We start from the raw sequence: 60,176 nt of genomic DNA on the forward strand, positions 1-60,176 counted from the left end.
TAATTAGCAGCATCTGGCTGATGTGTTTTATAGTAAGTCCCTTCGGCTGCTCCCTTGTTTGCACTTGGGGTCGCCACAGCAAATCCAAGGTGGATCTGCATGTTGAATTGGCACAAGTTTTACGCCGGACGCCCTTCCTGACGCAACTCCACATTACATGGAGAAATGTGGCAGGGGTGGGATTTGAACCCGGAACCTTCTGAACTGAAACCAAGCGCATTAACCACTTGGCCACCACCCCTGCACAATGTGTTTTATATTGTAATTAATTTTACTGTTTGTTTACTGTGAATTTCACTTGCGTTATCTCCAAGTCTGTCGTCGTGGAGGAGCAGCAAAATTTTAGGAATTTGTTTTTGTGGTTTGGCTTATTTGTCTATATGATTCACCGTGTTGTATAGTAACGAAGTAAAAATACTTCACTACTGTACGAGGTCTGTTAGAAAATTATCCGACCTTATTTTTTTCAAAAACCATATGGATTTGAATCACGTGTGATTACATCAGACATGCTTGAACCCTCGTGGGCATGCAAGAGTTTTTTCACGCCTATCAGTTACGTCATTTGCCTATGGGCAGGCTTTGAGTGAGGAGTGGCCCACCCTCTCGTCGTTTTTTTCATTGTTTAGGAATGGCTCAGAGACTGCTGCTTTGTTTGATCAAAATGAGTGGACACCATTCGATAAATTCAGCTGGTTTTCGGTGAAAATTTTAACGACTGATGAGAGATTTTGGTGTCTAAGTGTCGCTTTAAGGACGGCCCACGGCGCCTGACGGCGATCTGTGCTCCGAGGCAGCGGCGGCGTCTCGCTGTTTCAAGCTGAAAACTTCCACATTTCAGGCTCTGTTCACCCAGGTCGTCGTCAGAGAACAGAGAAGTTTCAGAAGAGGTCGGCATGAGGAGTTTATGCGGACATTCCATTGTTAAAGGAGATTTTGTAATGAAAGAACGTGCGGGCAGATTCGCATGTCGGGCCGTACCCGACCGCGGGGGGTCGCGACAGGAAAAACACCTCCATTGGAAACCTTAACGGACAAGTTGGAACATGCCCAGCTGTTAAACAATTTCTCAGATACTCACTTGTTGAAAGCCATCAAAAGCCGCCTGAATTTTACAAATGGTTTTCAACACGGAGGTGTGTTTCCCGCGGCGCAGACAGATTTGCGTCATCGTCACGGAACCGACTCGGCGAATTTGCCCGCAGGTTCTTTCATTACAAAATCTCCTTTAACAGTGGAATGTCCGCATAAACTCCTCATGCCGACTTCTTCTGAAACTTCTCTGTTCTCTGACGATGTCCTGGGTGAACAGAGCCTTAAATTAGGAAGTTTTCAGCTCGAAACAGCCAGATGGACCGCGCCGCGCCGATCCGCTTTTTGAGCTGTCCTTAAAGCGAAAGAAACTCCACAACCTCTCATCAGCCGTTAAACTTTTCACGGAAAACCAGCTGAATTTCTCGAATAGTGTCCACTTGGATATCCCTCACAAGTCCTGAAAAAATTTGAAAAGCAACGCACGTCGTCTCCAGCAGCGTCTCAGACAAAGGATTTCAGCCGAGAGGGCTGGACCAGTGCTCACTCAAAGCCTGCCCACAGGCGAATGACGTCACTGACGCGTGAAAAAACTCACGCATGCGCACGAGGGTTCAAGCATGTCTGGTGTAATCGCACGTGATTCAAATCCATATAGGTTTTTTTTTTTTATAAAACTGCCTGTTAGTTTTCTAATACACCTTGTACTTAAGTACGTTTTGGGAGACTTTGTACTTTACTTGAGTTTTTTTAATTCAGGTTACTTTCACTTTTACTTCACTACATTTCCGACCTTAATTGCATACTTCTAATCCGATACATTTTCTAATGCACCATGCGGTTACTCGTTACAAAACACACACAAACACACACGAAAAAAAGTCATGTTTTCACTCAGAGACACCACTGATTACTAGTGACTGCAACGAAGTCAGGCTGATTTGTCATGAGGCATGTCCGGTAGGCTTTTTTGCAGTTGTGCACTTGGGGGGGTGTTTGTCAGGAAAATGATAATTTCTCTACATTGATTACAGACCAGCAGCAGGTCTGTAATAAACTTTTCTGCAGCGCGACTTTGCGTTGAACCTTGAACCAATCGAAGCAGTGCTTCGACCTACGATTCGTGGGTTCGTTTATCGCTTTATCCTTATTTTTCCCCGCTAAAACCCATATGTCTGTGAGTAATATTTAATATTTTTATGTTAAACGGACCTGTTATGGTTTTCTGAAACAGTTGATAGATGTATTTTATAACTTAAAAACGGGACCGATGCTAACGCGTTAGCATGTCTATGGCGTTTTCAATGTTAGTTAGCATTAAGATGTTCGCATCAGCACTTTGTGTTGATTTGTTTTCTGTATAATTAATGGCTCAGCGTTTGTTGTCGTAAGAGTCAAATTGTAATTTTTTTAAAAATTTTTTAATTTATATATTAATAATAATAGCAAAAACAATAATAGTCTACATAATAGACAATAATAGTCAATAATAATTGACATACTGTTACAAAACAGTTTTAGAGAGACAAAAAGAACCTAATGAAACAAAACACAACAGAAAAGATAAAACCATGTAACAATGAAAATAAATAAATACATACAGAAATAAATAACTTTCCTGTGAACACCTAGTGAGTAGCCTACTCTCATTTAGGTTTTGAAACCTTGTTTCTGAAGTGTTTTTGTGTGATGTGCACAATTTTCAGTATTTTGACTAATACTACCAGTCATTTACAAGCCTAGATAAAACTTTGTAATATAAAAAATCAGTCCGTTTTTGATTATTAACATTTACTTGTACTTTTACTTTCAATACTTGAGTACATTTAGTTGTCCATTACTTGTCATACTTAAGTACAATAAATACTAGATACTTTAAGACTTTTACTTGAGTTGCATTTCAATCAGTGACTTGAACTACTACCAAAGACATTTTTTTAATGGGTATCTGTACTTTTACTTAAGTGTGATTTTCCAGTACTTTATACAACACTGATGATTCATATTGTTTGCTCACTCCAATTAAGGGTCATGTGGGGGCCGCAGCCTATCCTAGGAAGACATAGAGCGTGAGGTAGGGTACATCCTGGACATGATGCCCATATATTGCAAGGCCACATATAGACAGAAACTCATTCACATGTTCACGCACACCTACAGTCAATTTAAAGTTTTCAGTTCACAGAACATGCATGGTCTTTGGAACCGGGGGGAAGCTGGAGGGAACCCACATGAAAATGATAACCACCACGAAAATGTAGACTGCACACAAAAAGTACCAGGTGGGATGTAATCCCACAAGCTTCTTGATGTGAGGCAACAGTGCTAACCACTAAGGCACCGTACTCCTCTTATATGGTTCAATAAAATATATTGATTAAAAAAGTTTCAGGAACATGATGGTCCCACAGCTGAAGAAACATCGTCGCTGGAACAGGCGTGCCCTGCAGTGGAAAACTACACCTGGAGCTGCTGAGTCTCGCAGAGAAAGCCACACAAATTTATCAGATTTTGGAGAAGTGTGAACACGATGAGACAGAGAGAAAGCGATGGCGGGTGATGATTGCAGACAGCTCTGTTCATGATCGCAACGGGGGAGCTGTGAAGTGGACACGAGATTTGAAACAGCTGACCAAAACTGCTGACCATCACATGGAAGCTGAATAACTTGGATGTATTTGCCACTACTTTGTGCTTATTCACTCTTATTTAGATGGGGTGTTTTAAAAAGAAATCCTAGCGCTAGTTTTCTGAATATACCACAGGTTACAAAGAAAATTCAAGTAAAAACTAATAATGCACTCCCTATGGCGGTACGTAAGCACCTATATGCAGTCGGGAGAATTCCACCGTTTCCCTTCATCTTTACACTTCTTTGGTGGTGGGGATTCATGCTCCCTTGCCTTCCGTTGTGCAAAGCAATACGTATGATCCTCCATTTCACAAAAATAAGGGTTCTCAAACTTGGTCTGCAACAGCAAACAGCAACCACTGATTCCTCTTCTTTTTCCTTCAGTCTCCAGGCCGCGCTGCCAAATGTGAACTGGAGTAACTATATCCCTTTGGGCTACCATGTCAACATGGCATTGCAACATGATGGCCTCCACAAGGGATGCAAAAATTTATGTATCTCATGTAGATAAGACAGACTCATTCTGGGCTCATGAAACACACTGATTTGTTGTTGCAAGTTATTACACGCTGACAGATGGCTATGAAAGCTATACAATGCATCCAGAAAGTATTCATAGAGCTTCACATTTTCTGCATTTTGTTATGTTACAACTTTATTCCAACATTGAATAAATACGTTTTCCCTCAAAATTCTACTCGCAACACCCCATAATGTCAACATGACCAAAGTTTTTTGGAGTCCTTCAGGTGGCTTTTGGCCTGATTGGTGGACTGCTGCAAAGATGGTTGTCCTTCTGGATGGTTGTCCTCTCTCCACAGAAGAATGCTGGAGCTCTGACAGAGTGACCATCGGGTTCTTGGTCACTTCCCTGACTAAGGCCCTTATCCCCTGATTGCTCAGTTTAGATGGGTGGCCTGCTGTAGGACGAGTCCTGGTGGATCTAAACTTTTTCCATTTATGGATGATGGAGACCACTGTGCTCAATGGGACCGTCAAAGCAGCACAGTTTATTTTGTTTCTGTACCTTTACCCAGATTTGTGCCACCAGACAATCCTGTCTTGGAGGTCTACAAATAATTCCTTTGACTTCATGCTTGGTTTGTGCTCTGACATGTACTGTCAACTGTGGGACCTTATAGACAGGTGTGTGTCTTTACAAATCATGTCCAATAAACATAATTTACCCCAGGTGGACTCCAGTTAAGCAGTAGAACCATGTAAAGGATGGTCAGTGGAAACAGGATGCACCTGAGCTCAATTTTGAGCTTCATGGCAAAGGCTGTGAATACTTACGTACATGTGATTTCTTAGGGGGTTATTTTATTTTATTTTTAATAAATTTACAAAATTCTAAAAAAAAAAACAAAACAAACAAACAACATATAAAAACTGTAATTATGGAGTACTGTGTGTAGAATTTTAAGGAAAAAAAAATAATTTCATCCATTTTGGAATAAGCCTGTAATATACTCAACAAAAATATAAACGCAACACTTTTGGTTTTGCTCCCATTTTGTATGAGATGAACTCAAAGATCTAAAACTTTTTCCACATACACAATATCACCATTTCCCTCAAATATTGTTCACAAACCAGTCTAAATCTGTGATAGTGAGCACTTCTCCTTTGCTGAGATAATCCATCCCACCTCACAGGTGTGCCATATCAAGATGCTGATTAGACACCATGATTAGTGCACAGGTGTGCCTTAGACTGCCCACAATAAAAGGCCACTCTGAAAGGTGCAGTTTTGTTTTATTGGGGGGGGGGGGATACCAGTCAGTATCTGGTGTGACCACCATTTGCCTCATGCAGTGCAACACATCTCCTTCGCATCATCCGTGAAGAGAACACCTCTCCAATGTGCCAAACGCCAGTGAATGTGAGCATTTGCCCACTCAAGTCGGTTACGACGACGAACTGGAGTCAGGTCGAGACCCCGATGAGGACGACGAGCATGCAGATGAGCTTCCCTGAGATGGTTTCTGACAGTTTGTGCAGAAATTCTTTGGTTATGCAAACCGATTGTTTCAGCAGCTGTCCGAGTGGCTGGTCTCAGACGATCTTGGAGGTGAACATGCTGGATGTGGAGGTCCTGGGCTGGTGTGGTTACACGTGGTCTGCGGTTGTGAGGCTGGTTGGATGTACTGCCAAATTCTCTGAAACGACTTTGGAGACGGCTTATGGTAGAGACATGAACATTCAATACACGAGCAACAGCTCTGGTTGACATTCCTGCTGTCAGCATGCCAATTGCACGCTCCCTCAAATCTTGCGACATCTGTGGCATTGTGCTGTGTGATAAAACTGCACCTTTCAGAGTGGCCTTTTATTGTGGGCAGTCTAAGGCACACCTGTGCACTAATCATGGTGTCTAATCAGCATCTTGATATGGCACACCTGTGAGGTGGGATGGATTATCTCAGCAAAGGAGAAGTGCTCACTATCACAGATTTAGACTGGTTTGTGAACAATATTTGAGAGAAATGGTGATATTGTGTATGTGGAAAAAGATTTAGATCTTTGAGTTCATCTCTTACAAAATGGGAGCAAAACCAAAAGTGTTGCGTTTATATTTTTGTTGAGTGTATAACAAAATGTGGAAAAAGTGAAGCATGGTGAATGCTTTCCAGATGCAGTGTATATTCATTTCCTTACATTAATTTAAATGCCAGACGTCACAGAGCTGTCCAAATTTATCTGTAAACACCAACACACGACACACATCACATTAATGTGTTGGTTTACAAAATGAATGACTCAACCAATCAGTCTTTAGCAGAGGCACATTTTACCCAGAATCCTTTGCGATCTGTCTGTGTTTGTTACAAAACTTCAGAATTAGTGCATTATTCAACATTAAAAGATATATGTTATATTTTAACTTTGTACAAATGACAGAATTGACATTAATGGCATTATTCTATCAGTATTCATTTTATTTCTATACCAAACCACAACTCAGCATTGCTTTATTTTCCAAGACCTCGGCCTGACGGAAGCATTGTGACTGAATAGAGAGTTGAGCTTCATGGCTCCTCTGAGTTGCTTTTGTGCTGGAAGCCATGTAGTAAACAGGAGCTTCCAGCAGGGGGCAAGATGTTCAAAGACAGAAGTGCTGGTTCATTGTTTGGGTCTGTTGTTGTTTTTGATGCTACCAGAAATAATTGTGGTGTTAAAACTCAAAATCAGCTTGTTAGTAGTTGAAAGTGTAACAGAGACAATACTGGAATTTATCGGTTATATGTAACTTCTGATACATTTTTGGGTGGTTTATCATTTTATCTTTATCAAAGATAACTTTTCAGTTATCTGATTATCTGTTATCGAAGTTAATGTTTTGGTTATCTGTGCCCACCACTGAATTTCACTACTTCCAGGGAAAAAAACATGGCATTTTCTCTGAGTTTTTGCGCAAATTACATGCAAACAAAGTGAAAATGCAAAGAAAAAGTGACGATGCAGTGGGAAAGTGGACATGTGTTGCGGTTTGCTTATGACCCGGAGTACAAATATGTCAAGGCGGTTTTGAAGGTGAGAGAATGTAGCTACTCTGGTTAGCTGTGTAGGCTAACACTTACCGACATGATTAGGGATGGGTATCGATAAGATTTTATTTTTGATTTTCCGCTTATCGATCCGATTCCTTATCGATTCCCTTATCAATACCTCTTGTGAATTTTTTGTGTACTAAAAGCAGGCTTTACAGGTTTTCTATGTTAGCGGGTCAAAGAGCTTTTTCTTATCGTCACCTGCTCTGTGGAACGGTCTTCCTGTGACTGTGAGGCAGTCGGTGTGGACATTGTTAAGTCAAGACTTAACGCCGATTTTATTCTCTTTCTTATGAATAGTTTTTATTTTTTATCTCTTTTATTCTTTTACTTCTGTTTTTAATTATGTATTTGAATTTTTTTAAATTTTATTTATTTATTTAAATTTTTTTATGTTGAACTGTTCTATGTGAGGTGCCTTGAGATCGCTTTTGTTGTGATCTGGCACTTTATAAGCCGATTAATTTGAAATTGAATTGAAATTGAACAACATTTTATTGAGTCTTAAAGTAAATAAATATGAAATTGGTCACTGGACCTTAAACTTTGGACATAATAAACTCTACATGGTGGATCCTTGAACTCTGGACATAAATACAAATAAACAAAATCTGTAGTTATTGTCAAAAGCATTTCCTTTCAGACATTACTGGCATGTCTTTCCATACATCTGAGCTCAGCTCTTACAGCACGTCAGGATGTAATTGATAAAGAATGCAGGACGTCTCATTTTGGGATGAAAAAATGTTTTAGTCGATTGTAGTTTCTTGTCTGTATTACAGCATTTGTAAGAGGTGTCATTTTATTTAAAGCAGCGATTCATTTTGAAGTTATTAATTCCAACCAGACTGTCTCGGCAGAGAGCCACGCAGCGTTTGGAGCTGTGCCAATGGAACAGAGGACGATTCTCGTTTCTTGACTGCAACAAAACAAGAGTCCCAGTTAGTGACTTTAATCCACACAAAAGTGACTCACAATATTTTAATGGCTTTGAGAGGGGTTAAGAAACTTGCAGTTTCTGAAGAGCAGCAAATCAAAGAACCAATGAACTAGTGAATCGAAGCATTGCTTCATTGGTTCACGCATCAAAGTGGTGTCGCGCTGCAGAAACAGTTGATTACAGAGCCGCTGCAGGGTCTGTAGTCAACGTTGAGGAATGACCATTTTCCCGACAAACAACCTCAAAAACAACAGCTGCTCTGAAGGACCAATAAGGGAATCGTTAAGCAAAAAGACTATTGATGTTGGTGGATGTAATCATTTCCTAATGAGACTCGAAAAGAACCGGTTCTCGATACCCAACCCTAGACACGATGTCTCCCATTCGCCTTGTCTTTGCTTCTCCACTGGAACTGAAAAAAAAAAAGCTTTTCGCGACTGCTTCGGTGATTGCAGCTGAAAACAAAACAGTACACCATTTTCCATGTGAAGTTATGCTGTGTTTATATTGCACAACGGGACCGGCTGTCCCCATAAGTGGTCAAATCCCGCAATATCACACAGGGTTCAAACGAGACTGCAGTGCCCTATTTTGCCCTATTTTATCTGCATTAACTCAGTGGTCAAATGAGTTCAGTTTCGACATATTACTCTCAATGCACAACTTTTCACAATGATCTATTTTGCAAGAAAAATTAACTTAAATTGATCATTATATAACCAACAACAATGCAAGACATTTGTTTTCACTTCATGAGTGTAACTAAAAGACCGAATACTTTTACTATGACACCAAAAGCTTTATTTCTCTAATAATCTGTTTAGTAATTTGTTAAAATTTGTGTTCATGAGCTCTTCACCTTTGCCAACATAACCCCTTCCACCTGACAGGTGTAACATACCAAGAGGCTTCAAGAAGAAGGAGAACATTCCAAATATTAAATCAGTTACGATAAAGATTGTGGATTTTACGTATAAACATGAATTCTTTTTGGTGAACTGCCTTACGGTGCCAAAAGGCTGATTGTTTTTAATTCTAGTCTTGAGCTGACATTAGTGTATGACTTTAGCACAGTAAAGGTAGATGTTTTAATTATCAACACATATAAATACCACAAAATGCAGTTTTTTTTTTTTTTTGCTTGTTCAGTCAAACATTTTTTCTTTTTTTTGGTGGAGGTAGGAGATAAAAATGACATGACCCTATTATGGGCTTTAGCACGCTGTCATTTCCACAAGGTGGCGACAAAACACCAACTAAATGCAGAGAAAATGGTGTCCTCACCGTCTACAGCTCATCGTGGGGCTCTTTAATAAAGCTGTTCTGGGTTTGTAAAATTGTGTGCGAGTCCACGAGGTGCACAAACGATACCAAAACCTCGACGTTATTTTTTACACTCACAAAACGCACTTTCAAAGCTGTCTGGCGGGTGAACTGGGTGACCCGGAGGCTCGCTCGGGGAGCAGGTGGGCGTGTCCTCACGGATCACGTGACGCTCCCTGACCGACACGTTTCTATAAATAATCGCGCGCGCCGTCCCGTCTGTTCTTTCCTGAGAGAGAAGTTGAGGTGCGTTTAAGTCCAGGCTACAAAGTAGCTTCGACTTCTCTTCACTCATGGCTGGTATGTGACATTTTAATATTCTGCTGCTGCTTTGCACAGATATGATAACTAAATGAAATTTAAATCAGTAACTTAATCTGTGCTCTCAATTGCTTTATGTAGAGGAAAACAAAAACAATAACTCTGCTGTTCGGTTACTTTTGCCATCAGGAAAATACACTATTTTGATATTCGATTCACCAGATGCTACACTGGACTTATTTCTGCATTTTATTTAGGATAACTGCCTTTTAACTGTGAATAAACTTTTATATCCCTTCATACTTGGCTTAAAGTAGTTTAATACAGTTATTTTTTTTTAGGGGGTTTAATTAAATGAGTCTACTCATAATATCCTTGCAGTTTCCAGACAGTATTTTTTTTTTTTTTTTTTACAACAGGATCCTCACATTTTCCCCACACTTGATGAACAAAGTTTTTTATTTTTATTTATTTATTTATTGATTGATTGATGGCGAGAGCAAACTGGAGCATGCAGCAGAAACACCAGCAGACATGAGAACATGCAAACACAATGAAAGGAAGTGGGCATTGGTGGATTTTAATCCATCAACATTCTTGCTGTAAGGCAGCAGTGATCCACTGCACCACCTTCTTAAAGGAAGCACTATCTATGCTTTTCAGCAAGTTATACAGATCAACAGGTTTCTTACAAAGATAAAAGTTTGGTTTTGTCTTCATGGAGCTATTGTCTCACCACCTCTCTTCCTCAGGCCATGTGGGCATGCCAGAAAAATTAGTTTTCCGGTGATGCATTTCGTATATGATACGAAACGTTGAGGTGTGATTTTTGAAGCATTTTCCTACGAATTTCTGTGTGCATGTGCAACAACCATTTCACATTTAACATTCAGAAACATGACTTTCCATTTTGGTTCCGGTTAGATTTACAATAACAATAACAAAAAGGTGACTTCACACCCTGTTTTCTGTATAGATGATCCGCCATCTTGTCGTCACCTCCCTGGGAGCATACTTCATTTTATGTATTTGTGAAGGGACAATACACGTTTATGGACATCACCATATAGTGACGTAAACAAGCCATTATAGCCATCGAGTAATTTCCATCTGCTGTCCTTGGTAGATGTTCCACTACATGTTTTTGACTGTGGGAGGACACCAGAGTGCCAAGAGGAAACCCATGCAGACAACATGCAAACTCCACACAGAAAGGGTGGGAAATGATCCCACAACCTTCTTGCTGTGAGGCATCAATGCTAACCACTAATCCACTGTGGGATATGTACAAATTTTTGCGCATTACTTTGTTTTATGACCAATTTTTCATGAAAATCGGCTGAATTTCTACATATTGTATATACTGTTGATTAAAAATTTTGTTACATGATAAACCATAGTGTGCAAATTCACTTATTTCCATACTCACCTTTGAGAATTAGATATCATTGGAGGTGTTGTTAAAAATTCACAAAGTCCCAGATAATGTACAACACTACAGATAATGTACACCAGATAATGTACTAAGGTACACCATAGTCTAACTTGTCCCACCAAGTTTCAGAATGAGTTGAAAATAATTTTCACTTCTTGTAATTCCATAAAAGCTCTCCAAGGTTGTGCTTTGGCAAAGCCTCTATCACTCCATCATTCAGCCCCCTCCACCATATTAGCATATTTTTGCATAAATGCCATTCCTAGAAACATGGGCCTGACGTCAAAACACCAATGCATTTAAGGATATAACATTATCATTAGCATTAACATATCATTATCAATAAATGACAGAAACCTTTAACTTTACTGCATTAGTTATCTTTGAAAATAATGTTAATATAATGTGACTAAATTTGCATGAAATTAGCTGTCAGTCGCCTCATTCTTGTCATGAAAACCAAGGTATAATACCGTGCATCCGGAAAGTATTCACAGCACTTCACTTTTTCCACTTTTTATGTTATTCCAAAATGGAGTAAATTCATTTTTCCTGAAAAATTCTACTCACAACAGCCTATAATGACAACATGATTTTTTTTTTGTAATAAATAAATAAATAAATAAATAAAACCTAACCTGACCTAAAATTCATATTGTGGTATAAATTAAATCCCTTCACAGTAATGGTATATACTGTGATATAAACATAAGTCATAATGTGTTTCTGAATGGGTCCCTTAGCAAAAGTAAATTGATCAAAATAAATAAATAAAAATGACAGCAAAAAAATAAAAACAGATAAAATGTAATTTTGAAAACATTTATTGTGCAGATCTCAAAACAACTGGTACAATTTGCCAGAAGGTACATCTAAGATGCAAGCCTAGATTTGATGTTTGGTGAAAGAATTAAATAAATTTATGGTCTGCGGCTGACATTTCATCTCTTGAACACTAGATGGCACACCCGCTCTGAATACATGAAGCCCTTTCAGGACGGTCACTTCCTCATTTACAAAACTCAACACAAAACCACCAAAACATTTTATAAAAAATACTTAATTTACCCATATCTGAAGTCAGTCTGGGGAAATTGACGTTACCTGGCTAATTTTGTTTTTCTGCTCCAGTTAAAGAAATCATTGTGTTATTTAATGTGGCGCTTTCTCAAATGTTTGATCCAAGACGTGACGGAGCCTCTGCCTTCCTACAGTGTGTCCGCTGAAATAAATAAACAACGGGGCTTTGCAAATATCAGCAACAGAACAGGCGTCTCACAAACTTACATGAACAGCAGTGAGAGTCACCTCAGCTCAGAACACCCTTCCCCCTGCAGCAAACTGGTTCACACACACACATAGCCGCTTCACAGAGTAGTTTTCCTGGATCAAAAAACTCCACAGCCATTATCGCAATTAGTCAGTGGAGTCCAAATCTCTACTGTTGGCCAAAGTTATTCCGTATACCGGATAAACCGCCTAAACTTTGCAGGCCTAATTCACACCCGTTGCTCAGTACCTTACTGATGATGATCAAGTCTTCTTGAATATGATGCCATAAGCTTGGTGCACCTATCTTTGGGCAGTTTTGTCCATTCCTCTTAGCAGCACTTCTCAAGCTTTCATTGGTGCACAGACATTTTCAGATCTCTTCAGAGATATTCAATTGGATTCAGGTCTGGGCTCGGCTGGGCCACTCAAGGACATTCACAGAGTTGTCCTGAAGCCACTCCTTTGATATCTTGGCTGTGTGCTTCGGGTCACTGTCCTGCTGAAAGATGAACTGTCGCCCCAGTTTGAGGTCAAGAGCGCTCTGGAGCAGGTTTTCATCCAGGATGTCTCTGTACATTGTTGCATTCATCTTTCCCTCAATCCTGACTAGTCTCCCAGTTCCTGCCACTGAAAAACATCCTCCACAGCATGATGCTGCCACCACCATGCGTCACTGTAGGGATGGTATTGGCTAGGTTATGAGTGGAGCCTGGTTTCCTCCAGAGTTCAATCTTTGTCTTGTCAGACCAGAGAATTTTGTTCCTCATTGTCTGAGAGTTCTTCAAGTTCCTTTTGGCAAACTCCAGGCGGGCTGCCACATGTCTTTTACGAAGGAGTGGCTTCCGTCTGGCCACTCTACCATACAGGCCTGATTGGTGGATTGCTGCAGAGATGAATATCCTTCTGGAAGGTTCTCCTCTCTCCACAGAGGAATGCTGGCACTCTGACAGAGTGACCATTGGTTCTTGGTCGCCTCCCTGACTAAGGCCCTTCTCCCCCGATTGCTCAGTTTAGATAGGTGGCCAGCTCTATGAAGTCCCAGTGGATCCAAACTTTTTTCCATTTACGGATAATGGAGGCCACTGTACTCAATGGGATCTTGAAAGCAGCAGAAATGTTTCTGTACCCTGTCTCAGAGGCCTGCAGACAATTCCTTTGACTTCATGCTTGGTTTGTGCTCTGACATGCATTGTCAAACTGTCAATTTTCAATTTCAATTTATTTTCATTTATATAGTGCCAAATCATAACAAAGCTGCCTCAAGGCGCTTCACACAAGTAAGGTCTAGCCTTACCAACCCCCAAAGCAAGGACACAGGTGACAGTGGTAAGGAAAAACTCCCTCTGAGGAAGAAAACTCAATCAGACCAGTATCAAAGTGGTGACCCTCTACTTGGGCCATGCTACAGACATAAATTACAGAAGAATTCACAAAACGAATATACAGGAAATGTTGCCGGTGCACAGGACAGGAGGGTTTCAGGAACAGATGCCACACCCATCTCTGGATGGAGCTGCACCTCAAACAGAGAGAAAAGAAAAAAACAGAATCGGGCATCAGAAAGACAACAAATACAGTATAATTAGTCAGCATTAAGCAAGAAGAAAAACAAAAGAAATACTAAGGTGATTGCTGGCCACTAGCCCTAAGCTTCACTAAAAGACCCAGAATTTAGATAAAGTTGAGGCCGCGGCCTGCTCCATTTCCTAATAAAATGAATTTAAAAAAGTAAAAAGCATAGTAACATACTATGCCAGTATGCTAGCCATACGAAAGGGGAAATGAGTGCGTCTTAAGTCTGGACTTATTGATGCAGGGAGATCATTCCACACAACAGGGGCATGATAAGAGAAAGCTCTGTGACTCACAGATTTTTTTATTCACCCAAGGGACACAAAGTAGTCCTGCACCTTGAGAACGCAAAGACTGGGCCAGAACATTGGGTTTAATTAGGTCAGCGAAGTAGGGAGGTGCCAGTCTGTGAACGATTTTATAGGCTAATAGCAGAACCTTAAAAGCTGATCTCACAGGCACAGGAAGCTAGTGAAGAGATGCAAAAATGGGTGTAATGTGGTAAAACTTTCTGCTTTGTGTCAAAGGTCTGGCAGCCACATTTTGAACTAAGTGGAGAGCTCTAATGCTGGACTGTGGTAAACCAGAATATAGAACATTCCAGTAGTCCAATCTATAAGAGACTTAGGGATGAATCAGGGTCTCAGCATCACCCATAAGCAGGATGGGACAAATCTTCGCTATATTTCGCAGGTGGAAGAAAGCAGTCCTTGTAATATTTCTAATGTGGAGGTCAAAGGACAACGTAGGATCAAAAATTACCCCAAGGTTCCTCATTTTGTCAGTGTGATATATGGCACATGAACTTAGGCTAAGCTTTAACTGGTCAAATTGATGCTGATGTCTCACTGGACCAATAACCATCATTTCAGTCTTATCAGAGTTTAAAAGTAGGAAGTTGCAAGACATCCAGATTCTCACTGATGCAAGGCAATCTTCTAAGGATTTTATGTGGATAAGATTACCAGCAGTTATCGGCATGTATAACTGAGTATCATCAGCATAGCAGTGAAAGGTAATCCCATAACGCTGCAATATGTGCACAAGGGGGTGCTATATAATGGGAGAAAAGCAGGGGGCCTAAGACGGACCGCTGTGGAACCCCAAATTTCATGTCACTAAGGTTAGAGGTAGTGTTATTGTACAAAACACAGAACTACTGGTCAGGTATGCCGTCAACCATGCAAGGGCACTCCCAGTAATCCCAAAATGATTCTACAGCCTAGTACAAAACACAGTGAGAACTAAATCAAATCAAATCAATTTTATTTATATAGCGCCAAATCACAACAAACAGTTGCCCCAAGGCGCTTTATATTGTAAGGCAAGGCCATACAAAAATTACGGAAAAACCCCAACGGTCAAAACGACCCCCTGTGAGCAAGCACTTGGTGACAGTGGGAAGGAAAAACTCCCTTTTAACAGGAAGAAACCTCCAGCAGAACCAGGCTCAGGGAGGGGCAGTCTTCTGCTGGGACTGGTTGGGGCTGAGGGAGAGAACCAGGAAAAAGACATGCTGTGGAGGGGAGCAGAGATCAATCACTAATGATTAAATGCAGAGTGGTGCATACAGAGCAAAAAGAGAAAGAAACACTCAGTGCATCATGGGAACCCCCCAGCAGTCTAAGTCTATAGCAGCATAACTAAGGGATGGTTCAGGGTCACCTGATCCAGCCCCAACTATAAGCTTTAGCAAAAAGGAAAGTTTTAAGCCTAATCTTAAAAGTAGAGAGGGTGTCTGTCTCCCTGATCTGAATTGGGAGCTGGTTCCACAGGAGAGGAGCCTGAAAGCTGAAGGCTCTGCCTCCCATTCTACTCTTACAAACCCTAGGAACTACAAATAAGCCTGCAGTCTGAGAGCGAAGCGCTCTATTGGGGTGATATGGTACTATGAGGTCCCTAAGATAAGATGGGACCTGATTATTCAAAACCTTATAAGTAAGAAGAAGAATTTTAAATTCTATTCTAGAATTAACAGGAAGCCAATGAAGAGAGGCCAATATGGGTGAGATATGCTCTCTCCTTCTAGTCCCTGTCAGTACTCTAGCTGCAGCATTTTGAATTAACTGAAGGCTTTTCAGGGAACTTTTAGGACAACCTGATAATAATGAATTACAATAGTCCAGCCTAGAGGAAATAAATGCATGAATTAGTTTTTCAGCATCACTCTGAGACAAGACCTTTCTAATTTTAGAGATATTGCGCAAGTGCAAAAAAGCAGTCCTACATATTTGTTTAATATGCGCATTGAATGACATATCCTGATCAAAAATAACTCCAAGATTTCTCACAGTATTACTAGAGGTCAGGGTAATGCCATCCAGAGTAAGGATCTGGTTAGACACCATGTTTCTAAGATTTGTGGGGCCAAGTACAATAACTTCAGTTTTATCTGAGTATAAAAGCAGGAAATTAGAGGTCATCCATGTCTTTGTCTGTAAGACAATCCTGCAGTTTAGCTAATTGGTGTGTGTCCTCTGGCTTCATGGATAGATAAAGCTGGGTATCATCTGCGTAACAATGAAAATTTAAGCAATGCTGTCTAATAATACTGCCTAAGGGAAACATGTATAAAGTGAATAAAATTGGTCCTAGCACAGAACCCTGTGGAACTCCATAATTAACCTTAGTCTGTGAAGAAGATTCCCCATTTACATGAACAAATTGTAATCTATTAGATAAATATGATTCAAACCACCGCAGCGCAGTGCCTTTAATACCTATGGCATGCTCTAATCTCTGTAATAAAATTTTATGGTCAACAGTATCAAAAGCAGCACTGAGGTCTAACAGAACAAGCACAGAGATGAGTCCACTGTCTGAGGCCATAAGAAGATCATTTGTAACCTGCACTAATGCTGTTTCTGTACTATGATGAATTCTAAAACCTGACTGAAACTCTTCAAATAGACCATTCCTCTGCAGATGATCAGTTAGCTGTTTTACAACTACCCTTTCAAGAATTTTTGAGAGAAAAGGAAGGTTGGAGATTGGCCTATAATTAGCTAAGATAGCTGGGTCAAGTGATGGCTTTTTAAGTAATGGTTTAATTACTGCCACCTTAAAAGCCTGTGGTACATAGCCAACTAATAAAGATAGATTTGTTGTGTGTCCGCTGAAGAGGAGGTACTGCTGGCCCACCACCACCAGATGGCGCCCTGCTTGAAGTGTGGGCTTCAAGCACAAGAGGGCGTCATAGCAACCGGGAGTGACAGCTGTTACTCGTCATCAGCATCAGCTGTCACTCATCCAAACAAGATTGAACATATTTAAGATCGAAGCATTAATTAATGGTAGGGCTTCCTTGAGCAGCCTGGTAGGAATGGGGTCTAATAGACATGTTGATGGTTTGGAGGAAGTAACTAATGAAAATAACTCAGACAGAACAATCGGAGAGAAAGAGTCTAACCAAATACCGGCATCACTGAAAGCAGCCAAAGATATGTCTTTGGGATGGTTATGAGTAATTTTTTCTCTAATAGTTAAAATTTTATTAGCAAAGAAAGTCATGAAGTCATTACTAGTTAAAGTTAAAGGAATACTCGGCTCAACAGAGCTCTGACTCTTTGTCAGCCTGGCTACAGTGCTGAAAAGAAACTTGGGGTTGTTCTTATTTTCTTCAATTAGTGATGAGTAGAAAGATGTCCTAGCTTTACGGAGGGCTTTTTATAGAGCAACAGACTCTTTTTCCAGGCTAAGTGAAGATCTTCTAAATTAGTGAGATGCCATTTCCTCTCCAACGTACAGGTTATCTGCTTTAAGCTGCGAGTTTGTGAGTTATACCACGGAGTCAGGCACTTCTCATTTAAGGCTCTCTTTTTCAGAGGAGCTACAGCATCCAAAGTTGTCTTCAATGAGGATGTAAAACTATTGACGAGATACTCTATCTCACTCAGAGCTTAGGTAGCTACTCTGCACTGTGTTGGTATATGGCATTAGAGAACATAAAGAAGGAATCATATCCTTAAACCTAGTTACAGCGCTTTCTGAAAGACTTCTAGTGTAATGAAACTTATTCCCCACTGCTGGGTAGTCCATCAGAGTAAATGTAAATGTTATTAAGAAATGATCAGACAGAAGGGAGTTTTCAGGGAATACTGTTAAATCTTCAATTTCCATACCATAAGTCAGAACAAGATCTAAGATATGATTAAAGTGGTGGGTGGACTCATTTACATTTTGAGCAAAGCCAGTTGAGTCTAATAATAGATTAAATGCAGTGTTGAAGCTGTCATTCTCAGCATCTGTGTGGATGTTAAAATCCCCCACTATAATTATCTTATCTGAGCTAAGCACTAAGTCAGACAAAAGGTCTGAAAATTCACAGAGAAACTCACAGTAACGACCAGGTGGACGATAGATAATAACAAATAAAACTGGTTTTTGGGACTTCCAATTTGGATGGACAAGACTAAGAGTCAAGCTTTCAAATGAATTAAAGCTCTGTCTGGGTTTTGGATTAATTAATAAGCTGGAATGGAAGATTGCTGCTAATCCTCCGCCTCAGCTCGTGCTACGAGCGTTCTGGCAGTTAGTGTGACTCGGGGGTGTTGACTTATTTAAACTAACATATTCATCCTGCTGTAACCAGGTTTCTGTAAGGCAGAATAAATCAATATGTTGATCAATTATTATATCATTTACTAACAAGGACTTAGAAGAGAGACCTAATGTTTAATAGACCACATTTAACTGTGTCTGTGGTGCAGTTGAAGGTGCTATATTATTTTTTCTTTTTGAATTTTTATGCTTAAATAGATTTTTACTGGTTGTTGGTGGTCTGGGAGCAGGCACCGTCTCTACGGGGATGGGGTAATGAGGGGATGGCAGGGGGAGAGAAGCTGCAGAGAGGTGTGTAAGACTACAACTCTGCTTCCTGGTCCCAACCCTGGACAGTCATGGTTTGGAGGATTTAAGAAAATTGGCCAGATTTCTAGAAATGAGAGCTGCTCCATCCAAAGTGGGATGGATGCCGTCTCTCCTAACAAGACCAGGTTTTCCCCAGAAGCTTTGCCAATTATCTATGAAGCCCACCTCATTTTTTGGACACCACTCAGACAGCCAGCAATTCAAGGAGAACATGCGGCTAAACATGTCACTCCCGGTCCGACTGGGGAGGGGCCCAGAGAAAACTACAGAGTCCGACATTGTTTTTGCAAAGTTACACACCGATTCGATATTAATTTTAGTGACCTCTGATTGGTGTAACCGGGTGTCATTACTGCTGACGTGAATTACAATCTTACCAAATTTACGCTTAGCCTTAGCCAGCAGTTTCAAATTTCCTTCAATGTTGCCTGCTCTGGCCCCCGGAAGACATTTGACTATGGTTGCTGGTGTCACTAACTTCACATTTCTCAAAACAGAGTCGCCAATAACCAGAGTTTGATCCTCGGCGGGTGTGTCGCCGAGTGGGGAAAAATGGTTAGAAATGTGAACGGGTTGGCGGTGTACACGGGGCTTCTGTTTAGGGCTACGCTTCCTCCTCACAGTCACCCAGTCGGCCTGCTTTCCCGGCTGCTCAGGATCTGCTGGAAGGGAACTAACGGCGGCTAAGCTACCTTGGTCCGCACCGACTACAGGGGCCTGGCTAGCTGTAGAATTTTCCACGGTGCGGAGCCGAGTCTCCAATTTGCCCAGCCTGGCCTCCAAAGCTACGAATAAGCTACACTTATTACAAGTACCATTACTGCTAAAGGAGGCCGAGGAATAACTAAACATTTCACACCCAGAGCAGAAAAGTGCGGGAGAGACAGGAGAAGCCGCCATGCTAAACCCGCTAAGAGCTAGTAGCTGCGCTAAGCTAGCAGATTCCTAAAAACACACAAAGTGAATAATGTGTAAATAATTTAGAGGTGATTCAGCAGAGGGAGTGCTTTAGTTAAGGCATGTGAAGATTACACTGTGAAACAAATCGTTATCTAGTTATCTAGATCAATCTAACTACGCAGATTAAACAGCTAACAGATACAGCAAAACACAGCTGTGCTCCGGAACAGGAAGTGATGCAATACCGCAGTGACAGCCAACCACCAGTAGAGGCCAGTAAGAAGGCTGCCAACTACTGTTCAGGTATGACGTCAACCATGCAAGGGCACTCCCAGTAATCCCAAAATGATTCTCCAGTCTATCGAGTAGAATATAATGATTCACAGTGTCAAAAGCAACACTGAGATGAGATCTAACGGCACCAGAACTGTAGTGGTGTCCGAATCCATTGCAAGCACAAGATCATTCACCACTTTTGTGAGAGCTATCTCTGTGGAATGATATTTTCTAAAAGCAGACTGCAGTGGCTCAAACATGTTATTCTCAGTAAGGTAGTCCAAAAGCTGCCATGAAACCAAAAGGATAGATTTGATATCAGCTTATAGTATTTCAATACACTAGGGTCGAGATTAGATTTCTTAAGTGATGGTTTAATCACTGCACATTTGAAACATGTAGGAACAGATCCAGAAGTTAATGAGATATTAATAATTTCCAGCACAACTGGCCCAAGAGTGGGCCACAGTTCCTTAAACAGTTTTGTTGGTATAGGATCGAATAAGCAGGTTGTGCTTTTTGTAGATGTTACGAGTTTCGTCAGCACGCCTAATGAGATACTATCAAATTCTGTAAATCTAGGTAATACCTCAGTAATGGCACCCTCCTTAATAGCAGGGTGCAGTGGCTGGTTTAAGCCATGCTGGGATATGTTTAACCTAATATCTTCTATTTTCTTCTTGAAGTAATCCAGGAAATCTTGTGCTGTAAACGGAGAGCGACTTACAGGTGGTTGTCTATGTATAAGTGATGCCACCGTGTTGAACAAGAACTTTGAGTTATGCTTGTTTTTGTTGGTCAAATCAGAGTAATAGGTCTGCTTTGTAGCCAGTAATGCATGCTTATAGTCTCAGATAGTATAACGCCACACAAGGTGGAATACCTCTAATTTTGAACTATGCCGTTTCCATTATAGACCTCTAGCCTTATGCTGTAGGTCACACAAGTGATGAACCAAGGTGACTGTGTTTTTTTTTTGGGGGGGGGGGTTAACAAAGTGGTGCAATCATGTTGAGTGTAGTTTTGAGCGCTGAGTTTAAACTATTCACATGACTGTCTACTGACTGGGCATTTGCCAGACGTGAAGCTAAGATATCAGGCAGTCTAACTTCGAGTTCAGTCGTAGTTGAGTTGATACGTCACTGCAGTGATATGTAAGGTTGTTGTTCCACTAAACACGGCAGTGAAATTGTAAACCTAATAAGTGAGTGATCAGAGACCACAAGAGGCATGATGTCAATATTCGTGACAGCAATACCACGTGTGAGAATCAAATTCAGGGTATTTCTACTAATGTGTTTCGAGTCCTGAATACATTGCTGAAATCCTAATGCATCCACAGTTTCCATAAATGATTTGCAGAGGGGATCAGAAGGCTTATTTATATGAATGTTAAAGTCACCAATAATCAGAATGTTATCTGTACTAGTTGACAAGTTCAAGATGAACGCACCAAATTCATCTAAGAATTCAGTGTGTGGGCCAGGGACCCTGTATACAGTGACAAAATAATACTGCTGATTTTTATTCTTCTGACCTTGGCAATAGGTAGCACTGTGGGTAGAGTGAAGAATCAGATGCTCACACAAGTTGTATTTGTGACCCCCAACAGCTAATAAGCTAAACCTAGATTTATAAATAACAGCAACACCCCCGCCTTGCTTTGCATCACAAGGGATGTGACTAAATGTGTATGCCGGTGGGCAGGCCTCATTTAAGGGGAGGATGGCTGTAGATTTAAGCCAGGTTTCACATAACCCAATCATATCTAAGTGATGATCCATAATTAGATCTTTAATCGACAATGATTTTGAGGATAGTGATCTTATGTTAATGAGGCCCAGACTAAGGACCTCAGTGGGGTTGACAGTTGGACTGTTTGGATTTAGGGGTGGTTCCAGAGTAGCAAGATGCCTGGAAGTAGGTTTAGGTTTGAGACATTCCATGTGAGTTGTAGGTAGCAGACACGAAATCTTTGATATTGCTGGAACAGCCAACGGGCCATCCTTGATTTCAGCATCATCCAATAAAGTAACACATATTAAGTTTGCAAAGCATATCCCTCTATGATTTTTATGGACACATCTACGGAAGCAGGCCACAATCTCAACTTGTTGAATTTCCCTCCCTGGTAGATAAACTGCACTATCACCACAGTGGATTTTCTGCAGTAATTTCCCCGCTAAGCTAACGGATTCCACACCCACAACCTTGCAGGGTCTCTAATCACCTGCTCCGTGGCCTGCTGTAAAATCGTAATGTTGCCCTCCCTGTAGAGCTCTATCTATGTTCACAGACAAGATGGCGGTGCCTTCCCCAGTAGGGTGAAGGCCATCCGGCATCAGCAAGCCATGACAGCCCCAGAACGAAGTCCAGTTATCAATAAAACTAAAGCCTTGCTGTCTACAAAACTGCACCAGCCAGCTGTTTAATGATGTCAGCCTGCTAAACGCCTCATCATTACCCTGGGAGGGAAGGGGACCAGAGACTATTAATCGATGCCGACACATCTTTCTGGCAAGGTCACAAGTCCTCTCTATGTCCATTTTTTGACCTCTGAGTGCGTCATCCTGACATCATTGGTGCAGACGTGAATAACTATGTGACTGTATCTCGTGACATGCTCCTTTGTCTGTCTACCCTTCTGCAGCGTCAGCGCCCTAAGATGGGAGGCAATGTAGGGAGCTCTGGTACCAGGAATACATTTAACGTCAGTGGGCGTCTGTAACCTGACGTTGCGGGTGATAGAATCCCCTATCACTAAAGCCCAGCATTTCGGCCTGGAGATAGGAGTGGAAGGCACCTGTGGGCTCAAAGAACTTACATCAGGCATATCCAAGGGAGAAAACTGATTCACAGTTTGCAGTGGTGAGTGTGATTAGGGTACCACAACCGGGCACCAAGCCCTACGTGACTTCCTGCGCCTAACCACAGTCTGAAAGCTGTCCCCCACAGCCGGCATTTCTAGGCTGATGCTAATGGGCTCGCTAGCCAGCCCAACACTAACCTCATCTGGAGTGCCTGTAACATCCATCTCCACTAAGTTTTGAGAAGCTGGTCTAGCTTACGGACACGGCTCTCTAAAAGAGCCACCCTATCTTCCAGCATCACGCATAATTTACGTAAAGTGTAAAGTAGTGTACTTTGTCCACCAGAAAATTCAAGAGTATAGCCAAGCAAGCGCGAGCCCACCACTAATGAATATGTTAACCACTCCTAAGGTTCACACAGGAGTAAATTAATGAGCTAAAATTCACAACAGTTACACTGATAAAATAACAGAAGTAATAGACTGGTAGGAAAAGTAATAAAAGAAATGGGGGTGGGGGGAAGAAAAAAAACTCCTAAGAGTAAACCACTCCTAAGATTTAACACAAGAATAAAGTAAAGTAAGTCCCTTCGACTGCTCCCTTGTTTGCACTCGGGGTTGCCACAGCAAATCCATGGTGGATCCGCATGTTGAATTGGCACAAGTTTTACGCCGGATGCCCTTCCTGACGCAACTCCACATTACATGGAGAAATGTGGCAGGGGTGGGATTTGAACCCGGAACCTTCTGAATTGAAACCAAGCGCATTAACCACTTGGCCACCACCCCTGCTAACACAAGAATAAAGTAATGAGCTAAAATTCACAGCAGTTAACACTGGAAAACTAACAGAAGTATTAAGGGGGGGGGGTTGACCTAGCTAACACAAGCTAACTGCTAGCAAAAATATTAGCCACTCCTAAGATTTACACAGGAATAAATTAACAACCTAAAATTCACAGTAGTTACACTGAAAAACTAACAGAAGTATTAGACTGGTAAAAACAGTAATAACAGACATGGCGGGGGGCGGGGGCTAACCGCTTGCGATTCACAACAGGACTGTAGTTAAATAAGATTCAGTGTAGATACAATTAAAAACCAAAATAAGTGTTAAACAGAAATAAAAGAAACATATAGAACCGTGTAAAGATCGGAAGAGCGTCACAAGAGCAAACAATCCATCGGAAGCAAGTTGCCAGATCTGTGAGCCAGCTAACTGTGGGACCTTATATGTCAAACGTATCCCACCATGGGCAAAGGCTGTGAATAATTATGTACATGTGATTTTAATAAATGTCAAAATTGAAAAAAAAAAAATAAATGAATTTCATCCATTTTAGAATAAGGCTGTAACATAACAAAATGTGGAAAAAGTGAAGCATTGTGAATACGTTGCAGATGCACAGTATATGTAATGTTTAGTTGATTATTGTTAGCTAATTAACACTAGTTATTACCAGGGGCTCTATTTTTCCTCAAAGCCTTGAAAATTAAGTCGTGAACAACTGCTAAATACCACGTCCTTTTCCTGTTTTGATGGGTTGTGGATAAAGTACCCAGATATTATACTTTTCAAAGTAGTAGCACCCCACTCTGTAGATACTCTTACCATTAAAAGTCCTACTTTGAAATTTTTACTGAAGTAAAAGTGCAAAAGTAGAACAAACTGAAAAATTGTGCATTTGATATAAAATGGTTTTAAGTAGCTGTCAAATGCCAAACCGATAGCTTTCTTTTGTGCTGTTATTTGCAGAAACAAGTATTCTAAAGAGCTCTGAAAAATTTTTTTACATGAAGAAATTATGGATTAAATATCAACAGCTATGTAATAAAGTAATTGCCATATTACTCACAGCCCTAATAAAAACTAGTTGAGTTTGTCTTCCTGCATGTTTTATTTGAACACCAAAAATTTAGTTAACCCACCTGATGTCAGCTGCTAATGGGGGGAAAAATGCCACAGAAATTAACTTATTCTGCAGGAGAGCCTTTGGATATCTGAAATGTTGAACTGCTGGATTTGCTTTTGGAAATGGACTGTTTTACATCATTTCCACTTTGTATCACTTGGAATTTTCCCCATAGCCAACATGGAATAGACTCAACTCATTACTTTTTGGAACTTTATTAGGTGTTTTTAGGCTACATATCTGAAACTGCAGCTTTGGTTGTGTCAGTCAATTGAAAAGTGGGTGTGAGAAAAGAGGCAGATGATCAACTTTTCCTGAAAACTCTTTGTGGGAAAAGGTACATTCTGGCACAGCTTTAGATGATTTTTCAGGCCAAATTACACCAAATTGGTAGTGTACAAATTATTTATCAATTAATCTGTCAGTTATTTTTTACAGTTAATCTTTAAAATGTCTGAAAATGGTGGGGAAAAAGCTCAAATTTATGATTTTTGCATGGGTGGGTGAGGGGGTGGGTCAAAACCCAATACTGGATGAAAAGTAGCAATGTTTCACATTTGCAAAGCTGTAACCATATATACACATCCCCAAATGTTAATTAAAATTGAAAGTAGAGGTGGGCGATACCGGGAATTTTGGTATTGATCCGAAACCAAGTAAATACAGGCCCAGTATCGCCGATATTTATACCGATACTTTTTCATATTTAAGCTTCATAGATCCAAAGGATCCAAAAGACCTAGGATAGAATTTCACCAAACATTGTACGTGACAACAAAATACTTTATTATCACAATCGATATTTTTGTTTAAAAAAAAAATATCACTCAGCACAACTTAAAACAAAATCTCCTGAGGTAGAGGGCTGACTCGAGGAGAGCGCTGAGTGGGCGGGTCAGGCTGATCCTACCTGCATGGCTGTTGGCTGGCGCCGCTGAGCCACATGATGATGCAACAACAAAAGACCAGAGGCAGGAGGGTGCGCTGCTCCGTGTTGTGTGACACAGCGCAGCGCTGCTCTTACAGACGGAGAGTAGACTTTGATGAATTTGTGTACGCAGCAGTCAGTGCGTGCAAGGAGAGAAAAAAAGCTTGAGTATCGATCTTTTTACATAAGCATCGTTCAATATCAATACCAGCCTTGGTATCGATATTATCGATATTAGGATCCATCCGCCCACCTCTAATTGAAAGTGTCATACTGTGTCCAAAAAGGGCTCATGTTGGCCCAGATACAGCAGTCACACCAGCTTGATCTAAATTTATATCTTTTCTCGCAGACAAATTCTTGCTTAAAGACAACATTTGGCAGGTAGTGGACAGTCTTTCCTAGATGACGTTAGAGGTGCCTGTACAGATCACGTGACACTCCACAAATAAAATTCAACTTGACAAAGTGCTTGGCACTAAAATCAATGCCGCCCCCACTCCTCCCCCACCAAAAAAAGAAAATGCTTTAACTTCCTCTGAGCATGTCGGTTGTCATTGAAAATTTGCCCTTCATAAGTAAAACGGTAGCTACAAATACAAGACATATCACAATTATCCAAAAATTCCAGTTTGAGGTCTAAAATATGCATGTGCATATACACAGACATTTTACTGAGCTTCATTGGGACTGTTTATTCTGCTACAGATCAGGCTTTTGTGACGCTGGCTACGAATGACAACTATGCAAGAGGAGCTATGGTTTTGGGCAAGTCCCTACATAACCACAACACATCCAAGAAGCTGGTGGCACTCATTAGTCCACAAGTAACAGAACCTTGCCAGTAAGCAACCTCCAACCAACAGTACAACATTTCTCAGATGCACTCATTAGCCTTTATGTCAGGTCTTGTTTTCCTCCTGGATGGTTGATGACGTTTCATTCCATAGTTTTGTGAATCGTTAGGTCCGTGCTGAACAGTATCTACGATGAGGTGCGGCTGGTAGATGTGATGGACAGTGGTGATGAGGCAAACCTTGCTTTATTGAAGAGGCCTGACCTGGGTGTCACCTTCACCAAACTCCACTGCTGGACCCTCACACACTACTCCAAATGTGTTTTCATGGACGCAGACACTCTGGTGAGATAATTCTCCAGAGTGAGTGAAGATCTTTGGTTTAACAAGGGCGGCTCTGTAACCTTCTGCGTGTCTCTTAGGTGCTTTCAAATATAGACGAGCTGTTTGACAGAGAGGAACTGTCAGCTGCTCCTGATCCTGGCTGGCCTGACTGCTTCAACTCCGGCGTGTTTGTTTTTTGTCCTTCCATGGAGACATATGGCAAACTGCTTCACTATGGAACACAGCACGGCAGCTTTGATGGTAAGCTTAGAGTTTTTTACATACATCACTGTTAGCAGAATCTCTCAGACTAAAGAACCAGTTTTTATGATACATAGTTGGTGACTACACAGATTCAGGAGTTAATCTGCCATCGATTGTACTGGAAGGTTTGAGAAAGTTCATCTCCATCATGCAAAAAAAATTAAAATAATAAAAGAAGGAAGGACAATTCAAGAATTCCAGTTTGAGAACTTTTGGGAAAGACACAATGTGATGTGATGTGATTTGTGTCGCATTTTATCATAATGGCATATTTGGGGCCCTAGATGACAGACCCGTTCTGCATGTTTGTGTGATATACTACCGCGGTGTTTGTACCCATTCAGATATTTGGTTTGATGAATGCCTGAAAACATGTTCTTGATGAATGGGGCCACTTTGACTAGCAAGTCCTCAAAGAGTGGACTGCACAGTAAGGGTGATTCTTAGACTACGGGCACTTATTATGTCCTTTGATCATATTGTATGAAAAACAGAAAAAAGGGGAAATTTCACACTTTTATAGTTATCTTTACAATGAAAGTGTGTTACGAAATTTGTTCTAGTAGTCTGTGATGACTTTTTCACCTTTTTTCAGCATCATTGTATGCAGATATTGCCATTTTGTGCTTGTCCCACACCCAGACTTTTGATCTTCAATGATAAAAATGAATGGTAAAGAAACGTTTTTTCTAATGTTTTAAAATATCTCTGAATAAAATATCAGTAAAATAATGAAAACATAATTGGGGTATTCAATGTCATACAACTGTTGTGATTTTTTTTAAACAAAATGTAGTTGTCCCACACTATTGCCGTAATTTCCACCACAACACTGTAATGTCCCTTTAAACAGTTTGTATGAAAGATTGTTTGGGTAGTTTCTATGGAGATAAACAGTGACATCAGAGCAGATGTATATAGTGCCAAATCACAACAAACAGTTGCCCCAAGGTGCTTTATATTGTAAGGCAATGGTGTGGTGGAAATTACATTTACAAGGCCAATAGTGCCCGTAGTTAAAGAATCACCCGTAAATGGACTGCATGTCTATAGTGCCTTTTCATTTGAACTAGACACTCAAAGCGCTTCACAGCAATGCCTCACATTGACCCATTCATGGACACACTAATGTCAGCATGTTGCCCTGTTAGGCGCTCAACTGCACACCAGGAGCAACTCGGAGATTTAAGGATTTTGCCCAAAGACCCTTAGTGATGTTCCAGTCTGACATGGATTTTAACCCACAATCCTCTGGTCTAAAGCCCACTGCTTTAACCTTTAGATGAACTCCACTTGGACCCTACTGGTGTATGGGTATGTCCTCAAGTTCATGTATGACTGTGTCCAAAACACCCCAAGTCTGCATCAGCTAAGGATGTGACCTTAAATTGTTGCCCTGCTATTGGGACCTCCTCCTTTGTGGACTATGGTCAGGGCAAACATCGTAATGTGCAAACAGCTCTGCTTCGATACACTAATTTACGGTTGTAACACTGTGACGGTGGCTGGCGTTAACTTCAGTGAATCAACAGGAACTGGAAGCATTGCCTCTTTGTTTGATGTGATAAGTAAAGTATGGACTTGTTCTGGTCAACTCTTTTACAGACTAGAATCAAAAGGCACTTATTGAGACCAAACACAGCAGAACTCTGAGCTCCATACGTAACACGCTGCAGCATTATTACCTTAACTTTACACGTTTGAGACTCAAGACCGTGCATTCGCTTGATCAAAACAGGACGACATAACTGCTACTCAACAGATTGGCTGTTAAGAAAACAGACTGCACACAGATCCACATCTGTCATACTGTTTTCACCAGGGAGGTATGCACTGTCATATGTGCTGCTCTAGTTTACAGCTTCACTCGGAATGTTTCACACCTTTTTAGCTGAATACATCACGAGAAAGGTATGGTTTGATTTGTGCCATGGATCGTTTTTTTTTTTTTTTTATAACTACAAAAATGAAAGCTTGTTTAATTTTCCTCCTAAGGCCTTTACTAAGTCCAGAGCCTAGACACAAGGCTCTCTTGTCACGGACCATCCAGTTCCACAGAGTTATGTTCAGGGGTGGGGTGGGGTGCAAGTTAAATTTGTGAGGCTCTGTTTTGTAAAGGCCCCTGGTGACATGCAACATCTCTTCTCGAATGCTGCACTGTAAGTGAGTGTAAACACACTGTACGAGTTCCAAATTCATGGAAAAGCTCAAATCATATCAGTGATCCACAGGTTTATATAGTTTGCTTTCCAAAAAAAAAATGTTAAAGCATATTTAAAAAAAAAAAAAATCATACAGAAATAATATAGCTGGAAAGCTAACACTTCAGTTCACTGTTGCTACCTTTTTGTTTTAAAGAAACATTCCAGAGGTATCAAGTCAACATTCTGCTATGACACAGCCTTTATTCATGGGAGTGTTTTTTCACAGTATCCCTTTAAACACTGTGAAATGTGAAATGACTTCTGACAAGCACCACGTAAACTTGAAAAGATTAATCTTTTCACAGAGTACATGCAGATTTGACAAACAGGTTGGACACGTTGAGAAATCAGTGTTGGACAGAGACACTTAAGGTTCAAGGTTTCTTTATTGTCCCCATGGGGCAATTTGTCTGCAGCAGTAATTACAACTCAATAGCATTTGGAATCAGGGACTTTCTAAACCTGTTAGTTCTACACCGAGGGACAACATAACGGCGGCCAGATGGCAGCAGTGAAAACTTATGCCAAAGAGGATGAGAAGGGTCAGCTATAATGGCCTTAGCTTTTTTAAAACATCTGACCTTAAATATTTCATTAAGATCGTTAAGTGAACCTCTGGTGATTTTACAGCACACCTTCATAATGTCCATAAGACGATTTCGCTGCTTGATGGACAAACAATCAAACCAACAAATATAAGAAAAGGTTAAAATAGAGTCGATAAAACATGAATAAAATATTTTCATAAAAGAAGTGCCCACATGAAAGTTCCGAAGCTTCCGTAAAAAATACATGCGCTGGTTGGCTTTTTTACAGGCTGCATCCACTTGGGGCTCAAAGCACAGTTTATCATCAATGATGGTCCCCAAGTATTTGTACTCCTGGACCCGCTCTACACACTGGTCATTTATGAGAGCTGGAGGGAGAACAGAAAGTGACCTGCCAAAATTAATAACCATTTCTTTGGTTTTGGTCACATTGATATCTAAAAAGGATGTGTTGCACCAGTCAATAAAATCTGATAAAATTGGACCATGCTCGAGGTCTTCCTGATTTAAAAGTGACACAATGGCAGAATCGTCAGCAAATTTAACAATGTGACGATTAATGTATTTACTCTGACAGTCATTGGTGTATAAAACAAATAAGAGGAGAAAGAACACATCCCTGTGGTGCTCCGGTGGAGGAAAAAAGAACATCTGACAGCTGCCCATTCACCCTAATGCGCTGGGACCGCCCAGTTAAAAAGTCCAGAAGCCAGCTAACAATGCTCAGTTCAAAATCAAAAAGGTTCATTAGTTTATCTGCCAACACATGAGGCTGAATGCAGTTAAATGCAGAGGAAAAATCTACAAAAAGTAAACGAACCAAAGATTTTGCTCCCTCCAAGTGCTTAAGAACCAAATGTAAAAGTACCCCAGTGGCATCATCAACACCTCTACCCGGTCTATAAGCAAACTGCAGAGGGTCCAGTTTGCCTTGTACCAGATCCATTAGTGATGTCTTGACCAATTTCTCGAAGGTTTTCATCACTAATGAGGTAAGTGCCACAGGTCAGAAATCATTCAATTCCTTTGGGGATTTATTTTTTGGAATGGGAATGATAATTGATTCCTTCCACAGACGAGGTACACAATGTAACTGTAGAGACAACTGGAAGATACACTCAACAAAAATATAAATGCAACACTTTTGGTTTTGCTCCCATTTTGTACGAGATGAACTCAAAGATCTAAAACTTTTTCCACATACACAATATCACCATTTCCCTCAAATATTGTTCACAAACCAGTCTAAATCTGTGATAGTGAGCACTTCTCCTTTGCTGAGATAATCCATCCCACCTCACAGGTGTGCCATACCAAGATGCTGATTAGACACCATGATTAGTGCACAGGTGTGCCTTAGACTGTCCACAATAAAAGGCCACTCTGAAAGGTGCAGTTTTGTTTTATTGGGGGGGGGGGGGGGGGATACCAGTCAGTATCTGGTGTGACCACCATTTGCCTCATGCAGTGCAACACATCTCCTTCGCATAGAGTTGATCAGGTTGTCATTTGTGGCCTGTGGAATGTTGGTCCACTCCTCTTCAATGGCTGTGCAAAGTTGCTGGATATTGGCAGGAACTGGTACACGCTGTCGTATACGCTGGTCCAGAGCATCCAAAACATGCTCAATGGGTGACAAGTCCGGTGAGTATGCCGGCCATGCAAGAACTGGGACATTTTCAGCTTCCAAGAATTGTGTACAGATCCTTGTAACATGGGGCCGTGCATTATCCTGCTGCAACATGAGGTGATGTTCTTGGATGTATGGCACAACAATGGGCCTCAGGATCTCGTCACGGTATGTCTGTGCATTCAAAATGCCATCAATAAAATGCACCTGTGTTTTTCGTCCATAACAGACGCCTGCCCATACCATAACCCCACCGCCACCATGGGCCACTCGATCCACAACATTGACATCAGAAAACCGCTCACCCACACAATGCCACACACGCTGTCTGCCATCTGCCCTGAAGAGAGTGAACCGGGATTCATCCGTGAAGAGAACACCTCTCCAACGTGCCAAACGCCAGCGAATGTGAGCATTTGCCCACTCAAGTCGGTTACGACGACGAACTGGTGTCAGGTCGAGACCCCAGTGAGGACGACGAGCATGCAGATGAGCTTCCCTGAGACAGTTTCTGACAGTTTGTGCAGAAATTCTTTGGTTATGCAAACCGATTGTTTCAGCAGCTGTCTGAGTGGCTGGTCTCAGACGATCTTGGAGGTGAACATGCTGGATGTGGAGGTCCTGGGCTGGTGTGGTTACACGTGGTCTGCGGTTGTGAGGCTGGTTGAATGTACTGCCAAATTCTCTGAAATGCCTTTGGAGATGGCTTATGGTAGAGAAATGAACATTCAATACAGGAGCAACAGCTCTGGTTGACATTCCTGCTGTCAGCATGCCAATTGCATGCTCCCTCAAATCTTGCGACATCTGTGGCATTGTGCTGTGTGATAAAACTGCACCTTTCAGAGTGGCCTTTTATTGTGGGCAGTCTAAGGCACACCTGTGCACTAATCATGGTGTCTAATCAGCATCTTGATATTGCACACCTGTGAGGTGGGATGGATTATCTCAGCAAAGGAGAAGTGCTCACTATAACAGATTTAGACTGGTTTGTGAACAATATTTGAGGGAAATGGTGATATTGTGTATGTGGAAAAAGTTTTAGATCTTTGAGTTCATCTCATACAAAATGGGAGCAAAACCAAAAGTGTTGCGTTTATATTTTTGTTGAGTGTATAAGTGAAAATCTCTGCCAGTTGCTCAGCACAGTTCTTTAAAAGCCTACCTCCAATGCCATCTGAGCCAGGACTTTTCCGCTCATTAATTGAACAGAAGGCTTTCCTCACAGCCTCTGTATCAATTATTACAGTGGGAGGACCGAGAGTAACATCTTTAAAGACAGAAACCTCCTTACTAAAATCATGAACATCAAATCTGTTATAAAACACATTAAGGTCATTGGAGAGGTCCAGATCAGTTTTCTCATTAAATGAGACAGTGTCCTTTATAGATGACATTCCCATCATATTTTTCACACCTTCCCATGCAGGTCGGGCATTTCCAGCACTCAGTAATGTTTCAACCTTATTTTTATAAGAGAACCTTGCAAGTTTAAGCTCTTTTTTAACTTGCTTCCTTAACTCATTGTACTGCTGAGTGTCTCCTTGGTTATAAGTAATGTTCCTCTGATTAATAGAGGCCTTGACAGATTTAGAAACCCATGGTTTATTATTAGCAAACACTGAGATGGATTTCTTAGGTATAAGCATGTCTTGACAAAACGAAATATAACTTGATAATATTTCAGTTAATTCATTTAAATCCGTGCAAGTAGTTATAAACACATCCCAGTCAGTGCATGCAAAGCATTCCTGCAGCACCAGCATCGAGTCTTCCGACCAGGCCGGAACCAATTTTCGCTCCTGCTTGTTCCCCCTCAGGACAGTTTTGTATGTCGGAACAAGGTAAACAGTGTTGTGATCAGACGAGCCGATGGGAGCCCTCGAAAGCGATTTGTACGCTCCTTTCACGTTTCCAAAACAAAGATCAAGACATTTGGAATGTCGAGTCGGGCAAGTAACATATAGAAAAAGTGTCCAAGTGCTTTCCCCGGTTTACAGTGGTTAAAATCCCCCATTAAAAGAATAGGAGCATCTGGTGCAAGCCCCTGGGTTCACCACACAGACTTTATTAGCGTCTGTGTGGCTATATGTGCATTTGCTTTGGGGTGTATATAAACCACAGATACAAAAATCTCAGGGAATTCCCTTGGCAGATAAAAGGGACGTAATGATACGGTTAGCAGTTCTATGTCTGATGTGCATAAGGACTCTCGAATGATTGCGGTTTTGCACCAGTGTTTATTAATGTACAAACATAGCCCCCCACCAAGTGACTTGCCGGTCACAGTGGGGAAAGGTGTTCCAAAGCCCTCAATGTCCAAGTCTGCCTGGGAATCATGCTTTTTGAGCCACGTCTCTGTAAAAGCAAGGATGCAAGCGTCCTTATACTCTCTTAGAAATCGCACATTGGCTTGTAATTCATCCACTTTATTACGAAGTGACTGTACATTCGCCAACATTATAGACGGAAGAGAAATCTGCCGATGACCAAGTCTTTTCAGTCTTTATCGTACACCACCTCGTCGCCCTCTTTTCCTCCGTAACCCTGAGTGCCTCGCCGTCCAGCTGGAAGTGGAAGCATGCGGGCGGAGGATCTCCTGGGGGAAGGACACATTCGGATCCACAGAACCGAGTTTGGTATTACTGTGGAGAAGAAGGAATTGCCTCGAATACTGCTGTGGCTCCCAATTCACCGAGAGACGGGTCGACAGGTGACATAGCAGTGTCCATAAGAGGAAAAGGCCCACTACTCGGTAAGCCATTGTCCAGGTAAAATGAGACAGATTCAGAATGTCCCAGGGTTCTCAAAAGTTCACAGAAAATCTACAAAACACTCAAACAAAACTCAGCCTCTCACACTACTGCTACGTGTCGCCAAAGCCAGCGCCATCTTGGAAAGATACTACTACTACGTGTCTACTTACACAGTAGACACGTCTGTCTCCAGTTCAACAACTGCATTTTAGCAGAATGGATCTGCATATTGATCCTGGAGGCTGTGTTCTGACTGACACATTAAAGCATGTATGTACAATAATTTAACCTCAAGTGGTGCTTTGTTAAAAATAGGATTTCATATTAAATACTGTGTGTGCACATTTTAGCATAACGATGGAGTGGTTACAACTGATCCAAATTTATCAAACAGTTGCACACCAGTCTTGTGCAAATCAGTAAGTATCAGCTGTTGATAAATCCCACATGCTTGTGCACATTCATTTGTATTCAGAAACGCCCTTAGTTAACCATATTTGGTAACAGAATGTCTCGTTGCTTGAGTTCCTCACTGGAAAAACAGAACCACAGCGTGTTTTATTACATGCACAACTGTGCAATTTATCTTGTGCAGTAAATTTTTACCATATCGATACATTCTTACACTTATACTCACTTATATTCTATTTTTCACGTAATCTGTCTTCAGCAAACATCGCAATATACTTTACTATACCACTGTACACATACTATGCTATACTTCAATCATGATCTCGCATGTTTCTTAATTTAGACATCACAATCACATATGTACACAATTATAACAAGATTATGAAGTTTTAACAACTTCACCATAGCAACCAGCATATTTATCATTTGTCTCAGAATCCTTTGCGCTCCTGTGATGTCACTGCACTGCTATTTATATTGAGATAAAGGCTCTCCTAATGAAATTTTAGCAGTAGTAATGTCGTGGGCCCACTTTAAATATAAAATTGCAACAGGGAAACTGTTTTCATTATGCTTTGTAGTAGGGGGTGGAGATCAAGTGCTTGTTGCTGAGGTCAAAAGCTGCTGTTTTGTTCACGTCTCTTATGTACGTTTTGTGAAAAATGAAGCTGCACGTCTGTTTCTAATGTGACATAATTACTGTGTACATTATTTTGAGGAAATGAACATATGTGGATAAGGCTACATGTTGGGACAGCAGCATTGCTTTCTAAATACAGTTTCCCTGTTCTACCACTAGGTGCTGTGTGGTTACGCTTGATCAGACTTCCATCCATCCATCTTCTACCACTGAGTCCAATCAAGGGTCGCGGGGGGGAGCCTATCCCAGCAGTCATAGGGCGTGAGGTGGGGTACACCCAGGACAGGACGCCAGTCTGTCGCAGGGCCACAAACAGACAAACAAACACAGACACACCCACACACACACCTAAGGACAATTTTGTTAAAGATTCCAATCCACCTAACCCGCATGTCTTTGGATGTGGGAGGAAACCGGAGCACCTGGAGGAACCCCATGCAAACACAGGGAGAACATGCAAACTCCACACAGAAAGGCCCCGGGAATTGAACCCATGACCTACTCGCTGTGAGGCAACAGTGCTAACCACTAAGCCACCGTTTATGTGTTTGAATTTACACATATTTAAGTATAAGTTGGTAAATTCACACCTTGTGTAGAAATGTTTGTACGCACAGATCTGTGCTTAAACAGTGATTGTGAATGGTCGATAAATGAAGGCCCCTGCATTGTTGCCCATCAGTGCCCAGTTCCTTTGTGTGTGGTGTTTGCGGGTTCTCCCTCCTGCCTACATGGGTTTCATCCCATCATCAAAGACACTAACATTAGCTCTTTCTCCATGTCGATTTCTAGCATGTGTGGAAGGAAGGGCATTTAGGTGTAGCAGCTGAAAGAATGACTGGAGGTTTAAGGGTTTTTTTTTTAATTGTGCTAACTTTTTTATTATTGTTTGCCAGGTGCAGCAATACAAAGGTAGTTGCTGACAGTCAATAATAAAATGGATGGAGGGTGACTGGTTTTAATACAAGTCATTTCCTTATTGATGTATTTATTTTTTGTATAGTTTCTTTTACCTTGTTTTTATGAACAGCACATTTTTATTTTATTTATTTTTGTATTATCCTTTGGCTTGGTATGACATGTTTTTAGACTTTTTACCTATTGATTTTTTAACTCTTCTTGCTTTTTATTTCATCTTGGGGCCATCCTTGTTGTTGTCTTGTTCTGTGCTTCTCTGTGTGTTTACAAAACAAGATGACTCACTCACTGTAAACCAAATTTACCCATGGGTATAATAATAAATTGAATCTTGAATCTTAAATCTTAAAATGAGCAAGAATCCACCACATGTGGGTGATTCTTAGACTATGGGCACTTATTATGTCCTTTGATCATATTGTATGAAAAACAGAAAAAAGGGGAAATTTCACACTTCTATAGTTATCTTTACAATGAAAGTGTGTTAACAAATTTGTTCTAGTAGTCTATGATGACTTTTTCACCTTTTTTCAGCATCATTATATGCAGATATTGCCATTTTGTGCTTGTCCCACACCCAGACTTTTGATCTTCCATGATAAAAATGAATGGTAAAGAAACATTTTTTCTAATGTTTTAAAATATCTCTGAATAAAATATCAGTAAAATAATCAAAACATAATTGGGGTATTCAATGTCATACAACTGTTGTGATTTTTTTAAACAAAATGTAGTTGTCCCACACTATTGCCGTAATTTCCACCACAACACTGTAATGTCCCTTTAAACAGTTTGTATGAAAGATTGTTTGGGTAGTTTCTATGGAGATAAACAGTGACATCAGAGCACATGTATATAGTGCCAAATCACAACAAACAGTTGCCCCAAGGTGCTTTATATTGTAAGGCAATGGTGTGGTGGAAATTACATTTACAAGGCCAATAGTGCCCATAGTTAAAGAATCACCCATGTACTGAAAAGGTGAAATCAGACCAGAAAGGTTTCTGCATAACTAATTCAAATGAAATCCATGCAGAGTCAAACCCAAGTTCAGTGGAGGATCTTTAACATAAGTCACCAAATCAGTCTGAATCATTTTGTCATCTGCAGACATGTCACTATATCAAGTGTGAAGCAAACGTATGGTAAATTAAATTTGCATTCAGGTAACTGCTTGCTATTGTAAATGCATTGATAGTTACTATTAATAAACAATATAATTATTCTATTCTTTATCTCCAAGATATCTTACATTGTTTTTCATATCAACAGCACAAAAGTGAAACATTTTGTATTATTTCAGTCTTGTAGCTCGATAAACTGTCATTGTGAAAACCCTTAAACTGCCCACTTTCAACTCTGTACTACTGTCACAATTAATCACTCAAAGAAAACAAAGACAAAGAAAACACAGTTGTGAAATAAACAAAAATACACAGGATCTCGGACGTGGCGGCCCTGATTATATTTGGCAGTGAATATTTTGAACATTAAATATCAATAGAGGTTTGAAACAAAGAAGAGATCCCACCATGGAGGGCTGTCTGGAAGAACCAATTAAGCCTGTTTAATAGCAGCCAGGCCTTTGAAGAGCCGAATCATCTGGCTGCCCAGTGTTGTGTTGGCACATATTTAGTGCATCTGCTCTTAGCAGTAGCTACCAAAGACAAAATACAGCACTGGCTTCATTTTCAGAGCAACCTCTTTTTCAGTGAAAAGTCATGCATTCGGCTTTTATTAATATATTTAGTGATCACAGCATTTGTAGGCCTGATTGCACCTTCATGAATAACTGTATTCATGTGCAGTGGGGCAGCAGTTGGATTCACTCTGACCTTCAGCATTTCTCTTCCGCTCTTCCATGAAGAACATGTGATGCACACGTGCAAACGGATGTGTCCGTGCGGCTCACCGACTATATTAAAAAATAGTTGAGGAAAGATGCAAAGAGTGATTTGTTTCAGTGAGGCCAGAGGCTTTATCTCTGCATCTGTGGCCTTAGTGTTGTCTGCTGCCAAGACAAACTGGCAGTGAGGTGTGCATTCTTGCTGTTCATCCCCTCAAAATGAAGGCCAGTGGATTCCAGACAAACAGCACTTCGGTGTGTCACTTTAAACTTCACGGCTGCACAGTTAAAGTGTGTGACAGTGACTTTAAAAGCCACCATCTCATCTCATGCCAGACAGAGTCAGTCCAGTGACATGTTGTAAGGTAAATATATTTTGTTATTCAAGACTGGATGGAACTGGCTGAGTAGTTTCAAATTTTGAAAAAAAAAAATCCCTAGGGGGGAAACTTTTTTTTCCTAAAAAGGCTCCATTCATATTGTGTTGAATGCTTAAAGTGTGTCTGCTGACCTAGTTGGCATTGACCGTACTGTATCTGTGCACCTCAGTTTCTCCTCCCACTCACTTTCTCACCATTATAAACAGGCGGGCCACCACCTCAGCTACTCATCCAAAAGAGGGAGAAGTGGCTCCCCAGTCCTCCATTCAGGGTTGACGAATCACAAAACGCCTAGGGCTCCATATTCCATCCATTCCAAAGCGGTGCCCAAGGATGTGCAAGCTCTATTGGTAGGGTTTCACATGTAGATGCAAGGCAGAATAATTTTGGTGCTGCAGGGGACGTATCTCTATGGATTCATGCTTTCATATTCTTCCCCTCTTTCAAGAAAAACAGCCACACCTTAGGCACATGGTGCATGCACAGTTGTCAGTGAACTGTCTTCACACATAGCAGTGGATGCAACAAGTGGTAACCAAACTGTCACAGCAGTCACTACACTTCAGGGATGTTCCTGGGGGAAAATGGCAATGGGTCAAAGGTCCACTCATCAGTAAAAACAGTAGGCCTTTTCTATTAATGTATCGGTCAATAATATGTGCACACGGCCAGTCTTGATGCCTTTTGTAAACAAATTATTACAATATGTATGTATGTCATTGTTTAAACATTTTCTTTTTTCAGGTGCACACATGCTGTGCAGTTACAAGTTGAATAAGAAAAAAAAAATGTTTGTCATATTGAATTATCGTAATATATTGGGTGTACAAGAATTAAAAATCTTTCCTCACACACAGAATGTTTATTGTGATTGACATTTTGTGTATGACTTTGGGATGGGATGAAAACATTTAAAATAGTGCAGTGTTTTCAGCTTGTGGCATTGTATAGAGATGATCAATTATTATTCACCTTTCCTAGATAATATTGCAGCATGCACTAATTGCAAAAATGATGGACAAAATGCTATTTTTACTTTTCCCATTGCTCACTGAGATTTTGATTCATTCTTTTGTGTCATCCAGAACTGATTGTTATAATGTTTTGTTTCAGGCCAGAAAAGATATAAAAGATTGTAAGTCTTCAGTGTTCATGGCGCTTCACTTTTTCCACAATTTTATGTTGCAGCCTTACTCCAAAATGGAGTAAATTCATTTTTTTCCCCCTCAAAATTCTACTCACAACACCCCATAATGACAACATGAAAAAAGCTTTTTTTTTTTTTGCAAAATTATTAAAAATATAAAAAACTACGAAATCACATATACGTAAGTATTCACACCCTTCACTCAATATTTTGTTGATGCACCTTTGGCAGCAGTTACAGGCTCAAGTCTTCTTGAATATGATGCCTGGGGCACCTATCTTTGGGCATTTTTATCCATTCCTCTTTGCAGCACCTCTCAAGCTCCATCAGGTTGGATGGGGAGCATCGGTGCACAGCCATTTTCAAATATCTCCAGAGATGTTCAATCGGATTCAGGTTTGGGCTCTGGCTGGGTCACTCAAGGACATTCAGAGTTGCCCTGAAGCCACTCCTTTGATATCTTGGCTGTGTGCTTAGGGTCATTGTCCTGCTGAAAGATGAACCGCTGCCCCAGTCTGAGGTCAAGAGTGCTCTGGAGCAGGTTTTCATCCAGGATGTCTCTGTACATTGCTGCGTTCATCTTTCCCTCAATCCTGACTAGTCTCCCAGTTCCTGCCACTGAAAAACATCCCCACAGCATGATGCTGCAGCCACCATGCTTCAGTGTAGGGATGGTATTGGCTAGGTGATGAGGAGTGCCTTGTTTCCTCCAAACAAAGAGTTCAATTTTTGTCTCATCAGACCAGAGAATTTTGTTTCTCATGGTCTGAGAGTCCTTCAGTTGCCTTTTGGTAAAACTCCATGCAGGCTGCCATGTGCCTTTTACTCAGGAGTGGCTTCTGTCTGGCCACTCTACCATACAGGCCTGATTGGTGGATTGCTGTAGAGATGGTTGTCCTTCTGGAAGGTTCTTCTCTCTCCACAAAAAAAATGCTGGATCCCTGACAAAGTGGCCATCGGGTTCTTCGTCACCGTCCTGACTAAGGTCCTTCTCCTCCAATCACTCAGTTTAGACATAGGGAGAGTCCTGGCGGATCTGAATGTCTTCCATTTGCGGATGATGGAGGCCAATGTGCTCATTGGGATATTCAAAGCAGCAGAAATGTTTCTGTACCCTTTCCCAGATTTGTGACTCAAGACAATCCTGTCTTGGAGGTCGACAGACAATTCCTTTGACTTTATGCTTGGTTTGTGCTCTGACATGCACTGTCAACTGTGGGACCTTATATGTAGACAGGTGTGTGCCTTTCCAAATCATGTCCAGTTAACTGAATTTACCCCAGGTGGACTCCAATTAAGCTGTAGAAACATCTCAAGGATGATCAGTGCTAACAGGATGCCCCTGAGCTCAATTTTGAACTTCATGGCAAAGGCTCTGAAAACTTATGAACATGTGATTTCTTAGTTGTTTAGTTTTTTAAATAAATTTGCAATAATCTCAAACTTTTTTCATGTTGTCATTATGGGGTCATGTGTGTAGAATTTTTAGGGAAAAAAATGAAATTCACCCATTTTAGACTATAACAACATAACAAAATGTGTAAAAAGTGAAGCGCCGTGAATACTTTCCAGATGCACTGTAAGGTGGCGAACAGATGATGGGCCGGCCTACTGTGTGTCCCTATGATTAGCAAGAAAACAGGTGGTCTAATTAGGCAGTCGAGTTTTATTGAGGCTTTTATAAAGCACACTTTGGACTTTTCTGTTCTCTGATGCCTAATGATTGTGGGTAATTTTTCATCTTGTATAATTTTGTTTTTCATGCAGTTGCTATATTTGATTACTGTGCTTTAAATATTTGGCTTCTTATTTTTTTGTTTTATTTTTTCATGCATCTTACATTGTGAAGCACCTTGTATGTATGGTGCAACACTACACAAATTACTATTGTAAGTGAACAGTGGAGCAGTCAAATGAACATTTTGATCTATTTGTTGACTGTGATACCAGCAGCCCGCTGACAGGTATTTCTGAACAGACTCAGCGTTTGGTATTCAGAGTATTAGACGGCAGCAGGAGACAGTCAGTCCCTGTCAGTTATCAGTTAAATAAATCCTCACTGCTGTCCCGGGATTACTCGCTAGAACTCCCCTTCCTATATATACCCATCTGCTGTGTTGTATCATCTACCTCTGATGTTTTTACAAGGACTGGAACATGAGGCATTAAAAGGAATGGATATGTGTCTTAAACATTGTGTTCCTTTAACCTTTTCCACTGCCACTACAATAACTGCAACCTTGTTGTGTTGTTTCTGTCGTCAATAAACAAGCAAGATAAACCCACCATTCATGTTCATAACAAATGGGATCGGTGAATTTAAAATAAGCACAATTGTAAAATCAAAAAGCTCCTTGGGTGTGTGAAATCCTTTCTGTGGTAGCTTATTTCACCTTCCCTGTCAAATGTAGAACAGAACAAGTCGCAATTGAAGTAGTTGTCACAGGCGTGCTTGTTATTTGACTGCACACATCGTTTCTTTTGATGAAGCAACTCGTGATAAGCCAAACCTGTCAAAGCATTTCTTTAAGGTGCGAAGGATTTCACACCTTCATATGGTGGTCACCAGATAGTTTGGTTCAATGGAGTGGTAATACTGGCCTCCAGTTATATCACTTGCCTTTGACTGAATTCTTGACCCGTAGTTTTTTCTAGCCTTTGAGTAAACTCTAATATTGTATTTGTTTTTTGTGCAGTCTGCAGCCACCGCCAATTCCACTGGCCTTGCCTGGTTACCTTGCACATGCAATGTCTCTGTCTCCTGGTGTCCATCATTTGCAGTATCACTATTTGGTTGTCCAGCATCATTGGAATAAAAGTTTTTCCTTAAAGAACATGTTGCACATTATTTAACGTCCCAGTTAGCAACACAACATCAAGTATTCATGATTGTAAGTCTATCCATGCACATGTGATAATAATTTATGGTCACTGATGTATTTTATTGTTAATTATTCCTCTTGCTCCGGGAGTTAGCATTTCCGTAAAACGTCTTACTCGGCATTTTTTGACCTGTGAGGTACATTTTAAGAAAAGCACAAACATCCCAATAGCTGACAGACAGCGTGAAATGAATGCTGCTACGTCCCATAATGAAGCTTCATTCGAAACTGATGGCTTGGATTTGCATACTGTGTACAGAGAGGAGATGACATGCTTCACCCCAAAACACTTAATTTTTTCAGAGTATGTCAGATTTTGGAACCTAACGTGTAGTGATGCTGCTGTTTGTGTTGCAGGGTCTCCACAACATTGTTTCTACAGGCTGCCTGAACATGCAGATGTATTTCTTACAATGGAAAAAGCCAGAATATGTTATTTTCAGGACATAATGGACTTTCTATCGAACGTGCCAGAATCGTGACAGAACTTTGTGACGAGCTCACAGTGGAGCTACCCTGGTACATTATTTTCCGGCTGGCGATCACGCACAATCTGTGTGTGAGGACTTATAATGGACCTGGACGTTGTCCAAGTTTTAGGTAATTAATACTTTAATAATACAAAAGATAGACAAGTTATCTGCGGCGTGTATCATCAATGTACATTAGTTTGTTTTATTGTCCCTGAGGGAAATTCTCTTCCACAGCACTACTTTGCACTCCAGCCCCTTGTGCTCAGATATTGCAAATGGAAATGGGGGGGGGGGGGGGGGGGGGGTATGAGCTGACCATGCTTCAAGTTCACGTCCGCTTTACATGCCAGACTGTACATGAGATCAACAACAAAGAACCCTGGAGCACAATACTTTTGATTATGATGGTGCAGATGTGTGTCCATCAAATGCAGAGCTGCGCCAGTAAAGTTGTTGGTTGAATCCATTGAAACAATCCTCTATGATCACTGCAACATGTTCAAGTTGTCAGCAAGGTGGGCCCAGAATACGGGTTCACCACCTCCAAAACAGGGTCATAAAATTGGCAGGTAAGATAATGGTGACTCTTTTCTAATGCCCCTGGAATTGTATTGGTGGGCTTTCTTGGGTGAGAGTGAACAATCAATGGAGATTATTCCGCAGCCTTTATTGAGGGAAAACTGAACAGTTATCATCCAGGAGAAGTGAGGCACAATGACAAAATGTATGCATCCTTGTATGCTCCTGTTTTCAGGGGGTTTTCAATGGATTCTTTCAGGGAGTGTCTAGAAGCACTAGGAAAGTTGTGTGGAATTTCTACACGCACAGTTATAGAACTGGGAGACTTGTAAGAAGTTTAACATGAAATCCTATCTAAATAGAATTGTACAAGGCAGACTTAAAATAGATTTTACACATTATTACCCCTTTAAATACTGGTTTCCATGATCTACTTATAAATTGTTGTGGGTGATCCACTTCATGCCAACATGCCCATTATTTCAAGGTTGTGAAATCGCTAGGACATGTAGCACAAATGTTCAACTACATGACCCCAGGCTGTGTAACTAAACCTCAACACCACCACAGTTTCCACCTCTAGCTCATGTGACATCTCTTCTGTACTGCTACTGTGACTGTTTCACAAACAAGAGGACATCATGACCACCACATCAGTCACTTGTGAAAGCGGACAGCTGGATTGTGAAATCAGCTGTAGGATGTTTTGTTCAGTGTGTTTACGTCAGTGTTTTTACAACCTAACACTAAACTTCGATTTAAAGGTTTTGTCAAGTGTACAGACTTTAGATTAAGTACCCTCCTCTGCTGTTATACTGTCAATGATGTGTTGGGGAATAACCTTCAATTTACTGAGTAAGAAGATGCATGAATTTTGTCCTTTCTTGCAGGGGGAGATCAGGGTGTTTTAAACAGCTTCTTCAGTGACTGGGCAACAGCTGACATATCAAAGCACCTCCCCTTCATATATAATCTCAGCAGCATCGCCATCTACACTTACTTTCCAGCATTCAAGCAGTAAGTGTTTGCCCCTGAAACACACTCAGTTTAACCACTTCATTTTCCAACAACTTATGCACGGTGGTTTGGTTTTACTAGAGGACGGAGCATGTCAAGATGACTGGGATTACTCAAACCCGAGGTGTAAGCAGATAGACAGTCACATGAATGTGTCGTCACACTGTGACATGATATCAGATTACAGAACAGACGGCCAGTAAGACTGCAGCGGCTCTGCCGGAGCTTCCCAGCAGCCCTCCGCTGTGGGTTGTATAACCACCCTGAAATCCTGATGGCTGACACCAAGTCCACAAATAGACAAGCTTATTTAAAATGCCTTTATATTCCACATCAGCATCGCACGTTAACCCCCCCCCCCCCGGCTGTCTGCAGACGTCTCATACAAAGCCTTCATCAACCAGCTCCTACTTTTCTTATTTTTTGGCAAACAAATCATACACCAAGACAGGGATGATAAACAGTTATTTTACTTGATGGCAATTGCCAGCAAATATAGAGTTTGAAGATCTGGCACACACAACTAAACAGGCACAAGCTTATGCTTTAAGTTTGTGCATGTGGAGCTTGTCTCTGGAGGGACTGCCAAAGATCTCAGCTGAAACTGTTTTCAACATACAGTAATGTGGTTATGGCACGAGTTGTCCTTGGTGCCAGTGTCCATTTGAGTAAAGAAAAATTATCTCAAAATATTCATTCACCAAATGTGTATCACAGAAAATAGCAACAAATAGACCACTTGATTTTGCTTTCTAAATTGAGTACTGTACCCTGCAGCCATGTTAAGAATTGACAGTGAAAATGTTGTCAGTGTGGTTTAGTAACGTGGGAAAGCCTGGAAGTTCAGTGACTGTAAATCATTTTAGCACTTGCCTGCAGTATTGTATCGTTAATGTGGAGCTATGATATCATTCTGAAGACACCCCGCACCTCACTTCCCAAGACACATTTTGGAGAAAGTCTTTTCAAGACAAAATTTCTAAAAAAAAAAAAAAAAAAAAACTTTATTTGAAAATAATGCTAATAAAAGGACATTTTATGGGCAAGCCCTCATTTCCCTTTTTTTTCTAACCACACACTGATATACAGTGCACCCAGAAAGTGTTACACTTTTTCCACATTTATGTTATAGCCTTATTCCAAAATGGATGACCCTCAAAATTCTAAACACAGTACCTCATAATGACAATGTGAAAGTCTTTTTGAGATGTTTGCAAATTTATTAAAAATAAAAAAAAACTAAGAAATCACATGTACAGAAGTCAATAATTCAATCAACATTTATTCATAGCCCTTTACAGCAGCCAGACAGTGTCCAATGTGCTTTACAGTGAAATCAAAGATCACAAATTCACAAAAATAAAACATACAGTAGCATTAAATCAGCAAACAAAACAAAACAAAAACAAACAAAAAAAAGCATCACAGCACCACTAAGTATTAAAAGCCAGTTTAAATACATAAGTCTTGAGCTTTAATTTAAAAAGCACTGGGTCAGAACGAGTGCATAAATCAGGAGGCAACTTGTTTCACAGCCTGGGGCCAGCTACCACAAAAGCACTATCACCCCAGTTTGTATTTTGACCTAAGAACATCTAAGTAAAGCTCGCCAGATGCCCGTAATGTCCGACTGTAAGTGCAGAGAGTTAAAAATTCAGAGAGGTAGGAAGGTGCAAGGCCATTAATAGCTTTAAAAACAAGCATTAAAATCTTAAAATCAATTCTAAAATGAACTGGAAGCCAGTGGAGTGAGTAAAGTACAAGTATAATATGCTCATATCTGGAAGTGTTTGTTAAAAGATGAGCAGCAGCGTTTTTGCACAAGGTGGAGGTGAGCAAGAGAAGACTGGTTCACACCAGCATATAGTGCATTACAGTAATCATGTCTGGAGCTGATAACAGCATGAATGGCCACCTCAAGATCACGTCTACTAAGAAAGGGCTTTACTTTAGCCAGAAGATGTAGCGAGAAAAAACTTACTTTGACAACAGAGTTTTTCTGTTGATCAAACCTCAAACAGCTGTCAGATGTCACTTCCCATATTCTTGACAGCCATGGTTTTAAATAATTAGCCATAACCCCAAAGTTTGACAGCAAGCATTCGGTATATCAGAATATCCAAACAAATTGGTCTCTGTTTTACCATCATTCAGGCAAAGTAAATTTTGGGACAACCACTGCTTTACATAATGAATACAATTAAATAATGATGACAAAGCATCACTTCCATTAGTCATCATAGAAAGATAGATTTGCAGATCATCTGCATAACAATGAAAGGACAGGTTGTGCTTGGCTATAATTGACCCCAAGGGCAACATGTACACTGAAAATAGAATAGGGCCAAGAATAGAACCCTGTCAAACTCCACAACAAAGAGGAACAAATGATGAGAAGAGGTCACTAGTTATAATGGAAAAACTCCTCTCAGCAAATACGATGTAAACCACTAATGCAGTACCATGAGTGCCAACAAGGTGTCTTAACCGGGAAACAACTGAGTGATCCACAGTGTCAAAGGCTGCTGTGAGATCCAACAGAACCAGCACAGCGGGATTTCCTGCATCCACAGACAGTGATATCATTATGTACTTTTAAAAGTGCAGACTCCATGCTGTGTTGTGATCTAAATCCAAATTGGAATTTTTCAAGGATGTGATTGTCTTCTAAAAATGACTGTAACTGTATATAAACAACCTTTTCTAAAATCTTAGACAGAAATGGCAGATGAGACACAGGTCTAAAATTAGATAAATCTGAGGAGTCCAGGTGAGGTTTTTTAACAAGGGGTCAAACCACAGCATGTTTAAAACCAGTTGGAAGAGACCCTGAACTAAGATCAGAGTTGATAAAAGTTAGGAGACCCGTCCCAACAACATTAAAAAAAACCTCTTTAGCACCTTAGCTGGAACAATATCTAAAGAACAACTTGTAGCTTTTGTGTGTTTCACTACCTCATTAAGAGCTGAAAGAGAGATGGACTGAAACTGCTTGAGCACAGCAGAATGTGCACAAGTAACAGACAGTTCAGCTTTCAATTTCATTTTATTTCATTTATATAGCACAAAGTTGCCTCAAGGCACTTCACACAAGTAAAGTCTAACCTTACCAACCCCCAGAGCAAGCACACAGATGACAGTGCTAAGGAAAAACTCCCTCTGAGGAAGAAACCTCAAGCAGATGAGACTCAAAGGGGTGACCCTGTGCTTGGGCCATGCTACCGACACAAATGACAAAACAATTCACAAAACAAATATCCAGGAAATGTTGCCGGTGCACAGGACAGGAGGGTTTCAGAAACAGACACCACACCCATCTCTGGATGGAGCTGCACCTCAGACAGAGAGGAAAAAAACAGAATCAGACATCAGAAAGACAACAAAGACAGTGTAATTTGTCAGCATTAAGCACCAAGAAGAACAAAAGAAATACTAAAGTTGAGGCCACGGCCTGCTCCGTTTGCTAATAAAATGAATTAAAAGAGTAAAAAGCATAGTAACATACTATGGCAGTATGATAGCCATATGAAAGGGAAAATATCCATCCATCCATTTTCTTCCGCTTTATCTGGAGTAAGGGCAGCAGCTCAGGCAAAGCCGCCCAGACCTCCAGCACATGTGGACTGGTTGGGCGAACTCCCACGAACCCTCGAGCACCCGATAGAGGGTGGAGAGCTGGTCCAGTGTGTTGCGACCAGGATGAAAATCACACTGCTCCCCCAAATCCAAGGTTCGACTATCGTTCGAATTCTCCTCTCCAGTACTCTGGAATAGACCTTAGCAGGGAGGCTGAGGAGTGTGATCCCCCCTATAGTTGGAACACCTGTAGTTTGTCCTTTTTCTACCTTCTTTCCACCTGTCTGCAGTGTTGCCTGAGGGCACAGGTTATGGCATGTAACCTTAATGAATTTGCAGCTAAAAGGGGCAATAAAGTCCAGAATCACAAAGCATGTGCAGTGGAAAGAAGAGAGGATGTTTTCTGGGAGTAATAGAGAAAGCAGTCCATTCATGGCATAAAACTGACAGTCCATGAAGGCAGCAGCAAATTCCCCCACTGTCGAGGAAGTGAGAGGCGGGAGCGAGTGGCCTACCAGCAGATGGAGAAGCAGTAAATTCAAAAATAACAGGGAAGTGATCTGAAATAGCAGTGTCTGATATGTCGTGAAGGCAAACTGAGCCCATGAGAAATAACGAGGTCCAAAGTGTGCAAGTGTTGGTCCGTCCACTGATTGCGTTAGTCCAAAAGAGTTCAAAATGCTTTTAAATCATCAGCCAGCTGATTAGACGGACATCAAACCTGAATATTAAAATCACCGCAGACTAAGAGTTTGCTGTATTTTGGTAAAATCCTTATTAAATTTTGGTGGGCAATAAACAACAGCACAGAGCACAGGACAGGCAAACTCCACCACAAACAGCTGGAGTTCAGACGTGGAGTGATTATTTGGAGATAATAACCGGCATTTAAAGTTCTCCTTGAAGACAGCTGCCAGACCAGTGGCCTCATCCTGATGCTCGCGGGGAGCTGAGGAAGAAACAACAGGGGAGCTCAGAAAAGGTGCTATTTTCACCTGGTTTCAGCCAGGTCTCCATTAACAGATATAAAGTCCAGAGCACAGGTGAAGAAAAAGTTATCCAGGATGATCTCCTGCAAACAGCCCCGTCTGCAGATCCTCACAGGCCGGCGATGAGAAAGTGGAAACCGGAGCCACCTACAGCTAAATGCCAGGGAACGCCACACATCATAGCAGCCATACAGTGTGAAGAATCTGGCCAATAAATGTCCAGGAGTGTGAAAAGCATAAAGCCAGGTACGCTCTTCCCGCGTCTTCTGTGGCGATGACTCCGAGGTAACACGCAGAGCAGCCGAGGTGAGCAGGTAAAGATACCAAGAAAGGCAGTAGCGGCGTCTTTGACTGTCTGCCACAGCTAAGGATAGCAGCCAGGTTTTCCACAGAAACACGAACGTTGATGATATATACCAGGAGCGAAGACACATTCTGTACAAAAAGTAACAGAATAAAAAAAAAAACAATAACAAACTCTGAGTGCAAACAGCAAGCCACATACAACAGCTGTCATGCTACTCCTTCAAAACAATTCACAGCCTTTTGACATGAAGCTCTAAATTGAGCTCAGGTGCATCCTGTTTCCACTGATCATCCTTGAGATGTTTCCACAGCTTAATTGGAGTACACCTGGGGTAAATTCAGTTGGTTCGACATGATTTGGAAAGGCATACACCTGTCTACATATAAGGTCCCACAGTTGACAGTGCATGTCAGAGCACAAACCAAGCATGAAGTCAAAGGAACTGCCTGTAGACCTCCGAGACAGGATTGTCTTGAGGCACAAATCTAGGAAGGGTACAGAAACATTTATGCTGCTTTGAAGGTCTCAGTGAGCACAGTGGTCTCAATCATCATAAATGGAAGAAGTTTGGATCCACCAGGACTCTTCCTAGAGCTGGCAAACTGTCAAAACTGAGCGATCAGGGAGAAGGACCTTAGGAAGGTGACCAAGAACCCAATGGTCACTCTGTCAGAGCTCCAGCATTCCCCTGTGGAGAGAGAAGAACCTTCCAGAAGGACAACCATCTCTGTAGCAGTCCACCAATCAGACTTGTATGGTAGAGTGGCCAGATGGAAGCCACTCTTTAATAAAAAGTACATGGCAGCCCACCTGGAGTTTGCCAAAAGTTACCTGAATGACTCTCAGCCCATGAAAAAGAAAATTCTCTGGTTTGATGAGACAAAGATTCAACTCTTTAGCGTGAATGCCATGCGTCATGTTTGGAGGAAACCAGGCACCATCCCTACAGTGAAGCATGGTGGTGGCAGCATCATGCTGTGGGGATGTTTTTCAGCGGCAGGAACTGGGAGACGAGTCAGGATTGAGGGAAAAGATCAATCAATCAATTTTATTTATATAGCGCCAAATCACAACAAACAGTTGCCCCAAGGCGCCTTATATTGTAAGGCAAGGCCATACAATAATTGCGTAAAAACCCCAACGGTCAAAACGACCCCCTGTGAGCAAGCACTTGGCGACAGTGGGAAGGAAAAACTCCCTTTTAACAGGAAGAAACCTCCAGCAGAACCAGGCTCAGGGAGGGGCAGTCTTCTGCTGGGACTGGTTGGGGCTGAGGGAGAGAACCAGGAAAAAGACATGCTGTGGAGGGGAGCAGAGATCAATCACTAATGATTAAATGCAGAGTGGTGCATACAGAGCAAAAAGAGAAAGAAACACTCAGTACATCATGGGAACCCCCCAGCAGTCTAAGTCTATAGCAGCATAACTAAGGGATGGTTCAGGGTCACCTGATCCAGCCCTAACTATAAGCTTGAGCAAAAAGGAAAGTTTTAAGCCTAATCTTAAAAGTAGAGAGGGTGTCTGTCTCCCTGATCTGAATTGGGAGCTGGTTCCACAGGAGAGGAGCTTGAAAGCTGAAGGCTCTGCCTCCCATTCTACTCTTACAAACCCTAGGAACTACAAGTAAGCCTGCAGTCTGAGAGCGAAGTGCTCTATTGGGGTGATATGGTACTATGAGGTCCCTAAGAAAAGATGGGACCTGATTATTCAAAACCTTAGAAGTAAGAAGAAGAATTTTAAATTCTATTCTAGAATTAACAGGAAGCCAATGAAGAGAGGCCAATATGGGTGAGATATGCTCTCTCCTTCTAGTCCTCGTTAGTACTCTAGCTGCAGCATTTTGAATTAACTGAAGGCTTTTCAGGGAACTTTTAGGACAACCTGATAATAATGAATTACAATAGTCCAGCCTAGAGGAAATAAATGCATGAATTAGTTTTTCAGCATCACTCTGAGACAAGACCTTTCTAATTTTAGAGATATTGTGTAAATGCAAAAAAGCAGTCCTACATATTTGTTTAATATGTGCTTTGAATGACATATCCTGATCAAAAATGACCCCAAGATTTCTCACAGTATTACTAGAGGTCAGGGTAATGCCATCCAGAGTAAGGATCTGGTTAGACACCATGTTTCTAAGATTTGTGGGGCCAAGTACAATAACTTCAGTTTTATCTGAGTTTAAAAGCAGGAAATTAGAGGTCATCCATGTCTTTATGTCTGTAAGACAATCCTGCAGTTTAGCTAATTGGTGTGTGTCCTCTGGCTTCATGGATAGATAAAGCTGGGTATCATCTGCGTAACAATGAAAATTTAAGCAATGCCGTCTAATAATACTGCCTAAGGGAAGCATGTATAAAGTGAATAAAATTGGTCCTAGCACAGAACCTTGTGGAACTCCATAATTAACCTTAGTCTGTGAAGAAGATTCCCCATTTACATGAACAAATTGTAATCTATTAGATAAATATGATTCAAACCACCGCAGCACAGTGCCTTTAATACCTATGGCATGCTCTAATCTCTGTAATAAAATTGTATGGTCAACAGTATCAAAGATGAATGCAGCAATGTACAGAGACATCCTGGATGAAAACCTGCTCCAGAGCGCTCTTGACCTCAGACTGGAGTGATGGTCAATCTTTCAGGAGGACAGTGAACCTAAGCACACAGCCACGATATCAAAGGAGTGGCTTCAGGACAACTCTGAATGTCCTTGAGAGCCCAGACCTGAATCCATTTGAACATCTCTGGAGAGATCTGAAAATGGCTGTGCACCAACGCTCCTCATCCAACCTGATGGAGCATGAGAAGTGTTGCTAAGAGGAATGGGCAAAACTGGTGCACCAAGCTTGTTGCATCACCTTCAAGAAGACTTGAGGCTGTAATTACTGCCAAAGGTCCATCAACAAAGTATTGAGCATTGGGTGTGAATACTTATGTACGTGATTTGCTTAGGGGTTTGTTTTGTTTTGTTTTTATAAATTTACAAAAATTAAAAACAAAAAACTTTTTTCATGTTGTCATTATGGGGTAGAATTTTGAGGGAAAAAATAATTTACTCCATTTTGGAATCACGCTGTAACATAAAATGTAGAAGAAGTGAAGCGCCGTGAATACTTTCTGGATGCACGTTCTGGAGCTTGAGAGGTGCTGTGGGAGTGGGAATCGGCAAAATTGCCCAAAGATAGGTGCACCAAGCATGTGGCATCATATTTAAGAAGACATGAGGCTGTAGTTGCTGCCAAAGGTGCATCAACAAAGTATTGAGCAAAGGGTATGAACACTTATGTACATGCGATTTCTTAGGTTTTTATTTTTAATAAATTTCCAAAAAAACTTTTTTCATGTTGTCATTATGTAGTGTTGTGAGTAGAATTTTGAGAGAAAAATTAATTTACTCCTTAAGTCTGCAATGCTGTGTGGAACGCTGTGAATACTTTCCAAATGCACTCTACCCACCTGTCAGTTTCTTGGAATCAACTGCATTTAGGATCACAGCAAGCTTCTCTGACTGCAGCATTTTAAAGCTGGTCTTTTTGTGCTCATCATCTTCTAACACAGTGGTGTACAAAGTGTTCCAGAAAGGGCCAAGAGGGTGTAGGTTTTCTTTGCAGCCACTGACTCCAGCAGGTGATTTCTCTGATTAACATCACTTTGAGCAGATGGGATCAGTTCATCAGTGAAATCACCTGCTGGAGTCAGTGGCTGCAAAGAAAACCTGCACCCGCTCGGCCCTTTCTGGAATACTTTGGACACCACGGTTCGAATACCACATTCTATCTCAGACTATTTTATGGGTGCTTGAGAGTTGTTTGATGGATCTGCTGGATTTAACACATAAACACCATTACTTCTCATTTGCACTGGCCCTGTGTTTTTAGTTTGTGGCTCAGAGAGAAAACCATCATCATGGTGATGTGGATTGCTTCATTCCAGTATTTTCATCAAAAAAAGAAAGAAGGTTTTGTTTCTGTGATCACAATATACAGCTAACGACAAGCTTATAGTGTGTACAGTGATTAATAATTAAAAAAACAAATAACACTCACCTGCAACATTTCAACTCCATCCAGTTATATCCAAAGAAACATAGAGCAGTGAATCACTTCAGTCCTGTGGGGCTTCATGGGTATTTCACACCACCTGGCACTGCAGATAGATATATCATGTAACAACTGGAGTAGAGTAAGTCTACATACACCTTGACGAAACATTCAAACTCTGTTTCTTTGACTGCACTTTATATCAAAGCCTCTTTCTAAACCTTTTCTTTGTGACAGTTTCTCTCACAAATAAAAACAGGTTCTCAGGTGATGTTTTAGACCAGCCAGTGTACAACTGGCCATTACTCTTCTTGACTCCTATTTGTGTCATTGTCCAACTTATTATGGAGCTAACTATACCAAATAGACTGTTTAATTGCCTGCATTGTAACATGCATTTCCTCTTCTGCTCTTTTCAGATACGGTGGCAATGCCAAGGTTGTTCATTTCCTTGGAAAGACCAAGCCGTGGAGTTACACATTTGACCCCAAAGTCAAAAAGATTACAGGCAATGTGCACGAGGCCACCACACATCCAGACTTCCTCCTGCAATGGTGGATGCTGTACTCCAGTGAGGTGGTGCCCATGCTGCATGAGCACTACGGAGACCAGTCTTTTCACTCTGGATGTGTGGAGGTGACAACATGTTTGTTTGGCTGTTTCACCCTGCATTCATACTACAGTCTACTCTGCCTGCTTTAAATATCAACTGATTGTAGGTCACCAGAAAGGTCCAACTTGTTTCTTCATTAGATGGCCCCCAAAGAAATGGCACTTTATTTAATTGTTTTCAGTTCATAACAAAAAGAACCTTAAAAAATAGTTGTTTATTACCACTCTTAACAGTGGGTGTGTAGTTTTATATTGTAATTTGTTTGTGGCTAAGGTATAATGGTTTGCATTACTAAGTGTTACCAGAATTGGATCAAAGAAAGATGGCCATCATATTCTCTACAGGGACACAACATTCTTCACCTGACCTCATCACCTAATCTCGCACATGCCAAATGTATGAAAGAATCCTCAATAAACAAATTAATAAATAATTATTAAAAAGAATTTTCAACCTGGGTCATGTAAGGTTCATTGGTCCAATCTGCAATTGGCATCATTAGAATTCATTCACTTTTGTGATGATGTTACTGCTTTAACCGTACAAGATGTATTAATTTATTTACTTGCAGGTGCACACACTGGGTTGTGCATTGTCTCATCTTTATAAGATTATCAAAGAATGCAGTTTTTCAGATGTGGCAGATTGTTGGACCTTAATAGACCGACTGCATATACTGTGATTGTTACAAGTGATACTTTCCACTGTTTGAATTGTAAATACAGTTGTATGCAAACGTTTGGGCACCCCTGATCATTTCCATGATTTTCCTTTATAAATCATTGGCTGATTAGATCAGCAATTTCATTTAAATATATCATATAGCAGACAAACACAGTGATATTTGAGTAGTGAAATGAAGTTTATAGGTTTTACAGAAAGTGTGCAATAATTCTTTAAACAAAATTAGGCAGGTGCATACATTTGGGCACCCCAATAACAAAAAAATACATCAATATTTAGTAGATCCTCCTTTTGCAAAAATAAGCCTCTAAATGCTTCCTATACCTTCCAGTGAGAGTCTGAATTCTGGTTGAAGGTATTTTGGACCATTCCTCTTTACAAAACATCTCAGGTTTGTTGGTTTCTGAGCATGGACAGCCCACTTAAAATGACACCACAGATTTTCAATAATATTCAGGTCTGGGGACTGAGATGGCCATTCCAGAACATTGTACTTGTTCCTCTGCATAAATGCCTTATTACATTTTAGCAGTGTTTAGCGTCGTTGTCTTGCAACTTCAACTTTGTCACTGATTCATGAACATTGTTCTCAAGAATCTGCTGATATTGACTGGAATCCATGTGACCCTCAACTTTAACAAGATTCCCAGTACCTGCGCTGGCCACACAGCCACACAGTATGATGGAACCACCTCCAAATTTTACTGTAGGTAGCAAGTGTTTTTCTTGGAATGCTGTGTTCTTTTTCAGTCATGCATACTGCCCCTTGTTATGTCCAGATAACTCAATTTTAGTTTCATCAGTCCACAGCACCTTATACCAAAATTAAGTTGGCTTGTCCAGATGTGCTTTAGCATACCTCAAGTGACTCTGTGGCATGTATGCAGAAAAGGCTTCCTCTGCATTACAGCATCTCCTTGTGCAAAGTGTGCTGTATAGTTGAACGATGCACAGAGACACTATCTGCAGCAAGATCATGTTGTAGGTCTTTGGAGCAGGTCTGTGGGTTGACTATGACTGTTCTCACCATACTTCACTTCAGCTTATCTGAGATTTTTCTTTGGCCTGCTACTTCGGGCCTTAACTAGTATTGTGCCTGCAGTCTTCCATTTCCTCACTATGTTCCTCACAGTGGAAAGTGACAGCTGAAATCTCTGAGATAGCTTTTTGTATCCTTCCCCTAAACCACGATGTTGAACAGTCTTTGTTTTCAGGTAATTTGAGAGTTGTTTAGAGGCTTCCATGTTGCCACTCATTAGAAGAGATGCAAAGAGGGGAAACATTTGCAAATAGCCACCTTAAATACCCTTTCTCATGATTGGATACACCTGTGTAAGGAGGTCAAGGGTCAGTGAGCTTACCAAACCAATTCTGTGTTCCAATCATTAGTGCTACATGTATTACAATCAATAAAATGACAAGGGTGTGCAAATTTATTCACCTGCCCAATTTTGTTTAAATAATTATTGCACACTTTCTGTAAATACTAGAAACTTAATTTCACTTCTCAAATATCAGTGTGTTCCTCTGCTATATGATATATTTAACTGAAATTTCTGATCCAGACAACCAATGATTTATAAAGGAAAATCATGAAAATTATCAGGGATGCCCAAACTTTTGAATACAACTGTACAAGCTCAATGTTGTAAAAATGTAGGACCTGGCATATAAGAGTTATATATATTTTTAGCACTACTTTTTTTTTATCATTTTTATGGATTATGCCCCTTTTCTCTCTTTCTATTCATCTGGTAAAGTTCCAGTATAGTGACACTGTCACTTTTGAGAATGTACAGGTATGACAAAGTGAATGGGCTTTTGTTTGTTTGTTCTGTTTTTAATTGCTTTGGAGGAAATAACTGTTTGGGAAGACCTCGTTCATTGTTGATCCTCCCTTAGTCAGAGCTTTTGCCTGTTTGTGTGCTGTCTTGATGTGAAAATGCATCGTGTTTAATGGAGTATGTTGCAACTGGTGCATTTAAAAATGAATGGGCACTGCGCGACATGATTCTTCTTGTAATTCTTTGATTAGTCCATTTATTGTTGTGTATTTTTTATGTATGTATTCAGGAGGAAACCAGCCCGTCAGAAGCAGAGGCAGTTCCACCAGTCTTGTCCTCAGAAGAAAGGAAGCAGCAATGGGAGCAAGGTCAGGCTGACTACATGGGAATGGACTCCTTTGACAAAATCCAGAAAAGGCTTGATAGTTTTCTTAAATAAGAAGGGAATGAAACAGATTCTCAAAATGGCGCTCAAATTGTTGCAAAACTGGTTGTATTTTTTTCTTTCTACAAATTTTCCTGATTTCCATTTAGCACCACACCAGAGACTGTGATGATAAATGAGAAGACTATATAAATATTAGGCAACAATGGAGGCCAGACGTTTACATGCACCCTGGCTAACTTTCAAACTCAAACTTCTACAACGACACGTATTTCATGCTGCCAAACAGTACACGTCTTAACTGGATTAGAATGTTACTTCATTTCCATTTTTTTTTTCTTTTTTAAAGTTAATTATTTAGTTACAAGATGGGTTTATTTCTGTTTTTATTCACTATAAAAGATTTTCAGTGGGACAGTCTTACACACAGTTGGCTAATTCCAGAAATGGATGTTTAATTCAATTCAAAAGGTTTCGAGTGACTAATTGACTTCAGGGTTGAGCAGTTGAATGAGACCATCATAAATCACTGATGGCTGTCTCATACACATTTAATTCATTGTCCTGGCCATAAGAAAAATAATTAAGTTTTTATTAATGCTGGGGATTTCCTCAGAGAACACTGAATATGTACTTTCAAGTGCATCACCCAGAGAGTGCAAAAATTAAGGATGGTGGTGAGTGTTTATTTGAAGCACTGTGCATGGTCTGAATCAAGGCAAACAGATAACTGCAGTCCAGGGGCCCTCATTTATAAACTGTATGTAGAAAAGGTTCTAAATGCTGTTCTATGAAGAAGATTTAGTATGTGTGTAAGTCCATCCATCCATCCATCCATTTTCTTCCGCTTTATACGGAGTCGGGTCGCGGGGGCAGCAGCTCAAGCAAAGCCGCCCAGACCTCCCGATCCACACACACCTCCCCCAGCTCCTCCGGGGGAACCCCAAGGCGTTCCCAAGTCGTACACACAGCAGTAAGTTGAAGGTATTATTTATGTTGATAAATGCCATGTTATAAAACATGCTTATGCACATTCACGGTCACCTGCATTCAGAAATGCCCTCAGTTATTCATATATTGAAACAAAATGTGTTTTTTTCCTTGTGTTCCTCACTGGAATAAAAGCCAAGAGAGTGAAGAAAATCAGCTTTTGTGAAACAGATCGAACAGATCAAAGTGCTTGTTTGTGCTCCTGTGACATCACTGCGCTGCTGTCTTTACTTAAGGCCCCTTCACACATAGTGCGAATTTGGTCGATTTGTGTACAACTCCAGGGTGACGCACGGTGGCAGAGTCGTACGAGTGCACCAAGAAACATCTCGCTGACGGGCAGGCGTGCACGACGCCGGCATGACGGTTCGTTCATGTGACGTGTCTGTCGAGCAGGAACACCGTGTGAGCTGATGCAGCTGCTGGCATTGTGCTCCATGGGATGAGCTGCACTGCATCACGCCGCTGATGTGGAGGAAAATGAAATAAAAACCAGCTGTATGATTAGTGAATATCACTGGGTTGATATAAATAATACATAGAGGGGGGCGCAATACAGAAACCCGCGTTTAAACATCCCTTGTTAAAAAAACAACAAAAAACACCACTTAACGTGATTTGAACCCGCGCGTTCTGATTACCAGTTTACACCATTTGCACATAATTCCTGCGTCTTGCGCACCTCGTGTGCACTTCGACCAAACTTTGCACTATGTGTGAAGGGGCCCTAAGACCATCTATTTCCTAAACAAATTTGAACAGTGAACATAACGTGGGGCCATGACTAAAATAAAACTGCAGCAGGGAAACTGTTTGATTCATGCCTTGCACCAATGATGCTACACGTCTGTTTCTGACTTGGCATAATTACTAATCGTCAGAGGTGGGAGTAAGTCACTGTCAAGTCATCAATCTGCAAGTCCCAAGTCAAGTCTCAAGTCATCTTCAAACACTTGGTGGTCATTATGACTTGAGACTTGACTTGGGACTTGCTGATTCATGACTTGAGTGACTTGATGGTGACTTACTCCCACCTCTGCTAATTGTGTGCTTTATTAATTTGAGGAAACAAAGCATGTATGTGGATGAGATTGCATGCTCTTGCAGTTTCTCTGCTGTACCACTAGATGGAGGGTATGCACTGTCAGAGCTGTGTGTATATATTTATTATATTATTATATTCCTAAGTCAAAGCAAAAGCTGTTAAATTCCATATTTTGCATAGAAATGTTAATATGCACGGTTTCAGCACATATCCAGTTGATAAATGAGGCCCAGGAGTGTATGTTGTTGGTTGGCTCAAAGAGGCCCAGTATCATGTGCATGTGACACTGAATAGTTTTAACCCTGCAGTGCACACACACACACACACACACACAAAAAAATTAGCCGGTTTCAAAGCTGGTCATGGTGTTGCAGAGCAGCATTCGGTTTTAACAACATGCACAGGACAAAAAAAAAAAAAGGTCAATTGGTCAATTTGTCAAATGGTGGAGTAGGAAGACTCAGCTGTTCTGAATGCTACCAGGCAATAGCAGCTTTGACAAATCAGCTGAGGTGCACTCTTGAATTGGGTGAATTAGTATTATTAAATTAATAGTAACTCAGTGTATTATTATTTAATTTCTATATATCTTCAACAGAAAAAAGTATATAAAAAAATATGACAATGTCAACTATGTCACCATCCATCTCAGTGTTCTACAGTAGACATCATGATTTTCCAATGGCATAATTTAGGGTTACTTGGGAAAACTCTGGCTGTATTCCAGAGGCTACCTGCAGCATTATTGTGCTTTTAAGAGCAGGAACAAGTAAATTCCTTCAGCTTCTTTCTTTTTTCACTTGGGGTTGTCACAGCAGATCTGAATGTTGATTTCGCACAACTTTTACACCAGACGCCCTTCCTAACGCAACTCAACATTACATGAAGACTAGGCAGGGGTGGCCTTGAACTAAAAACATTGTCATCTAGCAATAAGTGCACTAACTGCTTGTCAACCACAATGCCAAGGGAAAAACAACAATCTAAAAGGTGACCAGAGCAAAATTTTGGTTCTGCACCAGTCAACTTCCTCCTTAGGAAACATCTCAAAAAGTATCAAGGTGCCATGAGCAACTCTACAATCTCTTGTACAAAACCATACTAAGTGTGGTACTACAGACTTTACATCAATGATGGAGGTCAAAATTAATTAAACGTGTGTTCTTAGCTAGAGAAATTTCAGCAGCAGCTTGCCAGAAGGCACAGGGCCATCTCAAGCCTTGATGTGACCAAGATATTTTCTTGTATGAAAATCCTTTTCTGCTCCACTCCAGTATGAAGCTGTG

General features: G+C 40.9%; 1 protein-coding gene and 1 long non-coding RNA gene across 4 annotated transcripts; one reads left to right on the forward strand and one right to left on the reverse strand.

Annotated features, from left to right (window-relative positions):
- Positions 1-9,703: 9,703 nt before the first annotated feature.
- gyg1b (glycogenin 1b) lies at positions 9,704-57,673 on the forward strand. 3 transcript variants are annotated; one of them, XM_034168725.1, is made up of 8 exons: positions 9,704-9,781; positions 26,425-26,560; positions 26,683-26,857; positions 26,935-27,097; positions 44,345-44,471; positions 53,809-54,025; positions 56,447-56,485; positions 56,760-57,673. In XM_034168725.1, exons 1-8 carry the CDS (start codon positions 9,775-9,777, stop codon positions 56,907-56,909), a joined length of 1,014 nt encoding a protein of 337 aa, XP_034024616.1. In that variant the 5' UTR covers positions 9,704-9,774; the 3' UTR covers positions 56,910-57,673. The 3 variants fall into 3 exon arrangements, with proteins under 3 accessions (XP_034024616.1, XP_034024622.1, XP_034024626.1); XM_034168731.1 differs by lacking the exon at positions 56,447-56,485; XM_034168735.1 differs by lacking the exon at positions 9,704-9,781 and having other exon boundaries at positions 26,442-26,560; positions 26,667-26,857.
- On the reverse strand, positions 14,350-19,611 carry LOC117508897. The gene is made up of 3 exons (XR_004560222.1): positions 19,602-19,611; positions 16,108-16,119; positions 14,350-14,858 (listed from the first exon to the last, which is right to left on the reverse strand). It is a non-coding gene; the product is annotated as an uncharacterized LOC117508897 (long non-coding RNA).
- Positions 57,674-60,176: the final 2,503 nt, after the last annotated feature.

This window comes from Thalassophryne amazonica, chromosome 1 (genome assembly GCF_902500255.1).
Source record: "Thalassophryne amazonica chromosome 1, fThaAma1.1, whole genome shotgun sequence".
In the NCBI taxonomy this organism is placed as follows: domain Eukaryota; kingdom Metazoa; phylum Chordata; class Actinopteri; order Batrachoidiformes; family Batrachoididae; genus Thalassophryne; species Thalassophryne amazonica.

Excerpts from the sequence above, each read along its gene's own strand:
- gyg1b (XM_034168725.1), top strand. Across the intron at positions 27,098-44,344 it reads ACAGCACGGCAGCTTTGATG|GGGGAGATCAGGGTGTTTTA; the intron begins GTAAGCTTAGAG and ends CCTTTCTTGCAG. Across the intron at positions 54,026-56,446 it reads TTCACTCTGGATGTGTGGAG|TTCCAGTATAGTGACACTGT; the intron begins GTGACAACATGT and ends CATCTGGTAAAG.